The following is a 72089-nucleotide window of genomic DNA, read 5'->3' as shown; positions in this document are numbered from 1 at the left end:
ATAGCGAATGTGACATTAATTACATACAATCATTTACTATATTATGTCTTAAATACTCGAATTACAAAATATAGATGATCCATCATGGTTCATAAATATCTTCATTAACATCTTTGCAGACCCATTGAGCATAGGTACTGGAGATATTTTCATCCAAGTTTTGTTCAGCAAAAGGATAACATTCAGTTTCATGTTTAACATCATCTCTTGTATCTAACCCCATATCAAATAAATCTCTAGGTATGTTTCGAAAAATAACAAACCAACCCAATTCTTTGGGATTTTCAGAATAAAAAACTTGTTTGACTTGAGATGAAAAAACATAAAGTTCATCGATGAGTTGTTGTTCAGTGTGAATTAATCGAAAAAAATTTACAAGTGTAAATCCATATTGATCTTTCTTAATACCCCTTGCACTATTCACATAAGCTCAATCACATCGAAATAAGATAACTTTTCACTTGCCATAATAATCCAACTTAATTATGTTATTAATCATGCCATAATAGTTGACATTTCACTCTAAAGGGTTTGTGTCCCTAGCATTAGCATAGCTAGTAGTTGATGAAGTAAAAACAATGCTTGAATTTTATGTACTTCTAAATCTCTCATGGGATTTAGTGTGAAATCTAAATCCATTGATGATGAAACCTTTGTATCATTTCACAATTCTGTTCGGATCTTGTGAAAGAAACTTCATCTCTTCACTAACAAGCTTTCCGCTTCAAACCTATAAAAGTGGAATAAATATATATATGTTATTAATGATAGTTATACCGTAAGCATTCTATGTAGATTTCTCATAATGAAAAGTATGGCATTACTTATAGTTGCTCCTAACCATTCATGAAAGTTTTCGACGAATAACTTATCAAGCTCTCAAGGGTTTGATCGTCAATAATGTATAGGATAAAGTATTAACAATAAAAAAAATACAATAAATTATGATTAATGTAATGAACAATTTCCTTGCTAAAAAACTTAGGTGCGAAACGATTCAATAGAGTCATGATGAAAAAGAATATATCGATGTGCTTGTGCCCAAGATTTATCATTTAACTCCACCATTTCAGCTTTGCCTATTGGTTGTCTAAAATTTTGAAAAAGATAACTATAGGCATAGTTAGTATGCTGCATACCAACATTTTTCGATAGTTTATTAAATTTCATTTCAACATCTTCTAAATAACGAGAACAAAATATTATACACTCTTTTGCTAAATATCTTCAGCAATAAAACCTTTCCGATAATGTTTGTTGTGACAATAAGATTTTAACCTTCGTAAAAATCTATCGCATACAACATTAGTCATATATCTTTTTAACTAGAATGGCATGATCATCAATAAAAACCTAATCAATTTATTAAACAATAATACCTTTCGATAGGATACATCTATCGATAATAAACTGGCCCATCGACTTTTGCTCTATATGGAAGGTGGATAATCAAATGCATCATAATAGTGAAGAAGTTTGAAAGGAAAATCTTCTTTAAATGGCATAAAGTAATCGCGGCTCGATCTTGAAGTTTGTCAAGCTCTTCCACATTCATACATTTTTCACATAGAGATTCAAATGTGTTCTCAATTCAATTACCATAAAAGTGATTTGCTTTGACATTGGTGAACATAAAGCAATTGAAAGTAAGTCTTGCATCAAAATGTGATAATTATGTGACTTCAATAAAGAACATTTTTGCTCATTCAAATTCATAAATCTCGGTATATTTTACGTATAACCATATGAAACTTTGATATTTTTCAAAACCTTACAAAACACATCTTTTTTAGCTTTAGAAATCCAAAAACAAGCAGCAAATAATTGATATTTGCCATTATGAAGTAACTTCAGATGAAGGTCAAGCAAATCCTATATCAACTAGGTCAAGTTGACTATTTAAGTCATCATTTAATATTCTATTCACATTCATAATTGTCTTTATAAAATTTTTGCAAACATTCTTCTCTATGTGCATCAAATCAAGGTTATGGAGTAATAAATTATATTCCCAATAAGGCAACTAAAAAAAGATACTTTTTTTTCACAACTCAAACTCATAGGTGTTATCTTTTTCATTGTCCTCTTTATCACTTTGAACATTAAGATCACTAACTTCAGTATTAGTATCACCAACTTGGGTAATATGATACCAGATACCTTCAAAGGTGTCTTTCACTCTTTTTTGTTGATGGAGTCATTTTTTCATAAGTGAAATTGATATATTTTAATTTTGATAAGATATTAGACCCACTAATGGGTAAAGACGATCTCCTCAACTCTTCAGTCCATTAAATAAATGTTTTTAGAATCTAAATCGATGATTATCATCTAACCATCGATGATGTCCCATATAACAAAACTTTTTACCATTAGGTAACCACTTTAAACATGTCGTACAGTACAATATAGATAAGCATAATGACCTTTTATACTCTAACCAGATAAATTCGTATAAGTAAAAAAATCATTGATAATACATAATAAAATATCACGCATATTGAAGTTATCGTTTTTTGATGCATCATAGGTTTCAACTTCTCTCTAATTACTTTAACTTTTTAATAAGAGGTAGAAAGTATATGTTTATTTCATTACCTGAACCTTTATTTTCGAGAATTATCATAAACAATATAAATTACTATTACTTCATAGTAATCTATGGTGGTAAATTGTAAGGAATCAATACAATTGGCCAACTACTATAAGAAGTACTCATCATTTTGAAGGGGTTATATCCATCAGATGCTAGTCTAAGCATAACATTTCAAAGATCAGATACAAAGTCTGAAAACCTAAAATGAAATGATTTTCATGCTAAAAAATCTGCAGGATGCCTTAATGATCCATCATCTGTCCGTTTCTCATGATGTCACCTCATTGAATTTACAAATTTGGAAGACATGAAGAGTCGTTAAAGTCTTCGTATTAATGGAAAATAGTGTAAAATCTTAATAGGCTTCTTTTTGACACAGACCTCATCACCATCCTCATTCAACCTTTCATTAGAGTTTTTATCCACCCAACAAGAAATATCACATAAATGACAAGATTCTTGATTTTTTCTATCACCCCAATACAACATGCAATCGTTGGGACAACTATGAATTTTATCATAACGAGACCTAAATTCTTGATCATTTTTTTTATTTCTTACAAGATTTAAGAATTTTTGCAAAAGGAAACATTTTTTTTCATAAACTCTAATAATAAAGTCAAAGAGTTTCCCATATATCCATATAAGCATTTCAAGTGAAAAAGATGAACACAGAAAGATAATCTTGAATGCTTCGATCCCTTATAAAGTTCTTCATTCATATCATCAAGCAATCTAAAAAACTTTGATACTTCTCTTTTAGGTTGTTGGTCACATACACCTATCTTAGGTTCACCAAATTCATTCATTTTAACATTGGATCGATTAAATCCATCATTTTAGGGATAAGGATTATGAAAATATTGGTTATGAATGTTAAAAGCGTCTCGCAACATGCCTTCAATGTCATCTTCTATAAAAGGATCATGTTGGTGTTGGAGAGCCCTTAAAGTTGAAGAAACTCTAGTGGAAGACCTTGATTGTATAGACTTTTTATGAAAATACCAATTAACATATCATGAGAGAAATCAAATACAAATTAAATGTTCAAAAACAACTTGACGCATTTGCCAATCGATATTAGCACATTTCACACATGGGCATAATATCATATTATCTTTACTTGTATTCTCAAATGCAAAATTAAAAAAATTTTTCACTCTATCTCTGTACTCTTGACTTAATCTTGAATTTTGTATCTAACTCTTATCCATTTAGTACTTGCTATATTATCAGACCAAATGTATATAAATAATTTATATGAAAACGAATATGTAAAAAACTTAAGTTTACTATGTTTTAAACAAAAGATAATAGTAAGACCAATACTTACAGAAAATAATAACTCCTTATTATGAAGTATTTTATCAGCTACCTGATATTATGAATGTTAAAACTTTGCTGTTAACATAGACAATACCTAAGAGAATTTGTAGTTGAGGTTGAAATAAGGTAAAACAAGTATAGAGGAAACCTAGAAAAAAGAGAAAATGAAAGGGAAAGGGAAGTGGATGATGGGTTACAAATGGGTATTTGACGAAGGTGGGTTTTGGAGAAAATTGTTTAAACCAAAAAGAAAATCGCGAATTGCAAAAGCTGAAGGAATAGTCGAATGAAGTTAAAGCTAAAGTAAATAACTAATGAATAGTCAAAATAAGGTTCTAAAAGATAATGCTCGAATACTAAAAGCTGAAGGAAAGGAAAAGTAAATTGTAGTTAGTCTAGAAAGAGAAATAGTAAAATAATAAAGATGAAGCTTGAAATTGGTGATTGGATGCGCTAAGTTTGGGGACAATTTTATTGGACTGGATAATTGAAGGCGTTTACTAAGAAAAATGCCTTTAATAATTTTCTCCTAAATATTTTTTGAATATATTATAAGCGCTTTCAACAGAGTCGTAGTAGAATTATTTGGGATTATTAAAGGCGTTTATGCCCCAAAAATGCCTTCACTAATTTCATTTAATTTTTATGGGTATTTATTGAAGGTATTTTTTGCATAATACGCCTTTAATAATTCCCTTATTTTTATCTATGAATATCAGTGAAGGTGATTTTTTACTAAAAATATCTTCAATAATTTTTTTTAAAAAATTGTTTGAGATTATTAAAAGTGTCTTCTGTACAAAACGCTTTCAATATTACACTAATAAAATTTTAAGGGATTATTGAATGTATTTATTCTAGAAAAATACCTTGACTAATTTATTTATTTTTTAAAAAAATTTATTGAAAGTGTCTTCTAGTGTAAAACGCCTTCAATATTCTACTACTCAAATTTTAAGACGGTTAATGAAGGCATTTATTATAGAAAAACGCCTTTCCTAATTCTTTTTAAATTTTGTACATAATTATTGAATGTATTTTTTGAGAACAAACGCCTTTAATAATTTCTTTTTAAAAGTTTTTGGGATTATTAAAGGCATCTTCCAGTGAAAAATACCTTCAATATTCCACTACTCAAATTTTAAGAAGGTTAATGAAGGCATTTATTCTAGGAAAATGCCTTCACTGATTCCATTTATTTTATGTACATAATTATTGAAGGCATTCTTTTGAGAATAAACGCTTCAAATAATTTCATTTTAAAAGTTTTTGAGATTATTAAAGGCGTATTCTAGTGAAAAATGCCTTTAATATACCGGTACTTAAATTTTAAGATGGTTAGTGAAGGTATTTATTCTAGAAAAACACCTTCAATAATTTTTTTTAAATTTTGTACATAATTATTGAAGGTATTTTTTGATAACAAACATCTTTAATAATTTTCTTTTAAAATTTTTTAGGATTATTAAAGGCGTCTTCCAGTGAAAAATGCCTTTAATATTTTACTATTCAAATTTTAAGATGGTTAATGAAGGCGTTTATTCTAGAAAAATACCTTCACTGATTCAATTTAATTTATGTACATAAATATTGAAGGCATTTTTTTAGAACAAAGGTCTTTAATAATTTTATTTAAAATTTTTTTGAGATTATTAAAGGCATTTTCTAGTTAAATATGCCTTAAATATACCAGTACTTAAATTTTAAGATAGTTAGTGAATGCGTTTATTCCAAAAAAATGTCTTAAATAATTTTTTTAAAATTTTTTTACATAATTATTAAAGGCATTTTTTGAGAATAAATACATTCAATAATTTTTTTAAAAACTTTTTAGGATTATTAAAAGAATCTTCTAGTGAAAAATGCCTTCAATATTTCGCTAGTCAAATTTTAAGATGGTTAGTGAAAGCGTTTATTTTAGAAAAATACCTTCACTAATTCATTTTAATTTTTTTACATAATTATTGAAGGCAGTTTTTGAGAACAAACATTTTAAATAATTTTTTTTAAACATTTTTGAGATTATTATAGGCGTCTTTTAGTATAAAACGCCTTCAATAATGTTAAGGAGATTTTTAAAGGCATTTTTTTTCCAGAAAAACACATTCAATAATTTGTTATAATTTTTTCAAAGAATTTATCAAAGGCATTTTCTGCATAATACGCCTTCAATAATTCCCTCCATTCTTATCACGAGAATATCAATGAAGGCAGTTTTCTATTAAAAATGCCTTTAATAATTTTTATTCAGAATTATCAAAGGCATTTTTTGAGGAAAAAAGCCTTTAATAATTTTCTTTGAAAATTATTTTTCTGATTACTAAAGGCGTATTTTAGTAAAAAACGCTTTCAATAATCTTCAACTAAAATTTTAAAGGGATTATTGAAGGTATTTTTTTTCATAAAAATACCTTTAATAATAATTTTTATATTCGTTCCCCTATCTTGAATATCGGAATCACAAACTATTAGTATAGAAAATGATTAAAAGTTGGATTAATCAATCAAACCAAACCCATAAACACATTTCTATCAGATTTTTGATTTCTTTATCCCTATCATCTCCACCGACCTTCAATAAATCAATGGCGTACACCTCTTTGTTTATCGGTATGTCATTAATTTTTTTTTTGTTTACTGTATTATTTATATTATTCCATAGAGCTACTTTTTTTTTGGTTCCTTACTATTTACATATGCATATATATTTTTATTAATTTCACTGTAAGCATAATCATCTAACCACCTTTTATTGCATGTATGCTATTTGTGTGTAGTTTTCTTTAAATATTGTGGTTTGCTAAACCTTATTGTGTGATATTTTTTGCTGAATGATATTGTATGATATTGGTATGCTGAATTGTATGCTGAATGGTGTTTCTAAATGGTTTGCTGAAGGGTGTGTCTGAGCACATTGTTAATTGGTTTACTAAATGGTATTTCTATACATAGTATGGTATTGGTTGTATTTAATTATGTACAGTGTTAAATTTAGACGATCATTCTGTGTAATTTGTATAATTATGATCAAAATCATAGGTATTATGAGCTTCAAACAACATCACTCTCTTTCTATTGAACATACACAAAACACACCTGTAGGCCAAAAAAGAAAGGGAATGGCCCCAAATAAATAAATTAAAGTGAGTGACACAAAAATTTACGTTGACTTTAATCAAAGTGGGCAGCATGTGTCTGAAGGAGCTACCAAGTTGGCTACTTATATTAGAGCTGTCTCCCGTAGTGGGATTTCAATTATGTACACTAATTGGTGATGAGTTTATGATGATTTAAAAGATGATATATGGTAGTCGGTTGTGGTATGTTTATTCAACTATTTCATAAAATTTGCTAAATGATCATTTAATTGAAATTCAATGTGTTTATACTAATTGTGTTAAATTACTTAGGAATGGATCGACGTCCCAATTGACTATAAAAAGATTATGTTGCAAGCTACTAGAAAAGCATTCAGAGACTTTAAAAATATATTGACAACCTAATATATTTTATCACTGGCTGATCAAGGTGATGTATTGGCTGTTCCACCTGTGCCATATATAGATGTAATAAGTGTTGAAGATTGGACAAATTTTGTTTAATATCGACTTTCAGAATATTTCTCAATATGCAAACCATTACCAAAAAAATTGTTTATAAGTCTTTATACAATATATCATTTAATCTTCATATGTGATTGACGTAATTTCTTTCTTTTGTAGAAAATCAAAGAAAACTAATGAAACATTCAGGCCAAACAACAATATCGAATAATGAGAAAGGGATATACAAATGTGAAGTATGAGCTTGTATGTATTCGCACACTTATTTTATACTCATTAATGAATATTTATGAACATTTATTTCATACATTCTGATTCTTATATTACGATAATTTAAAAGGAATCAACGAGCTTTGGCACCAAGATTTTCATATAGGATGTCTGGAAATAAAGACATCTACGGAAGATGGATCCTTTACAGATGAAACAACAGAATAAATGGCAAAAAAGATTATATGTATAACTACTTTTTTAATATCATGTATGAGTGACATTGTGGTTATACGCATGACTGTATACTAGCTTGTATAGATTTGTTATTACAACCCATCTTATTATTGTCTTTCAGGATGATTATGTTGCCAAAGTCAAATTTGGTGAACTGGCAATCTAATATGGTGAAGATCCATTATCTTTAGCATTAGGCGCTAAAGAAAGGCCTAGTCGGGTTCATAGGGTTTGTAAATTTGTCTTGCCATTAATGTTTTTTAGTAATCAACCCAAAATCCCACGAATGAGAAATGCATAATATGAAGCAATCATTGAGCAACAACAACAATGAATTGATGGTCAAGAGCAATGCCTCAATGAGCAACAACAAAGACTTGCTGCTTTAGAGGCTATGTTGGTAACAATGCAGCATAGCATACCAGTAGGCCAGTCTAATAGCATCGTCCATGTAGGATAAGCTTTCGTTGCAAGTCAAGCAGCGAACCCATATTTTGCTACCACCCATAAAGTATGATTTTGTTTATAAGTTTAATATTAATTTGTTTATTATATTTATTGATATGGTTTTAATACTTATATTTTATTAAATATTGTAGCAAGATGTTGAGACTTAGAGTATGACCCTTGCTCAGGCTATCATGGATGAGTTATTTAATTATTCGATGGAGCATTTATCCAGAGAAAACTTCGTAACCATTAAGTTTGAGGAAGGGTTATTTGATAAACTATCATTTTCTTTCATTGGTGTAGAGGAGGTTAAAGAATTTTATGAACTGGATGAATTATCAGCTATTGATATTGTTACTTATATGAAGTTAGCTTATAAATACAAATATGCATATTCAATATGTATTAATCTATATTACGGTGTAATACTAACTAGCATTGTTAATTGTTATCGTGCAACTTCTTATATAAAGAGCTCAATGAGAGACAGTTGATCAACAGATTTAGATTCATTGACCTCAACTTCATTGGTGAGCAGAGTGGCACAGTCGCTTATCGTGTTAATCATGTGATTGAATGCATTAAAAGACCAATTGATTATTATTTGCTCTCGTATAATGTGCAGTAAGTTATATTCTAACCTTAATTATTTCAACCTTACTCAAACATGATCTGATGCGTAATTTGAGTATATCATTATTATTATTTTCCAATCGTCATTAGGTGTTTATTGTGATTGACACCAAATCCTTAACGTCATACTTATTTAATTCAGTTTATCCAACGACGATGCCTAATGCCGATATTCAAACTTTTATAAAGAGGTATTACACTATATTATATTATATATTTTTTGTTTCTTCATAAGTAATTTTATTTATGTATTAAGTAATTTTTTTCTTTTCAATTTAGGGTAATATCTACATTCGATAAGAAACAAAAAAATTGAAATGGGTGTCATTATTGGTAAATGTGAAATTTATTATTTTATGCTGAGTTTGTGTAGATAAATGTTTCCTAAACCCACTCAATTTAATTTTCAAGCATCTTGTCAACCCGGTAATACTGAATGTGGATATTATATCCTTTGTTTTATGCGGGAGATAGTTTTATATTATTTTATGACACACCATTTGAGGTTAGTATAAATTTCATAAACTCGTTATATCTTCAAAAAAATAAAAAGCTAAATTATGTTACCATTTATTAACATTTACTTCTAATATTTTTTTTAGTAGAAGAGCAAAGAAAGCTTCATGGTAGAGGAACTGGATGAAGTTCGTAAAGAATGGTGTGAGTATGTATTATCATTTATTAATGTTGATAAACCTTGATGTTAGACATTATTGGTTGAATGTAAATATATGAGGAACAAATTGTTATAATATTTTTAACATGCCATGTTGAATGAAAAATCTAAGTTTGTAGATTGTGGTATTGGTTTAATATTATTGGTATACTTAATATGAATACACTATGTGTACTTAATATATTATTGAGTACAATTATTTTAGAAAAGTATATTAATATAACAACGTTATTAATTTTAAATTTGGATGTGTAGACAATTTATTGAAATACAATAATGTTCATTATGTAAATTCCAAAATGTAATTCATAGTATCACATATATAAACCAAATATTTTCTGGGCATAAATAGAAAACTGACTTCAAATGTTTTTCGGACATAAACCTACAACTGATTTGACATATACAATATCAAAAATATTTTTTTGATTGGATTAATGAAGGCATTTTTAGTAAGAAAATAGCTTGAATCATTCATAACAAAATGTTATTGAAGGCGCTTTTTACCAAAACTGCCTTCAATAATCTCACCTAAAAATTTATTGTGTGTAATATTAAAGGCATTTTGAGCAAAAAATGCCTTCAAGAATTTGTTTCAATTTTTTTTTGTATCGATTATTGAAGGCATTTAAAAAAAAAACTGCTTTCAATAATACCAACTAAAAATTAATTAAATGGATTATTGAAGGTGCTTTCGGCCAAAAATACCTGTAATAATTCATTTTATATTTTTGTATGGATTATTAAGGGCATTTTTCTACTGAAAATGCCTTAATAACCCATAACAAAATGTTATTGAAGGCGTTTTTAAAAAAAAATACCTTTAATAATCTAACCATTCAAATTTATAGTGTGAAATATTAAAGGTATTTTAAGCCAAAAAGTGCCTTCAAGAATCCGTTCCAACTTTTGTGTATGAATTATTAAAGGTGTTTTTGACAAAAGCCGCATTTAATAATCCAAACTAAAAATTTATTAATTGGATTATTGAAGGCGAGTTTGACTGAAAACGCCTTTAAAAATTACTTCAATATTTTTCATATGGATTATTAAGGGCATTTCTCTACCAAAAATGCCTTCAATATTCTTTTCAAAATTTTTTAAAACAATTGGTGAAGGCATTTTTGCCCAAAAAATGCCTAGAATAATTACTTACAAATAATCTCTACAAAAATCCAAAAAAAGCTAAAAAGAGGGATTGAATCTACCACTTTATGATTAACATCTATACGATCCTAAAATTTTAATATGATATTTATTGAAGGCGTTTTTAATCAAAAACGCCTTCAATAAACCTATGAAATTTTTTGGTGGAATTATTAAAGGCATTTATTGTAGAAAATGCCTTAAATAATAGCATATATTTTTTTATGAGGGGATTATTGAAGGCGTTGTTTGCCAAAAACGCCTTCAGTAATTTCCTATCAATTTTTTTAATAGGATTATTCAAGCTATTTTTTGTTAAAAACGCCTTTAATATTCATTCAAATTTTTAAGACAAAATTATTCAAGGCATTTTAGTCGATAAACGCCGCTAATATCAAGTCTTGGGTGACGTTTATAAGTAACAATGCTACTATTTAAATATTTAGTGACGTTTTGATAATAAACGCCTTAAGTTTTATAAAAACACAAAAGCTAGTGACGTTTGTAAGTGAAACATAGCTACAAAACTACCACTAATCTTTTATTTTCTTGTAGTGCCCTAAACCTAACCTGACTTTATCCCTACAATACTCAAACTCAATCCGACCTGACTTTTTAAAATTATTTTATACCCAAATTTGACATGAAATAATATTGTATAAAATCGTACCCGATTTAATCTAATTTGAAATTAATAAAATATTATTTTTAATATAAATATAAATATAAATAAATATAAATATATAAATATAAAATTAAATAAATAATTAAAAATAATTTTTTATAAATATATATCGGGTCGGGTCGGGTGGGTTTGCTTAAAATCTGATCTCGATTGACTAAAAATTTTTTTTTATCATTACTTGACCCGACCTAACCCGAAACCTAATTAAAAAAAATCGACCTTAAGCAGTCAGGTCGGGTCAGAACCCGTCGGTTACGAGTGGGTTTGCCATCTCTAGTATTGTAGCAACAAAATTTGGGTTTTGAAATTATTTCTAGAACTTAGTTTATTACTTTTTTTTTAGTTATTTCTTTGTTTTTTTTTTCCTTTCTATTACAGATATTGTCAAAAGTATTACTGCAACAAAGCTTAAGGTTAGTTTTGTTTTAGATTGTTCATTGGTTTCTTGACAATAAAATATATTAAAAAATGGAAAGGGAAAAGGTTCGGGTTGCAATATGACGAAAGCGTAAAAGTTTGGGGAGGTAAAATTTTCAACAGAGGAAACAATCAAGGGGAAAGAGAAATAGGGGAAAAGAAAGAGCAAGGGAGGGAAGAGACATGATTTGGTCTTTACTTTGTGTTTTTAATATGGACTTAAATGGTATGTCTTGTTATTTTTTTTATCTTTATTTACAAAGTCATGGGGAAAGAGAAATAGGGGAAAAGAAAGAGCAAGGGAGGGAAGAGACATGATTTGGTCTTTACTTTGTGTTTTTAATATGGACTTAAATGGTATGTCTTGTTATTTTTTTTATCTTTATTTACAAAGTCATTTTTTCTATCAGATTTTAATTTTCTTTTTACTAACAAATCAATGATAGATAAGAAATTATATATAAACAATTCCATCTTGACATTTTATTTATCTTTAACTTTTTTGGCTTCATAAGTTCAATTATTCATTCATTCTTTCTAACATGTTCTATTTACGTTTCCAAATACTAATAGTGATATTAATTTTGATTTTACTGAAATAATCATATTTTTTTAAAAAAATTAATGAATTTTGATGCATCACTATAATTATTGGCACTGCATACTTCACTAAATGCTTATAAAGATAACTTGTCTACAAGTAGATTTTGGATATACATGTTTCCAACCAAATTTGACAACCCAAACTCAATACCAACCGCTATAACTTTTAAGCAGTTATGTCAAAAAAAGAATATTGATTTCTCGATTTGTGTTGTTAAAAAAGATGTTGAAGTTGGTAAGTTTTTGTCATCTTTTGGGAAATTTTATTTGTGCAGGTGTTGTTTTTCTTTAACTTCAGTGGTTGTCTAATATACTTTGGTTAATTATCTTGAGTTCAATTATAGATATAAAACTGTAGGATAGGTTGCCTGTGTAATTTGAGTTGTGTGCATGTTAAATCATGTGGTCTCTTGACTCTATTATTTTTCTTTTTTTTTTTGCTATGTGATTTTACGTGCTCACATCCTATATGAGAATTTTTTGAATCTTGGGCAATGAATAAACCTTTTTCACATTGGAAACATGAAGATGTGCCTTTTCTTTTAATGTATTCTTTTTAGATTATGATGCTTTTTTTTTTATCATATATTAAAGATTAGTATACTACAATCCAACAAAACCTTATAGTTGGGATTTGATTTGTGATAGTCCTTGGTAGCTTATGACAAAAGCTTATGGGTTATTAAAATTGAAATCTAATGGTGATATTTAGTATGTAGTAGAATGAGATATGTTATGATTTTCTTTGATAGCTTTATACTATCATATGTGCAGACACTTAATTTTGTTCGAAAAAGTTTTTTGGATCAAAATGGGCTTCGATTACAAATTGGGCTTTAATACAAAAATTTTAGATCCAAGAGTTAAAAGCAAAAAAATTTTAATTTTGATTTTGGTTTTAATTTTAATTTTATTTTTTGGTCCAAAAAAGTCAAAGTAAAAAAAAGTTAGAAAAATTGAAAAGAAAAAAAATGTGTGAATTGTTTTCCTTAGAAATCTCATATTAGATGGAAAGTCTTGGATTTAGTTTGAATCTTTGGAAATTAATGATCAAGATATTTTTAGAAAGCTAGGGGTACAATTCAATAAAAGAAGGAAAGATCATAAAAATAAAATCTTAGGAAACTTTTCGTAAACTTGGTGGATTTTAGAAATTGCTAAAGTTAAAGTGATCCAATCCCTATATAAAAAGCTAATATGCATACATAGGACAGACACATAACAAACAATCTGACACAGAAGTAGTAAACAAGTCAACAATCAATTTAAGCATTAAAAAAATTTGGGTTTTTTATTTTGGGTTCTAGATCAATTTTCTGGTGGTTTTGGGAATCATCCTAAATTTAGGTGTTCTGTGATTGGCCTGGAATTTAGTTTTTGTTTTTGGGTTTTAATTGTTTTTAGGGTTTAATTAATTCTGGGATTATTAGAATTTTTTTTTGGAATTTGTGTATTGATTTCTGGCTTTTTGGTTTGGATTTTGGATTTTTAGGAATTTTTGGAGTTTTGGAAAATTTTTTTTGAAATTTTTTATTGAATTATGGGAATTTCTGGGTTTGGGTTGAATTTTTCGTTAAAAGTGTAAGTCTCTGGTGGTTTTCATTGTGGTTAAAAGGATCGACGGTAGCTAGAATATGGAAATTTTGGTTGTTTTTGGGTTTGCTTAAATTCTTTAACACTGTTTGAATTTTTCAACCCCAGTATATGGGTTTTTAGCCCATTTTTGGGGATGTTTAAATTTCATGGTTGAATATTTAGAGAGAAGTTAGAAAAAATTTATCCTAAAGAAAGAAATAGTAGGAAAGGTTCGAGGAAAAGGCTTGAAAAGTGCCTTTTATACAAATGCAAGACAATAATGTTTTGGGGCTTAGGATTAATGTCCCAACTCGCACGTGGCCTACATGCCAACTTGCCTTTGACCTTACCTGCAGCGTAGGTTTCTTCTTTTCTTTTTCTTTTTTTTTTTTAATTTTGATTTGATTTGATTTTTATTTTAGTTTCTCTTTGTTTTAGGTTTTTTATTTTATTTTATTTTATCATCTTTTTTATATTTATTCTATTTATTATTTTAATTAAGTGATTAAATTAAAGAATAAAAAAAAGAAACATGATGTTTTTATTTAGTGTTTTTTGCTTGGTTTTTTTTTTTGCATGAATTTAATTAATTGCATGTTTTAATATATCTTTTGCATGAGTTTGATTATTTGCATGAATTTGCATGAATAATATTATATTTACATGATTAATAATTTATTTGCATGATCGATATTTTTTTTTGCATGATTTAATTGAATAATTATTTATTATTAAATGATTATTAATTTAATTACATGATTATTTATTATTTGCATTTTTATTTATACTTACATGATTATATATTTGTATGATAATTTTTGCATAATATTTTATATTGCATGATAATTTTTGTTTGATTTATTATATATTTTCCATGATTATTTGATATCTTTTTGCATATTGCATGATTGTTTAATAAATTCTTATAGAATTTTTTTATGACAATGTTGTGTAAATAAATAAAAGGCTTGGAGTTGATTTATTTGCATGATAAAAAACAATATTTGATTATGGCCTAGGTAAGATAATATATGATTAATTTGATATCAATTTTGGGTGTAATAGGGTGCTAAAACCTTCATTGCACGTAATTGACTCTCACATTTAGTTCTGTTGACGTATACCAGAATCCTAATCTTTTTAGGGATCTTTAGTTTAGGTTTAGGATAATCTTAAAAGATATAGATTTACATATGTAGCCAATTACACCTAGTTAAAAAAAATTGATGACAACTTCATAATTTTTATGCCTAATTGATAGATTCTTGGACCTAAACGTTATGACAATATGTATTTCATTATATCTTTTTTTTTCTTAGTCAAAAATGATATTTAATAGATTGGGATCCAAAAGGGAGCATCAACATCTTTCATAAACACTAGAAGAATACAAAAGAATACTCAAGCATAACAAAAAATCCATATCTCTACATTAGCACAAAAAATAAATAACTTGTCATCTAAGCACAACACCATATCTAGCCTTTCCAAGTTTGTCTTTTAAGTAATCTATAAACTTTAAAAATCAATGCATTCCCTGCTTCATTATATCACATTTTTTTTTAACTTGATGTTAAAAAAATATTTTTTTACGATTTCCCATAATGTAGCATGAATTTATATTCTAATAAGGATAAAATTGATCCAATTAAAAAATTGATGATAAATTTGAATTATTGATATAAATCCTTACCATAAATTTACTCATTGGGTGCAACATGGCACCAAAAGAATTTCTCTTTTTATTTTTTTCATTTTTTATTTCTTTTTCATTTTTCATTTTCCTTTATTTTTTCTTCTTTTCATATATTTAATAAATGATTTGATTTTTTATTTTTTAAAAATATTTTTAGTGGAATCCATTTAATAATTTTATTTTGAAAACTTTCTCAATCTTTTTATTATTTATTATTTTTTAAATTAGATAATTTTGTTAAAAAATGATACCAATGAATTTATTGACATGGCACGTTGATTTATTTATTTTTTCTTTTTTTTGGCCTTCTAATTTTTTTGTTTTATGTTTTTAAATTCATATATTAAATTTTGTAAGAAAATGAGGCCTATGAAAATGACCACGTAACATCCATTTTTCTTTTTTTTTTTTACCATTTCCTTTGTTTTTTTTCTCTCTGTTTTTCAAGTTTTAATTAGATAATTTTTTAATTAAAAAAATAGAAGTAGGAATAATAAAAAAATTTGTATATGATGGATTTAAGTTCATCTTGATCAAGTGCATTTTTTTTTTTTTTAATTTTGAGATCAAGTTGAGTTTTATCTTTTTAAAAATATGGGTCGTGTTGGAGGTGGGTTTTAGGTGTTCCATCCCCTTAGGGTCTATAAAAATATATATTTTATTATTTATTTTAATTTTATATTTATATATGCATTTTATTAATAAATTATTATTTAATATCTTAATTTAATAAAAACACTACATTTATACATATCTAAGATGTAGTTTACATTAAATTTTTTATGAATATTATACTAAATTTAAATAATTTAATTAATTTTGAATTAATGTGGGTTAGATGCGGGTTATAAATTTATGTGTTGGGTTGAGATTAAAAACTTGATTTATTAAAAAAAGTGGATAGAGTTGAGATGAGTATAAACTTGTTAGAGCAATATCTATTGCCATTCTCAAATGGATTTATCCATGTGCACTTCCATTTAGCTCTTTTTTTTTTTTTTTTTTTTTTTTCATTTTTGATGAGGCATTTTCTTTTTTTTAAAGGTTTTAATTTTTTTTTCTAATTGTCTATTTTAATTTTTTTTTTTATCTATGTTCGAAAAGATAAGTAGGCACTTTAAGTGTCAATATGGTACCTCTATTTAGTTTTTTTTTTTTTTTTAAGAAATATGATTAGTTGAAATAATGATGATAAAATAACCTGTATTTAACGATTTATGATCTACCGATCCAATATGAATAATTCTTTTAAAATCAAAATCTGATCGATGTGAGGCATTTTTCACTTTTTGAAAATTAAGATCAAATTAAAGATAGATTTAAGGTATATATAAGAATATATATTTTATTATTTATTTAATTATATATATTAATAAAGTTATTATTTAATATATTAATTTAATACAAACATTATATTTATATAATTATGATGTAATTTAATATTAAAAAATAATATTTTCATAAATATTATGCTATTGATTTTTTTTTTTGTCAAGTTGAATCAAATACAAGTTATACATCTATATAAGTTGAGGTCAAGTGTAAAAAATAATAATTTGATGTCGAGTTGGAGTTGAGATGTATATAAATGTATCTCAACCGAATTTGTTTCCACTCTTATGTGAAAGTGTTCATGTATTATCTCTATTTGACTTTTTTTTTCTTGGACTTTATTTTTTAATTTTAGTTTTAAATTTTTTTAATTATTTACTTTAATATGTTTTTAATTATGCTTGTAAAGATAAATTTGAAAGAGTGAATTTGAATTTAATTTGTTATATAAGTTATAAAAATGAAATGCATACATTATGATATATGAATTATGAATCGAGAAGTGTATATATTATTCATAAATTAATTAATAAATTTTTATTAATTTATTAAAAAATATAAACAAAATTATATTTACCGAATTATTAAGTTTATTATGAATATTATTAGTTATAAATAAAAAAAATTTAGATCCGCATCAATGTGAGGACATGAACATAGTATATTCATAAATTTACCAAAAAAAAAAAAAAAAACACGTGGAGAAACTTGCTTGAAAGTTTGATCCCGTCCCGCTCAATATCAACTATATTTGTCAGCATTTGCAGCAGCTCATCAGTTACAGCCATAGCCGTCATAGAATGAAAACAGCTGAGAAAATAATCTGCCGGAAAAGCCAAAACTTGCTGCTAATCTTTAGTCTTATTATTATTCCACATTTCAAACCGCAACTAATAAAACAGCTCGTTAGAAAAAGAAAAATCAAACCAAGATTTGGCTGCTAAATTTAATACAAACAAGAAAAAGTCAGTAAATGAGGGAAGCGTCAACTCCTCCTTATTTAAAGCTGTCAACTACAACTTCCTATTTCGCCCGTCCTTTTAATCGCCATCGCTTTCTTAGCAATTAATATTATTATCTTTGTCCTTTCCTCAGACCTCCTTTCACCGACGCTTCCTTCTCTCCCTTCCCCTCCTCTCACTCCTGCAAGTTCTCTGACTCTCTTTGTTTGGTTGCTGGGAAAATTTAATAGGAAGTGTGGGAGATTGTCGGGATTTTTGTGTTGAGCGTCTGTCTGGTGTTCGAGGAAATGGGTGACTAAGCTCTTTTGATCTTTGTTATTCAATGGAATTTACGCGTTTTTCAAAGCTATTTGCCTCTTCCAGATATGTTACTAAATTCCCTTTAACTTGTTTTCTTTCGATTTATCTTTTGGCGGCGGAATTTGAATCAGGTACATTCATGGAGGTGATTAAAGCAGCTTGGAGGCGTTCTGCTGCAGAGAGTATAGCAGTTCGAGCTGATCAAAAGAGTTATACTTACAGGCAACTACTCTTCTCTGCAGTCAACATATCTAGGCTGTTATCCAGCACCAACTTCAAAATTGTATGCTTTGGGTGTTTTTCATTTAAGCAAACCTGGCTATTGTAGTTTAAGTAATTTATTCATACTTATTCTTTTGATAATTTCAGAATGATGGAAGGCATGGAAATCTTGGCGGAGCTCGAATTGGTATTGTTACTAAACCTTCTGTTGAGTTTCTAGCTGGAATGCTGGGCACTTGGTTTAATGGAGTTGTTGCTGTTCCACTAGCACTCAGTTATCCAGAGGCTGAGCTCTTGCATGTTATGAATGATTCAGTACGCCCTGGAATTACCTCCATTTCCCCTTTCTTTCTGTTGCTTATTGATTTTTCTTTGTTAATTGTTAATGTACTTTCTCGTTATTAGATGTGTCACTCTATGGTTAAATTAATTTGACAATAAACTAGTCCCATAGAGTAAGGACTTATGTTACTGTTCAAAAGAAATAAGTCCAGATCAGGTATATTTTGTTCGTTCAAATTTGTGTTTAATCTTTAATCATAATGGGGTTTTGTAGACTTTTCAATGAGTATTCTGCAACTTGATGTCATAATAATGTGTATTAAGTTAAATTGTACAACTAGATAATATTTGGTGTTAGCTGGTAGACAACCTTATTGTGCTCATAATAGATATGCATTCAATGGCATATGAGTAGTTCTAAAAAGCACCCTATGAATGCCGGGAGTTGTTTCCTTCATGCCACCCTGTATTGTTTCATTTGGAATTGATTCTTTTTATTTTTTTTTGTTACTGTACTAGGATATATCTGTTGTATTGAGTACTGAAGACTATGGTGAAACTATGCAAAGTGTTGCTGCTAGAAGTGCTGCACAGTTTTCGCTTATTCCTCCTGTTTCCAGCGATTTCTCATCCCCAAGTTTGACTGATAAATCACAAATTGGAGAGATAGAAGGAGATGAAAGTTTGATAGGTAATGTTTAGAACTCTGGTGAGATTGATGATTAACCTTTCTGAGAATTTATAAACTAATATCTTTTCTTTTCTTGGACAAACCTTTCATCTCCTACTCCTTGTTTTACATTTTCAATGCGCAGGTGAAATCCAGCATTGATTGTCTACACTAGTGGTACAACAGGTAAACCCAAAGGGGTAGTTCATACCAACAAGAGCATCACCACACAGGTAATTTTCTAGATTTTGTATATTTAATTATTTTTGAACTTACCTTAACAAGAAGGTTTTTTTATATTATTACTGCTCTAATTTGAACTAAAATCCAGACAGTTGTTCTGCATTTAGGTCCCCAATTATAATATGCCATACAATATACAAGCTTTTTTAACGGGATCTATATGTTCATGATGACAATATTTATCCACAGGATGTAATTAAAACAAATTAGAAACATTGTTCTCCAGATCAATTCTTAGAACATAGAGTCCTTACTATCTTGAATGAAAGTTGGTATCATGATATATGCCTGGAAATATTAAAGCATTTTTGAAAGTAATACCATAATGCAATGAGCAGAGTAGCCGATAATGCAACATTGAACTTCTTGACTTTCTGGATTTCCTTCATTGTTCTTTTCTTTTTAACTTGAATTGGATTTAACATTTAGACAAGTTTTTCTTTATTTCAGGTGAAATGCTGGCAGAAGCTTGGGATTATACATCTACTGATCAGTTTCTGCATTGTCTACCACTACATCATATCCATGAACAAATGTTTATATAATTGAATTAGCATGAATTCTTCACATATTATTGGTCAAGCGTGCTTTCTTGCTCATGCTGTTATTATCTTCTACAATGCCTACGCTAAATACCTGATTTGAGAATATTGCCTCACATTGATCCTTAACTCATACCATACATGCTCATGCGCTTTTCAATGCTTTACTTGCCCCTCTATATGGAGGCTCAACAGTAAGCAGTACTAATTTAAGTCCCAGTTTTCTGATTTGTGGATTTAAGTTATAAGTATCTCATCCAACCACTTATTTATGTAACAAAAGTGCTGTCTGACAGTTGTTATTCGGTTGGGTCGTAGTAGTTATTATTGTATTGTTTCTGGACAGATTATTGAACAAGCATTATTGTTGTAATATATCTGATCTCGATGTTTAAGGTTGAATTTATGCCAAAGTCTAGTGTGAGGGGTATCTGGCAAAAATGGCGTGAATCTTACCTGATAAATGGGACTAAGGCTGATGACGCTATTACTGTTTTTTCTGGAGTAAGTGTAGTTTGCACCTTAATCATTTCAGTATTTTAACATAGTGGACTGTTCTAGTACAGTTTAATTTTGTCGGAGTAGAACATAGAACTCCTGATTTTATTTTGGAGTACCTCCATGGGAAAAATATTAAACACCTCAAAAATTGGTATTTGGTTATGTGGGAAAACATTTATCTACAACTGGTTGTAATATTGTAATATTGTATATTTATATTTGTATCTCTAAAATTAAGTATTTGTATCCCTAGAATTAATGACAAAAAATTAGGATAGACAATCCCTCAATTATAAGATTAGTTTTAAAAAGATTTAGTTTCCTAGTTTACCAACTAGTTAGTTGTATATAAATCTAAAGTGCTTGTATAATTCTTTATGAGCAATTTTTCAATGCACATTTAGTTTTACTCTTAGTTTTTCACACAATTTTATTTTTTACTTTTTCCACAGGTTATATTCCTTTGAATAGGAGGAAAAACTTTTGAAAATTTGAATAAATCTGCATTGGTAGAGTTGCCTAATGAAAAAAATCTAGTTGGGTGTAAATGAGTTTTAACTGTAAAATACAATGTGGATGGTACTATTGAAAGGTATAAAGCTAGGTTGGTGGCTAAAGACTATACTAAAACTTATGGAGTGGATTATCAAGAAATTTTTGCTCAAGTTGTCAAGATAAATACGGTTAGGGTTTTGTTATCATTGGCTGCAAATTACAATTGGCAGCTTTAACAATTTGATGTAAAGAATGCCTTTTTACATGGTGATTTGGAAGAAGAAATATATATGAAGGTTTCACCGGAATTTGGAGGTTATCTAAAAGCAAACAAAGTATGCAAGCTGAAAAAGGCTTTATATGGCCTTAAATAGTCTTTTAGGGCTTTGTTCGGAAGATTTGTCGAAGTGATGCTAACAAATGGATATAAGTAGAATCAAAGAGATCACATATTGTTTATCAAACACTCTGATTCAGGTAAAGTCTCAGTTCTATTAGTGTATATTGATGATATAATTATAATCGAAGATGATGAAAAAGAGAGAGAATCTCTAAAACAATGTTTAGCTAGAGAATTTGAGATAAAAGAGTTAGGGAGATTGAAATACTTTCTAGGAATTGAAGTAGCTCACTCACGATATGGTACTTTCATCTTACAACAAAAATGTGATAGATTTTTTGAAGGAAACTAGGAAGCTCGTATGTAAACCTGCAAATATCATTATAAATTTTAATCATAAACTCAGAGAAACTAATGAAGATGTTGCTGTAGATAAAGAGATATACTAGAGCTTAGTTGGAAGACTCATTTATCTTTCACATATTAGACTTAATATAACATATGCTGTGAATGTAATAAGTCAATTTATGCATAGTCCTAAAGAATTACACTTACAAGCTGTCTACCGTGTAGACACCATAATCTATCTGGGGGTCTACTCAGGTAAATTCTAAAAAATAAAAAATAATAAAAATAAAAGAATGAAAATATGAAAAAATATGTGTTGAGTTGGTGTGAAATTGTGTAAAGAGTTTAGATTGAATTAAAATTGGGAGATTAAAACTCAGAAGGAATTGAAATCCTTTTTTATTTAGGTTTTCGGATTCGAAACCCTATAAATACACACACACATACAAATCACACAAACACACAGAGCAAAAATCATAAACATAGAAAAAAAAAAGTAAGAAGCAGTTAAAAAAATTTTTTTTAAAGATTTTTTAGGTTTAAAAAAAAAGATTTTTTCTGAAAATTTTTTTGGAAAATTTTAGATTTCGACGAAATTTTTTGACATTGGTTAAATTTTTTGGTGACTTTTGCGGCGCCAGTTAAATTTTTCAGCAAGGTTTTCTAGAATTTGGTGAAGATTTTGACGAAGGTTGAATTTTTCGGTGAACCAACTTAGATTCGGCCACATTCCTTAGAATTTGGTTGATATTCAATCGGAGTTTAACTGGGTTAGAGAGAAGGGGAGAGAAAGAAAAAGAGGAGAGAGAAAAGGGAAGGAAAATATGAGAAAGAATAATTGATTCGGTCTTTTATACCAACTTCAAAATGACATCGTTTTGAAGCGTAATAAGCCCCTAAGATCTGCGCGTTTTGCAAGTGGGTGATTCGACCCGAGCGTTGACCCGTTTTTTGATTCGCATCCCAACCCTAAGTTTCAACCTAACCGAGCCATTTCGCAAGCAACTTCAGCCATTGTTCCTTTCTGAAACCGAGCCTCACCGTAGCGTTTGGAGTTGAGTCGCTTCCTATTTTTTGTATTTTTTATTTCTATTTTATTCTATTTATTTATTTTAAGTATTTTTGCATGATTAAATTTTAGAAAAAATAAAAATAAAAAGTATAAAATAATAAAATAATTTTTTTGAGAATAAATATTAATTATCCAATGATGAAATTTTTAAGAATTTTAAATAGCAAATTTTTATAAAATTTTTAGGTGAGAAATTTTGTCTAAATTTATCCTAAATGGTAGAATAATTTAGATAAAATTTTAATAACAATAATTAATATTTATTTTAATCAAAAAATTAAAAAAATAAAATTTAATAAAATTTTGAAAAAATACAAATTACCCAAGGATGAAATTCTCAGAAATTTCAAATGATAAATTTTTTAAGAAATCTCTAAGTGAGAAGTTTTTCTAAATTTGTCTCAAATAATGAAATAATTTAGATGAAATTTTAATAAAAGTAATTGTATTCTTTTTCAAATTTGGTTGAAAATATTTGATAATTATCTAAGGATGAGATTCTTAGAAATTTTAAATGATAAATTCTTAAGAAATCTCTAGGTAAAAATTTTCTTTAAAATTGTCCCAAATGGAGAAAGAATTTAAATGAAATTTCAAGAAAAATAATTATCATATTATTTTCCTTCCAAAAAAAATAATAAAAGAAATTTCTAAATAGGCTCAAATGATGAAAAATTTAGAAATTCAAAAAAAAAATATTTCTAATTTGACCCAAATGATGAAATAACTAGATATAAAACTAAAAAATCTTTTCGATGATAGAGCCTCTTCAAGAAATTATATGAGATTTTTGAATACTCTTTAAGTGATAAAATATTTTTAAGAATTCTACTAGATTAATGGAAGAATCTTAAGAATTATTTTCAATATTTCAATATAAAAATTTGAAACCATTAGAATTAGGACCTTAGGATAAATTTAAAATAAAATGGTACAATTTTTTGGATGGGCATATGAGAGGCGCTATAACTTTTTTCACATGTAATCAAACTTTTAAACCTTGTTTTAGTTAGTAAACTCGAATCTATTCTTTTAAGAATTCTTAGTCAAGCTTAGGAGCTCCTTAAGAGCATAAATTCCTTAGGTGGTCAATCACACATAGTAAAAAATATTGGTGGCGACTCTATTTGTTAAGTTTAGCTATAAATTTTTGGATTTATATGTTATGATAGTTTGGTGACTCTACTAAAGACAACTATAAAGAGTCAAGCCATAAACTTTTAAATTTATCTTATTCTTTGGTCTAATGGTTTTAAATTGTAATGATTGTGTTATCTGTTTACCAACATTTTTGTCTTTTATTTTTAGGGCATGAAACCTATATGTTCCTTCACACACTATTGTGTTATCACATGCATTTGCATTACATGAGCTTTATACTTGGACTCCGTCTCTTTTAGGAGGAAGTAAAGTATCTACGCTCTGGTAAGATGATAATCTCTGTAATGGCTAGTGAAATACTTTCACTCAAATTGAATCTTTTCTGTTGGTAGCTTGTGATAGGTGAGGATTGGACTGCCTTACTAGTTTGTGATGGACAATGCTGTAAGAAACAATTTGAGAACCTTTAGTAGTCAAAACACCTAACCCTACATATAGTTCACTCTTAAGAGGCCAACCTTAGGATAGAGCCTTTTCTACCTAATTGATAGATGTATCCCAAAGTTAAGACATAAGAAGGAACAGTTTGTCATCTAACCATTTTGTTCGTTTGACTTTGTGCATTTGTATTATCATGTCATGTGTCATTTTCATTGTTATATGTAACATTGTGCATCTGTATCATTTTTATTTCATCCATCAAAAGGTACATTTTATGCATCAACATATCATGCATAAAGCATAACATTTCTAATAACATAATTGTGGTGCTCAAGGATCAAGAATAGTTCTACCAAGCAAGAACTTCACTCATTAATACAATACAAGGGCTTGAGCTAAATAGATAGAACAAAAAAATTTCAACTGTCTCGAGAGGATAGAGAAAGCTCAAGAAAAGTCGAAATGAGAGTTGAGTAAGATTTTAGAGGCCTTGAATAAGTTAAACAAGGGCAAAGGAATAGAAGGACATATTAGCTAGCAAGACCATCCATCATAAGAGGTGGATGACCCTTTGTACCCACCTGGTTGTGAGTTGCAGCAAGTCCAGTCCACACAAGATCCACCACCATAGCAATTCATATATCCAATAGGGTATACATATCCTGAAATGCCATTTGCTTCAAATCTACCACAATATCAGAGTTATGTAAATCTTGTCTTTATCGAGAAGGCAGTAGAACTAATATCAGTCTCTAATTTGGATGATCCAGAAGAAAAAAAAAAGCTAAAACCAAAAGAGAAAGAGACTTTAGAAGCTTCAAAAGTTGAACAGAAGATGAATTTGTTAGAGGAAAGGTTGCGAGCCATAGAGAGCATTGGTTTTTATAGTTCAGTGGATGCTGCTGGGTTTTGTTTAGTCCCAGATGTGATTATTCCTTCAAAATTCAAGGTGCCAGAGTTTGAAAAGTATGATGGTACGAAGTGCTCAAAGATCCATATTACTATGCACTGTTAAAAAATGACTACCTATGTTAATAATAAAAAACTGTTAATGCATGTTTTTTAAGATAACTTTATGGGCTTTACTGTTAGATGGTATGTCTAGCTGGATAAAATTCATATTCATTTTTAGAGTGATATGAGCCATGACTTCATCAGTTAATACCGGTATATCATAAACTTAGCCCTTGATTGTCTATCTTTGCAGAATATTAAAAAAAGGTAAATAAGTCATTCAAGGAGTATGCGTAGAGGTGGAGGGATGTATTTTCTTAAGTGTAACCCCTTTTAACTGAAAACAAAACTATAGTATTATTTGTCAGCACTTTGAAATCTTCCTATTATGAAAAGTTGATAAGAAATACCATAAAAAATTTCACTGACATGGTGATCTTAGGTGAAATCATTGAAAATGTCATTAAAAATGACAAATTGAAAAGAGGGGAACCTAAAAAGGTGCCAAAGAAAGAAGAGACTGAAGCTCAAGTCGTGAGTTTTGATAGATAATTCATGAGATATCAACCTTATCCACCATAAGGTTATTCCCCATATTATCCTGCTGTGAACAATATCTCACCCTACCCATATAAACCATATCTATAACCAACTTACCTATAAACCTACTAATCAGCCTTTCAAGTACCTGCATCAACTTCAAAGCCTAACAACCAAGCAAGTGGTTTAAGAAGATCTCCGGATAACCAAGAAAGAGCGCACATCAACCTTATCCCCATGACTTATACTCAGTTATTACCAGAATCGATCAAGAATAACTCAAAATCTCCAGTTATTTTAGAACCATTGAAGCCATCTTATCCAAAGTGGTATGATGCTAATGCGATGTGCGATTATCATAATAAGAATGTGGGTCATTCTATTGAAACCTGTCCTGCTTTCAAACATAAAGTGCAAAGTTTGATCCAGAAAGGTTTAGTGAGCTTCGACGAATCAATGAGGCAAGTTAATAAAAATCTTTCATCTGATTGCACAAAGGCATAATTTTGAGAAGGATATTAAGGCTGGTTGGAAGCTGCTTGTCATTTTAAGATTTCTTTCATATTAATGTTAGGAATTCTTTCATGTAATAAGATTTCATTTGTTATCATTTTAATAAAAGACAAGTTGATGCATTTCATTATATTTTCTCTTTTATCCAAGCTATTATTCCATGCTTTGCTATTTGCCACTTCCTTTTATTCCCATTCTCAAATTTTTCATGATGAATGTTTAGACAATGATAACAATAATCTTGAGATTTAATTTTAAGAACTCATTATATTGATCTGAGGAGACCATTTGAGCAAAAGAAGCTAGCTACTAGCAGATATAAAATAGATATGTCTTGAAGATGTACAGTCTTTATAAAGATCCATGAGCTTGTTTTTGTTCAATAGATAATGTTTAAGGAAAGCATTCACATTTGAGATGAAAAATGATCATATTTCTTTTACCATTTGAAAAACTATTCATTGCTACACTTTTAAGCTTATTATGATTTTTTTTTCTAAAGAACCTTGACCAATGATCATCCTCTATGCTAGAGGGTAATTTTTGAAAAAAAAAAGAGGTAAAAGATCGTAAAAGGTCTCAAAGATAGAAAGCAAAAAAGGAGAAGCAAAAAAAAAAGTATGAGAAAAGAAAAATGAATGTCACAAATGATTTGAGGTAATGTAATAAGAGTTCTTTTGTGAGGAATAAGGTGAATGAAAAAGGGAAAAATAGTGAAATGATGTGGACTGGGATAAAATGTCAAGTTGTATCAAGTGATGAGAAATAATCCTTTGATTTTAAACCCTTTAAACACATGTTTTAAGCCTATTTTATCTATTTTTTCATGACCCTTCACCATGGCCTACATTACAACCTTTAAAAGTCCATTTGGATCAAATATGAGTGCTCGAATTGAATGATCATATGTTAGGCTAAGGCATACTCGTAATGGAACAACTGAATTATACTACATTACTCTAAAGATTTATGTATGAAAGATATCACTAATAGATGAAAAAGAAAAAACGAAAAAATGAAAAAAAAGAAAAAAAAGAAAAAAAAAAAGAGAAAGGAAAAAAGAAAAAAAATGAAAGAATGGAAAAAATGTAAAATAAGAGAAAAGGAATACTCAAATTGAAAACCCAAAAGGGTAATTTGGGTAGAAAAATTTTTAAGTTGAGAGTTGGATAAATAGTTCACATGAAGAAATGTCAAAAACATCTAAAGATCCTTCAAAGCTGGGGCAAAGTTCAATGAGCTCAAAAATGATCTCAAAAGTCAATTGAATGAGTTTTTGAAAAAGAATTTTGGATTAATGTTAAGAATTGTCTGGATATTGTCACTTCATTTGTTTAATACCATTCCCAAGGACATTGTTTTGAATCTAACTCACTCCTCATTGATTACCTTTCCCTCAATTCATCTTGAACTCTTTTATTGTTGGATCACCAAAATAAATTGAGAAAATGTTTAATTGTATTATAGTTGTCAAAAATTCAAATGATGATGAATGAATGATAATGTGCATAAAAGATTCTCGCATTCCTTTGAAAAGAAATCCAAGATGACAAGAGGGAAAATGAAGAGATGGTAGAAACCTAAAAAAGATGATTTGAGAGGACACATGGTGTGACTAAATGATGAATATAGTGATGGATTGGTCGACATAACTTGTGAGTTGTGATCAAATGATGAAAAAAATGGATTGGAGGATAAAATTTATTCTGAAATGGTTAGTGCTGAGAAGCTTGTGAATTGTGATGAAAATAATATGGATCAATGGACGAAATTTGTTCTAAATTTGCTAGTGCTAAAAAGCCTGTGAATTGTGATCAAGTATCAATTGACAAAACTTGTTCTAAATGGTTAATGCTGAGAAGTTGAAAAATAAAGATGAGGGATGGTGGAGTCTTGAGAACCATATTATCATAATTAATTAAAATTTCATGACATTGACATCCACATTACATGCATTACGTTTGCATTGTTGTTTGAAAAAAAGATTTGAAACTTTGGTTTGGCTATACATTTACATTATACAGTAAACATTTGAATCATGGTTGAGAATATAGTATTGTGAGGGTCTAGATTGTTGCATTAACATTATTAAGAAAACATTTGCATTATTGATCATGATATTCATTACATACAAAATTTTAACTTTGGTAAAAGTTTGAAAGTCATTTGAAAAAAATTTTGAATCTTTAGATGAAATTTTTTAAAATAAAATTGTGAATCCTCAAATCAGAATCTTTGAGTCTTAAATGAGAGTCTTTAAGAAATCCTTAAATGAGAATCTTTGAGTTTTAAATGAAAATCTTTAAGAAATTTTCAAATGAGAATCTTTGAGTTCTTAAATGAGAATCCTTAAGCAATCCTCAAATGAGAATCTTTGAGTCTTAAATGAGAGTCTTTAAGAAATCCTTAAATGAGAATCTTTGAGTTTTAAATGAAAATCTTTAAGAAATTTTCAAATGAGAATCTTTGAGTTCTTAAATGAGAATCCTTAAGAAATCCTCAAATGACAATCTTTGAGTCTTAAATGAGAATCTTTAAAAAATTTTCAAATGAGAATCTTTGAGTTCTTAAATAAAAATCTTTAAGAAATCCTTAAATGAGAATATTTGAGTTTGAAAACGAGAATCTTTGAATTTTCAAATGAGAACCTTTGCATTTTCAAATGAGAATCTTTGAGATAGGAAACCTTAAAATTTATCGGATGTGAATTTTTGAACTAGAATAGGAAGCTTTGAACTTTTGATACGAATCTCTAAATTTATGAATGAGAACCTTTGAATGAGAAACTTAAAAATAATTCAAATGTGAATTTTCAAAAAGCTTTAAACTCTTTAGTTGTGAACCCCAAATTTGTTGGATGTGAATCTTCAAATTTGAATAAGAATCTTTGAGAATAACTCAAATAGAAACTTTAAGATTTTAGATGTGAAACTCTAAGATTTATTGAAAGTAAACCTTTAAATTCAAATTAGAAGCTTTGAACTTCTGGATGTAAATCTCCAAAATTCGAATGAAAATCTTTAAATGTTGGATGTGAGCCTTACATTTTGCATGCGAATCCCTAAATTAAAAATTTAGACAAGAATTTCACAAATGTGGATATTGAAATCTTACAAATATGAATTCTTGCATAAATGAAATTTTGCCAGTCAAATTCTTGTGAAAATGAAATTTTGAGAATCAAATTTCAATGAATTTTGTGAAGCTAAAAGGTTCTTGAGAATCTAAACCTTTGAAATTTGAACTTAAATTGTGAATATTTGAGTTTCCATCAAACCTGATTTATGACTTTTCTAGACGTGATTGTCGATGAGCTTTATTTTTCAAAAGTCGTTAAGCCTTTGATTAAAAGAGCCTTATTTATTTTTCAAAGTCGTTGAGCCTCTCATTAGAGGAGCCTTATTTATTTTTCAAAGTCGTTGAGCCTCTCATTAGAGGAGCATTATTTATTTTTCAAAGCCGTTAAGCCTCTGTTTAAAAAAGTTTTGTTTACTTTTTCAAAGTCATGGAGCCTCTATTTAAAGGAGCTTTTACGTTATTCAAGGAGTGTAAGTAAAAAAAAATAAAAAAAATAAAAAAATATGTCGAGTTGATTAGGTTGTCTACGTCTTTGTATAATTCTTGTTCACAGAAAATGTGCAAAGAGGAACAGCTACAAACACCTCAATCTGTCTGGGGGTCTACTCAGGTAAATTCTAAAAAATAAAAAATAATAAAAATAAAAGAATGAAAAAACAAAAAAAAGGTGTTGAGTTGGTGTGAAATTATGTGAAGAGTTTAGATTAAACTAAAGTTGGGAGATTGAAACTCTGAAGGAATTGAAATCCTTTATGGTTTAGAGTTCTTGGATTCAAAACCTTATAAACACACACACATACAAATCACACAAACACATAGAGCAAAAATTAGAAACATAGAAAAAAAGATAGAAAGCAATCCAAAAAAATTTTTTTTAAAGATTTTTGGGTTTAGAAAAAAAAAAAGGATTTTTTTTGAAAATTTTTTGAAAAATTTCAAATTTTGACGAAATTTTTTAATGTCAGTTGAATTTTTTGGTGACTTTTTCAATGCCTATTGAATTTTCCAGCAAGGTTTTCTAGAATCTGGTGAATATTTCGACGAATGTTAAATTTTTTGATGAACCAATCTAGATTTTAATGGCATTTCCCAGAATCCGGTTGATATTCAACCGAAGTTCAATCGAGTTAAAGAGAAGGGAAAGAGAAAAAAAAAAGAGAGAGAGAGAGGGAAGGAAAATCTAAAGAAGAAAGACTGAGTTCGGTCTTTATATCGATCCTAAAATGACATAATTTTGGAACGTAGTAAACCTCCAGGATTGGCGCGTTTTGTAAGTGGGTGATCCGACCCGAACATTGACCCGCTTTTCAACCCACATCCCAGCCCTGATTTTCAGTTGAGTCGAGCCACTTTGAAAGCTATTTCAGCCACTGTTCCTTCTTGAAGTTGAGCTACGCCGTAGCCTTTGTAGTTGAGCCGCTTTCTGTTTTGGCTATTTTTTATTTCTATTTTATTCTATTTATTTATTTATTTTTTTAAGTATTTTTACATGATTAATTTTTTTAAAAAAATAAAAATAAAAAATAAAAACGTATAAAAAATAAAATAATTTTTTTGAGAATAAATATTAATTATCCAATGATTGAATTTTTAGGAATTTCAAATGGTAAATTTCTATAAAATTCTTATGTGAGAAATTTTTGTCTAAATTTATCCCAAATGATGAAATAATTTAGATAAAATTTCAATAACAATAATTAATATTTATTTTCAATCAAAAAAATAAAAAAATAAAATTTTAATAAAATTTTTAAAAAATACAAATTACCAAAGGATGAGATTCTTAAAAATTTCAAATGATAAAATTTTTAAGAAATCTCTAAGTGAAATTTATCTGAATTTGTCCCAAATGATAGAATAATTTAGAAGAAATTTCAATAAAAGTAATTGTATTCTTTTTCGAATTTGATTGAAAATATTTGATAATTATCCAAGGATAAGATTCTTAAAAATTTCAAATAGTAAATTCTTAAGAAATCTCTAGGTGAGAAATTTCTTTAAATTTATCCCAAATGGTGAAAAAATTTAAATGAAAGTTCAAGAAAAATAATTGCAATATTATTTTCCTTCAAAAAAAATAATAAAAGAAATTTTTAAATAGGCTCAAATGGTGAAGAATTTAGAAATTCAAAAGAAAAAAGAAAATATTTTTAATTTGGCTCAAATGGTGGAATAATTAGATATAAAACTAAAAAATTTTTTCGACGAAAGAGCTTCTTTAAGAAATCAAATGGAATCAAATGAGATTTTTAAATACTCTCGAGGTAATGAAATATTTTTTAGAATTCTACCAGATTGATGAAAGAATCTTAAGAATTATTTTCAATATTTCAACATAAAAATTTGAAACCATTAGAATCAAGATCTTAGGATAAATTTAAAATAAAATTGTATCATCTTTTGGATGGGCATGTGGAGGTGCTATAACCTTCCCAATATGTAATCGAACTCCCGAACTTTATTTTGGTTAGTAGACTTGAACCATTCTTTTAAGGACTCTTAGTCAAGCTAAGGAGCTCTTTAAGAGGGTAGATTCCTTAGGTAGCCAATCACACATAGTAAAAAAGATTGGTGGTGACTCCATTTGTTAAGTTTAGCTATAGATTTTTGGATCTATATGTTATGACATACCTTGTATTGTACTATTTGAAGGCCAATCTTGGGAGAGGTATCTTATTCAAAAGAAATTTGAGACTGGTTTTAGAAGCATATACAGATGTAGGTTATGCAAGTTCAATAATTGATAGAAGATCCATCTCAGGCTATTGTACTTTCCTTGGTGGTAATCTTGTGACTTGGAAGAGTAAAAAACAGATTGTGGTGGCAAGATCAAGTGCTAAAGCAGAGTTCAGATCAATGGCTCAAGGAATTTATGAACTACTATGGTTAAAGATTATCTTAGAAGACTTAAAGATCAAGTGGGATGGACCAATGAGACTTTACTATAATAACAAGTCTGCAATAAGCATTGCACACAATTCTGTGTAACATGACAGAACAAAACACATTGAAATAGACCGGCATTTCATAAAGGAAAAACTAAATAGTGGGTTGATTTGTACATTATATGTATTAACCAAGGGTCAACTTGTAGATATTTTTACTAAAAGCAACATTTGAAGAAATTATTTTTAAGCTGGGAATGGAAAATACCTATTCACCAGCTTGAAGAGGAGTGTGGGACAACACTTATTGATAGCTGGTCATAATATTGTAATCTAAATATTTATATTTGTATCTTTAGAATTAAGTATTTGTATCCCTAAAATTAAGGACAGAAAATTATGATAGACAATACCTCAAATTATAGGATCAGTTTTAGAAAAATTTAGTTTCCTAATTTACTCACTAGTTAGTTGTATATATAAATCTAAGGTGCTTGTATAATCCTTTATGAACAAATTTTCAATATACATTCAGTTTTACTTTTTGTTTTCCACATAATTTTATATTTTAGTTTTTTCACAGGTTATATTCCTCCAAATATGAGGAAAAACTTTAGAAAATTTGAACAAATCTGTGCTGGATGGGGCCATGTGCTCAACACCCATGCCCATGTCCGAGCATGATGTTGCTCCTTTTTAAAGTTCTATAGTTTGTTAATTCATAAACTTTCTTTTGATAATTGTATTTTTAGCATGCAAATTTTAGGGACAAAGGCAGTTTCTTTTCCTTGCATGATCAATGTGTTAGTGATCCAGCATTCTACAATATCATGCTTATTCAGGAAAAATAGTCTGTAGAATTTCAATAATATATGTTGTCTTTGTAATGCATAGGTTCCAACCACGTACACTAGATTGATACAAGGTTTTCACTAGCAACGGATCCAGAGCAACAACCTGTATCTGCCTTTGCTGCAAGACAGTTGTGTATTATGGTAAGTTTCTTGGAAAACTCCTATAACATGTTCATTAAAAATTTGGGTAGAAGTACAAGATTTTCTTTCTCCCCATTTACCGTCTAATTAATCCTTTATAATCTATTTATGGCCACAGAATATGTCTAAACCTTGTGATATATTGACTTGAATTCTAGAAAAGGTAAAATATTATATATATATATATATATATATATTTTCAGATGTGTGGCTCTTCTGCACTTCCTCAACCTGTCATGCAAAAATAGGGAACCATCACGGGTCACTACCTTTTAGAACAGTGTGGGATGACAGAAGTAAGTGAACTCAAATTCAGGACCAATTTTCATGTTATTTGTTTGCTTCATGCAACAATCCGTTGATGTTGTTTGTCATAAATATTCTCATGGTTATGCTGTTTGACTGGACTGGATGTATACAGTTCGTCACGGCAATAGCAAATCCCTTAAGGGTTGCACGGAAGGCAGGCACAGTTGGCAAACCATTTCCTGGTGTGCAGGTTAGCTGGGATTCGTTTTTTTATGGTTTCTGATTGTTTTGAAAAGAGATATGTAGTGTCTTTAAACATGTGATTTGATAACAATTCTTCTTATTGTAAACTATTGGATGTAGTTAAAGAAAAAAAGAAAAAAAAAAAGGAACTTCATAATATATAAGCAGCGGCCAAATTGAAGGATTCATAATAAACTTTTGATCAATGGGGAAAATTTGGACAGTGTCATTTTGCTTGTTTCATGGAGAATGAATATACCAGGGTGTCTTTGACTGTTGAAAATTGGTTTTCTCCAAAGATGTATCTGCAATAGTGGTGCTGGAGTTGGAAACAAAAATGAAACGAGAAGACTCAAACTCTGCTTTGAGTTTGGAAGAACTTTGCAAATGGGCTGAAGACAAACTTGCTCCATACAAGGTACTGCAGCGTTACTAACTTTCGCTAATTTCCTTTTGTCATGCTTAATACTGAATCATGATCTCTGGACCTTTTGAGTTCAATGTCAGCTTGATTTCTGCAGATGTCATTATTAACTGGAATCCTGTTTAATACTGTATACTAAACAATGAGACAGTATTACGCGCATAGTTGGTCCTTTAGAAATGGCTTAGTGATATTTTGAACTAATAATCAGCTATTTCAAGTCTCAATCAAAAAGGCTATAAATTCCGAAAGCATTAGCTGAAGCGAAAGCTTTTATCTTCCACCAGACACCAAGATTTTATGATGTTAAGAGGATAGAGTTCCTCCCATTTTACACTCTCTCATGAACCTTCCATCCATCTGAATTTTCAAACACCCCTTTTAATTATTCAATATTAATGTGTCTTAGGGACCAATCAAATTCCTGGAACTTTATTCCTGGAGCTTTCATTGCCTCAGCAAGCCAAGTATGCCAGAATCTCTCTCCCTTTCACTCCCCATGACATAAACTAAAACGTAAAAATCAAGTCTCCTGTCCTCAATGTGTAATTCTCAGTGTAAAATCAAAAGAAAAAAAGAAGCCATTTTCTTTTTAAGTGTGATTATCGTGAGAAATCCATCCATTTAATGTTTTTGATTAACTCGTGCATTTCCTGAATTATGTTTGAGCATTGACTACAATAACTACCATGTGTCTGCTCCAACAAGATTAATGTTGTGGGATTCTCTTCCTCGTAATGCCATTGGAAAGGTGAATTTCTTCTTGACATTTTGTTTCAAGCTAGTACTGTTTAATGTTATTCTGCCAGTTAACTTGCTGGGCAAATATTTCCAAGGTTTTTTCGTTGACATGCTCTTTAGTTAAATTTCCAGGTGAACAAGATAGAGCTGAAGAGACAGTTGGGTAATGAAAAGTAGGCTACCTTTATTCTGAACTAGATGTTTGAATACAATAAAGGTCAGAAGCTGATGATGCTTCCCTTGTGCCATCCTCTGAAATGACAAAAAGAGAGAAAATTTTACAATTTTACTCAATACCAACTATTTTTGCACGTGGACAGTTGGAGCTTGGCAGAATGTTGTTGGATGCTTAATTCTTGTGATTAAGATTTAAATCGCGAAAATTTCAAGTACAAAATATATATATATATATATATATTAGCTTTTTTAATTTGTACAATGTACGAGATTTTTTATTAAAATTTTTATAATTTTAAATTTATTTTTTAATTATTTATCTAATATATAATCATATATTTATAAATGTCAAGTTACAATTAACTGATAATTTATAGATAATAAATTATAAATGATATTATTCATCTAAAAGAAGTCTAAACTTTTGTAAATTTTTAATAATTATAAAAATCTTTTTTTTCATTAAAAAATATTTTTTTCAATTTATTAGCTAAATACTAAAAATTTTGCTATTGCTTTTTTCTTGTTTGATAAAAATCAAGAATCAATATTTAAATAGTTAAAATTAATAATTGTGTTATCATAATGTTGATTAGGTGATGTATATATATATATATATATATATTTGATTGAACAACAAATCACAATTATTAATTTTGCTATAATCATTTATTTTTTTTAGTTCTTATTTTTGACATACTTCAAGTAATTATTACACAAATATATTGGGTTAGCAATTATTTCTATATATGTAAACAAAATAAAGTTATTTTTTAGATAAAAGGAAAATAATAATTCTTTATGTTATGCTTAAAAACTTTTTTTTGAAATATTTTTTCTTTTTAATCATTTTTAACATAATTGATAGTATTTTTTATGAGTTAGACATGGTAGTGATCATTATTTTTCTCCTATCATCCATTATAGACAATAAAATTCAATAATAAAAAGTATAGTAAAAGGAAATAGAGAATATAAATTTACATATTAATTTATCAAAATTAAATATATACAATAATAAAATCAAATATGTTAATAAATTAACATAGAATAAAAGCATTGAAGAAATGAATAAAAAATATATATATAATACAAAAAGTTAATTATAATCAATCTAAGCAAAATTAAAAAAAGTTATGGACTAAAGAAAAACAAATAAATTAACCAAATATATAATATAAAAATATTTGAATTAGAGCATAAATAAAACATTATATTTGTTTTCAAAGCAAAAACATATTTTTATCTAATTTTTTTATCAACATTCAAATATCTCATATTTTCATAAAAAGATGTAAGCTTTTATTACTTTAAAAATATATGCTTTCTAGTCAATAATTCATTAACTTATCTAAAAATATTAAATTTAAATAATCTATTAAATAATTTTTAATTTTTGATAGTTTTTGATTTGAAGTTAAATAATTATCTAAAAATATTAATTTAAATAATTTATTAAATAGAATTATTTGACAAAAAATAAAATTTTATTAAGCATATATATATATTTGGAATTGTCATTAAATTTAAAAAAATATATAAATTATGATTTAATATATTTAAATTCAAATCTTATACAAAATTTTTAATCTTAGATAGATATTGATTTCAATTTAAATAATTATCCCAAATATTCAATTTTAATAATTTATTAGAAAAATTTTATTTGATAAATAAAATAATATAAATATTATCATATGTGTCATTAAAAGAGATTATCTACTTAAGCATCCACATTAGTAACTTAGATAATGTAACTTTGTATATTGTAATATAATATATATATATATATATATATTATATTTTGAGGGAAATCAAGTATTATCTTTTGATCGGACTCCAATTAGTAATTGATTGTACAGAACTACATATATTTCTGAAGGAAGAAACTATATTTCTTTTATTCTTTTGGCATTTTTTAAGGTTAAAATTTGATTTTATAAAGCTTGGATTGGCATCAAATTGATTAACTAAGATTTGGAAATTGACGAGGCATATTGGATACTGCGGCAATTTTACTGTTTTCATCTTTGGTTTATTTTTGCCTAACTTTTTGCCATGTATATACACATCACAAGATTTTTTTTTTTTTTTGCCACAATATCACAAGATATCTTAGGACAAGAAGAAATAATAAAATACAATATAAAACTTTACCAGCAATCTTAAATGTAAATCTTTATATTGCATTTATATTCTATTAATTATTTTTAATAGCTTATATCTCTCTTAATTAGTTTTACTATTTACTAGGAAAAAATTGACAAATTTGATAATTATTAGGAAAGCCTACAAAAAAGCTTGATTATAAATAATGATTTGGCTCGTGGTGCTTACCTGTGTAGCATATGATTTGTTGAATTTTTAGAAGTGATTGATTAAATAGATGAATTTAATATATATTTTTTAAATTTTGAATAAATTAAAAGTCATTAATAAAAATAAAATATTAAATAAAAATTATGAATGATTGATGCATTAGCTCCAATTATTTTTTAGATTTCATATCTTTCCATTTTTCCATTTTAAAGTTTGGATCGAAAAAAAAAAGTGTATATAAAAATAAAACAATGAAGACTATTACAATTGACTTGTTTTTTTTTTTTTATCCTAAGACTATATTTGATGTATAAAATGATAAATATGATAGAATAATAATTATTTTATATCATATTTAGTTTGTATTTAAAGAAAATAATAAGATTGTAAAAATGATTAATTATCCTTTTGTTATAAAACGATTTAATCTTTCAAAGTGGATAGAATTATTTTTAATATATGAGATTAAATTTATATGTTTTATTATACTCTTAAAAATTAAATCAATAATTTAAATTGTATAAATTTTAAAAAAAATAATTTTGATCAATAAATAAAATTATCTTATCTTAATTTTTGCACACATCAAATATAAGATAATATGACATTATTTAATTTAATTTTATTTATAATATCATCTTATCTTATCTTATCATAATATTATATACTAAACATACCTAAAAAAAAAAAGAAAATAAAGTTAATGACAACAAGAAACTTCCATGAAAATGATCGTAACAAATTTGGATCCCAGCTCCCACCTCCATAGTAAATATCTATACGTTCTATACCGTTTGAAATGGTCCATTTCCAATACGGCAAAGATTTAAAAAAGGAAAAAGGAAATCACTCCTTGGCAAAAGGGTCAAAGAGAAATTACAAGAACCGATAGAAGTTCGAAGATATGGAAGACAAGGCCATGCAGAGATCCCTGAAATGGCTACAAGATCTTATAAAAGGGGCCATAAGCTACGGGTTGGAGATCCGAGCCCTTGAAGGATTGTGCATCACCCAAGCTCGAAACGGATTTATACGATCTAACTTGATCGTACCAATTCATGCCTCAGTACAAAATCTGAATCAACTAGTATTTCGTTTTTCTTTGTTTCTTAAATTACGACAATTGATTTGACTATGAAATATTTTTCTTTTTCTTTTTTTTTTAATAAATAGGATGCTGATGGGAATTGGCATGTTGGAGCTATAGCAACCTTGATCGATGTTATCGGAGCTGTTGCTGTTTACTCTTTCGCCAATCGTGTCATAACCTCTGTTGATTTCAGCAATTCATATTATTCAACAGCTAAGATTCAAGTGAGTGTTTCCAGTTTAAATCTTGTTACTATATCTAGTTTTTCGTTCCTGTTTTTATAAATTCTAGCTGTTGATTGGAATTCGTAAAATATTTCACGCTATATGTAGGAACATGTAGAGATAGATGCAAAGGTTGTGGCAAACCGGGGAAAGCTTATACAAGTGATGGTGGAGGTTAGAAGGAAAGGAAATGGAGAGCTAATTGCTTTGGGAAAATTGTGGATGGCTTCAAATAGCCTCACGGTATCTCAAGTGAGTAGGCTTTGAGAACAATATAAATGTATGTTTCTGTTCATGAACAAACGCATGCATATGGCCACTTGAAATTCCATATCTTATTAAGCAAAATTTTGTGTTTTGAATTTCTGAGTAAGTCTGAATTCAATTCACTGATTCAACTTGTAATTTTTTCCAATACAAAAATTAGGCATTCTGGGGAAAAAAAAAGAATGAAATCTAAGATCAATGAAGGCGAATTCATGCAAGAAAATAAATGTTATGTAGGTAGAAAATTCAACCTGACAATCAGGCTCATTAAGATTGATAAGATTCAAGACTGAGAAGTGTTCTACTTGATCCTCCGAGCTTTTTAATTCCTTCATCTCCAAATCTGAGTATTCTCAGGTTTATTACGCCTCTGATATATATCCTTCATCAATAAACATCTACAAATGATGTAATTAAGCACATTGTGAAGATTCAACCCTGTTACAAGCCAAAAATAATTTTCGCAGCGAGCCTCATTAAGATTGTCTGCAACCCAAATTGGTTTTCCATCTCCTGAAGTAATCTCGTTGACAATGTTAAAGAGAGCACTACTCAATAAATGTGCCAATGCCAGTGAGAGAAAGAGCAGGGAATCACCAGTACTTAACATGGTCTTAGGGAACTCGTGATGATGAAACTCGAATTGCCCCAGTGAATTCGAAGACTCAGCTAGCCCATCACGATTTACAGTGGGTGAAGCCACATTACTGGCATGTTTACCATTGCACTGGGATTTTTCACATGCCCCTCCTGGATTTCTTTGCTTCGTCTCGCATTCTCAACCATTGCTGTGAGTCCCAAGGCTAAGACAGGGAGGAATAACCCAATTTCCATCGTCAATTGGACACTGATACGTAATTGCTTACCCCTGATCCTTGATGCCAATGGAATTATCGAACGCTTATAGAGAACAACCAAACCGCTGCTGTTCCATAATCGAACACGGTTAGCTAAAGAGGCACCTGGTGTTTGGAGACCTCAAAAAATGTGTCTATTCATAGTACTATCCTGAAGTACCAGAAACCATTGTTAACTTCCAGTGTTAGCTTCCAGCTATTGGTATCAAGATCCCTGTAGATTTACCTAACAATATGGAACATCACATGCACTAAAAGAAAATATCGTATTACGGTGGTTTTATAGTAGCCATTTACTTACAAACACCGCTAGCTTTTGTGTTTCTATAAAACTTAAGACATTTATTATCAAAACGCCACTAAATATTCAAATAGCGGCGTTGTTAGTTATAAACGTCACCCAAAATTTGATATTAGCGGCGTTTCTCGATTAAAATGCCTTAAATAATCCTGCTTTAAAATTTTCAGTGAATACTAAAGGTGTTTGACAAAAAACGCTTGAATAATCCAGTTAAAAAAATTGATAGGGAATTACTGAAGGCATGTTTTGGCAAACAACGTCTTCAATAATCCTCTTAGAAAAAATTGTATCGATTATTGAAGGCGTTTTCTACAAGAAATGCCTTTAATAATTGGACCAAAAAATTTTATAGGCTTATTGAACAAAAACGCCTTCAATAAATATTATATCAAAATTTTTGGATCATACAGATGTTAACCATAAGGTGGTAGGTTCGATCTCTCCATTTAGCCATTTTTGAGTTTTTGCAGAGATTATTTGTAATTAATTATTCTAGGCATTTTTTTTTTGGCAAAAACGCCTTCACCAATTGCTTTAAAAAATTTTGTAGAGAATATTGAAGGCGTTTTTTTGTAAAAACGCCTTTAATAATCCATAGGAAAAATATTGAATCGATTCTTGAAGGCGTTTTTGGCCAAACTCGCCTTCTATAATCCAATCAATAAATTTTTATTTGTGATTATTAAAGGCAATTTTTGTCAAAAACGCCTTCAATAATCCATAGACAAAAGTTGGAATGGATGCTTGAAGGTGTTTTTGGCTCAAAACGCCTTTAATATTCCAGATAATAAATTTAAATGGTTGGATTATTGAATGCGATTATTTACAAAAACGCATTCAATAACATTTTGTTAGGGATTATTCAAGGTGTTACCTATAAGAAAATGCTTTTAATAATCCATTCGATTAATTTTTAATTAGTATTATTGAAGGCAATTTTTTTTAAACGCCTTCAATAATCCATACAAAAAAGTCAAAACGGATTCTTGAAGGTGTTTTTTGCCCAAAACGCCTTTAATATTCCACACAATAAAATTTTTGGTGAGATTATTGAAGGTGGTTTTGGTAAAAAACACCTTTCAAACTTTCTGTTAGGGATGATTCAAGGCATTTTCTTACTAAAAATGCCTTCATTAATCCCATCAAACAAACATATTTGATATTGTATATGTCAGGTCAGTTGTAGCTTTATGCCTAAAAAATGTTTGATGTCAGTTGTATATTTATGCCTAGAAAACATTTGGTTTATATATGTGATACTACGAATTACATTTTGAAATTTATATAATGAATAATGTTATATTTCAATAAATTATCCACACATCCAAAATTAAAACTGATAACGTTATTGTATTAATATACTTTTCTGAAATAATCGTACTTAATAATATATTAAGTACACATAATGTATTCATATTAAGTATACCAATAATATTAAACCAATACCCCAATGTACAAATTTAAAGTTTCCATTCAACATGGCATGTTAAAAACATTATAACAATTTATTCCTAATATATTTACATTCAACCAACAATGTCTAACCTTAAGGTTTATCAACATTGATAAATGATAATACATACTCACACTATTTTTTATGGACTTCATCCAGTTCCTTTTCTGTGAAGTTTTCTTTACTCTCCTACTAAAAAAAAACTCAGAAGTAAATGTTAATAAATGAGAACATAATGCACATATATTTTTTTTGAAGATATAATGAGTTTATGAAATTTATACTTACCTTGAATGATGTGGTCATAAAATCATTTAACACAATCTCCTGCATAAAATGAAGGATATAATATCTATATTCAGTATTACTAGGTTAACGAGATATCTAAAAATTAAATACATGATATTATGAAATATTTATCTACACAAACTTAGCATAAAAGAATAAATTTCACATTTACTGGTAATGACACCCATTTCAGTTTCTTTATATTTTTATCGAATGCAGTTATTACCCTAAATTGAAAAGAAAAACATTATTTAATACTTAAATAAAATTACTTATGAAGAAATATAATATATATAATATAAGAAAGTGTAATACCTCTTTATAAAAGTTTGAATATCGAAGTTAGGCATCGTCGTTGGATTAACTGAATTAAGTAAGTATGACGTTAAAGATTTGGTGTCAATCACAATAAGTACCCAATGACGACTGCAAAAAAATAACAATGATATATTTAGATTATGCATCGGATCAAATTTGAGTAAGGTTGAAATATAACTTACTGTGTATTATACGGGAGCAAATAATAACCAGCTGGTCTTTTCATGCATTGGATCACATGATTAGCATGATAAGCAATTGTGCCACTCTGCTCACCAATGAAGTTGGGGTCAATGAATCTAAATTTATTAGTCAACTATTTTCCCTTGAGCTCTCTATATAGAAAGCTGCACGATAACAATCAACACTGATAGTTAGTATTACACCGTAATATAGATTACTACATATTGAATATGCATATTTATATTTATAAGCTAACCTCATATAAGCAATGATATCAACAGCTAATAATTCATCTAATTCACAAAATTTTTTAACCTTCTCCACACCAATGAAAGAAATGATGGTTTATCAAGTAACCCTTCCTCAAACTCAATGGTTATGAAGTTTTCTTCGGATAAATGCTCCAATGAATATTTGGATAACTCATCCATCGTAGCTTGAATAAAGGTCATATTGTAGTTCGAACATCCTACTACAATATTTAATGAATAAGTATTAAAACCAAATCAATAAATATAATAAACAAATTAATATTAAAATTATAAACAAAATCATACTTCTTAGGTGGTAGTGGAGGATGGGTTTGCTTCCTTACTTGCAACGAAAGTTTCTCCTATGTGAACGATGTTATCAGATCGGCCTACTAGCATGTTATGCCGTATTGCTGCCAACACGGACTCCAAAGCAGTGAGTCTTTGCTATTACTCATTAAGGCGCTGCTCTTGGTCATCAATTTATTGCTGTTATTGCTCAATGATTGCTTCATATTGTACATTTCTCATTCGTGAGGTTTTATGTTGATTACCAAAAAACTTTGATGGCAAGACAAATTTACCAATCCCACAAACCTGACCAGGCCTTTCTTTAACGCATAATGCTAAAGACAAATAATCTTCACCATACTGGGTTACCAGTTCACCAAATTTGACTTTAACAGTATAATCATCCTGAAAGACAATAATAATATAGGCTGTAACAACAAATCTATACAAGCTAGTATACATTTATGCATACAACCACAATGCCAATCATACATTATATTAAAAAAGTAGTTATACATACAATTTTTTTTGCCATTTCTTCAGTTGCTTGATCTGCAAAGGATCCATCCTTCCGTAGATGTCTTTGTTTTCAGACATCCCATCTAGAAACTTCGGTGTCAAAGCTCGCTAATTTTTATTAAATTATCACAATAAAAAAATCAGAATATATGAAATGAATGTTCATAAATATTCATTAATGAGTATAAAACAAGTGTGCGAATACATATAAGCTCATACTTCATATTTGCATATCCCTTTCTCGCTATCTAATGGTGATATTATTGTTTGGCCCGAATGTTCTATTGGTTTTCTTTGATTTTCTACAAAAGAAAGAAATTACGTTAATCACATATGAAGATTAAAGGATATATTGCATAAAGACTTATAAACAACTTTTTTGGTAATGAGTTTACGTACTAAGAAATCTTCTGAAAGCCGATATTGAATAAAATTTGTCCAATCTTCAACATTTATCACATCTACATATGCCATAGGTGGAATAACCAATACATCACCTTCACCAACCAGTGATAAAATATATTAGGTTATCAATATGCTTTTAAAGTCTTTGAATGCTTTCCCAGTAAATTACAGCACAATCTTTTTACAGTCAATTGAGATGTCGAATCGTTCCTAAATAAGTTAACACAATTAGTATGAACACATTGAATTTCAATGAAATTATCATTTAACAAATTTTAAAACAAATAGTTGAATAAACATACCACAACCGACTATCATATATCATTATTTAGATTATTAGGAACTCATCGTCAATCGGTATATGTAATTGAAATCCTACGACGAATGACAGCTCCGATATGAATAGCCATATTTGCAGTTCTTTTAGACACAGGCTGTCCACTTTGATTGAAGTCAACATGAATTTTTATGTCACTCACTTTAATTTGTTTATTTGTGCCCCTTCCCTTTCTTTTTTGGCCTACAGGTGTGTCTTGTGTATATTCATTAAAAGGAGAATGATGTTGTTTGGAGTCTATAATACCTACAATCTTGATCATAATTATATGAATTACACAAAATGACTATCTAAATTTAATATCGTATGTAATTAAATATAATCAATATCATACTATGTACAAAAACACTATTTAGCACATCAATCAGCAATATGCTCAGACAACCTTTAGCAAACCACTTAGAAACACCATTCAACATACAATTCAACCCCTCAATATCATATAATACCATTTAGCAAAATAATATCAGACAATAAGGTTCATCAAACCATTCAGCAAACCATTCAACATATAATTCAACCCCCCAATATCATACAATACCATTTAACAAAACAATATTAGACAACAAGGTTTAACAAACCATTCAGCATATGATTCAGCCTCCTAATATCATACAATACCATTCAGCAAAACAATATCAGACAACAAGGTTCAGCAAACCATTTAGCATATGATTCAGCCCCCCAAGTTTCAACAAAACAATATCAAACAACAAGTTTCAGTAAACCATAATATTTAAGGCATACTACATAGAAATAGTATACATGCATAGGTCGTTATGGTTGGATGACTATGGTTATGGTGAAGTTAATGAAAATATATAAACGCATATGTAAATATTAAGGAACCCAAAAAAAATCTCTATCGAATATTATAAATAATACAGTAAACTGAAAAAAAAAAAAACTTACCAGTAAAAAGAGAGGTGTGCACCATTGATTTGTTGAAGGTCGGTGGCGACGATAGGGATAAAGGAACCAACGGTTTGATAGAAATGTGTTTATCGATTTGGTTTGGTTGATTAACATAGCTTTTAATCATTTTGTGTACTAGCAGTTTGTGATTTCGATGTTCAAGGTAGGGAAATGAATATAAAAATTATTATTAAAGGCATTTTTTTAGAAAAAAATACCTTCAATAATCCCTTTAAAATTTTATTAGAGATTATTGAAGGTATTTTTTACAAAAAGCCGTCTTTAGTAATCAAAAAAATAATTTTCAAATGAAATTATTAAAGGCGTTTTTCCTCAAAAAATGCCTTTGATCATTCTAAAAAATTATTGAGGGCATTTTGAATAGAAAATTGCCTCTACTGATATCCTTATGATAAGGATAGAGGGAATTATTAATAGCGTATTATGTACAAAATGCCTTCAATAATTATGTACTTCAAAAGTTTATAACAAATTATTGAAGGTGTTTTATAATAAAAGACGCTTTTAATAATCCCAAAATTTTTTTAAAGAAAATTATTGAAGGCGGTTGTTATCTGCAAATGCCTTCACTAATTATCTACAAAATTTAAAAGGAATTATTAAAGGTATTTTCTTGAATATACACCTTCAATAATCGTGTTAAAATTTGTGTAACGGTATATTAAAAGCGTTTTACATTAGAAGACACATTTAATAATCTCAACAAATTTTAGATGGAAATTATTGAAGGCATTTATTATCAAGAAACACATTCAATATTTATGTAGAAAATTTAAAAGGAATTTGAAGGTGTTTGTCAGTAGAAGACACTTTTAATAATCCTAAAATTTTTTAAAGAGAAATTATTGAAGGCATTTGTTAATAATTATGCACTAAGCTTAAAAGGAATTATTAAAGGCATTTTTCTGAAAAGGTGTTTTTCAGTAGAAGATGCCTTTAATAATCCCAAAATTTTTAGAAGAAAATTATTGAAGATGGTTGTTATAAAAAAACACCTTTAATAATTATGTACCTAATGAAATGTAATCGGTGAAGGTATTTTTGTAGAATAAATGCCTTCATTAACCATAAAAAATTTTAAGTTCTCGATTATGAAAGGCATTTTTCACCGGAAGATGCCATTAATAATAACTATAATTTTAATTGGAAATTATTCAATGCATTTGTACATAAAATAAAATAAAAGCATTTAGTAAAGGTATTTTTCTAAAATAAACGCCTTCACTATCTGTCTTAAAATTTGAGTAGTGAAATATTGAAGGTATTTTGCACTAGAAGATACCTTCAATAAATTGCTTCTAAAAATAAAACGAATTAGTCAAGGCATTTTTCTGGAATAAAAGCCTTCAATAACCCCTTAAAATTTAAGTTGTGTAATATTAAAGACGTTTTCAATAGAAGACGCCTTCAATAATCTCAAACAATTTTTATCTAAAAATTATTGAAGGTATTTTTTGTAAAAAATCATCTTCACTGATATTCAAAGATAAAAATGAGGGAATTATTAAAGGCGTATTATGTAAAAAATGCCTTCAATAAATACACAAAAAATTTAGATGAAATTAGTGAATGTGTTTTTGTGGCATAAACGCCTTTAATAATCTTTAACAATTATACTATGACTTTGTTGAAGGCACCTATAATATATTCAAAAAATATTTAGTAGGGAATTATTGTAGACATTTTTCTTAGTAAATGCCTTCTATAATCCGGTCCAATAAAAATCTTCCCAAAGTTAGCACATCTAATCACCAACTTCAAGCTTCATTTTCATTATTATACTATTTCTCTTTTCAGACCAAGTACAATTTACGTTCTCTTTCCTTCAGCTTTTAGTATTCGAACATTGTCTTTTAGAATCCTATTTTGACTATTGATTACTTATTTACTTTAGCTTTTACTTCATTCAACTATTCTTGTAGCTTTTAGAATTCGTGATTTTTTTTTATGTAAACAATTTTCTCTAAAACCCACCTTATTTCATCTTATTTCAAACCCAACTACAAATACTCTTGGGTACTGTCTATGTTAGCAGTAGAGTGTTAACATTCTTAATATCTAGTAGCTGATAAATTACTTTACAACAAGGAGTTTTCATTTTTTGTAAGTACTAGTATTGTTATTATTTTTTGTTTAAAACATAGTAAACTTAAGTATTGTACATATTCATTTTCATATAAATTATTTATATACATTTGGTCTGATAATGTAGCAAGTATTAAATGGATAAGAGTTGGATGCAAAAGTCAAGATTAAATCAAAAGTACAGAGATGGAGTGGAAAATTTTCTTAATTTTACATTTGAGAATACAAATAAAGATAATATGATATTATGCCCATGTGTGAAGTGTGCTCATATCGACTGACAAATGTGTCAAGTTATTTTTGAACATTTAATTTATACTGAATTTATTTTGGGATATGTTAATTGATATTTTCATGGAGAGTTTGTACCGTCAAGGTCTTCCACTAGAGTTTCAATACCAACATGATCCTTTTATAGCAAATGACATTGAATGCATGTTGTGAGATGCTTTTAACATTCATAACTAATATTTTTGTAATCTTTCTCCCTAAAATGAAAGATTTAATCAGTTTAATATTGAAATGAATGAATTTGATGAACTTGATATAGGTGTACGTGACCAACAACCTAGAGAAGAAGCATTAAAGTTTTATAGGTTGCTTGAGGATATGAATGAATAACTTTATAAGAGATCGAAGCATTCAAGGTTATCTTTCTGTGTTCGTCTTTTTCACTTGAAATGCTTATATGAATGGATGAGAAATTCTCTGACTTTATTATTAGAGTTTATGAAAGAAATGTTTCCTTTTGTAAAAACTCCTGAATCTTATAAGGAATCAAAGAAGATGATCAATGATTTAGGTCTTGGATATGAAAAAATTCATAGTTGTCCCAATGATTGCATGTTGTATTGAGGGGATAGAAAAAATCAAGAATCTTGTCATTTGTGTGGTATTTCTTATTGGGTGAATAAAAATCCCAATGAAAGGTTGAATGAGGATAGTGATAAGGTATATGTTAAAAAAAAACTTGTTAAGGTTTTATGCTATTTTTCATTAATACCAAGACTTCAACGACTCTTTATGTTTTTCAAAACTACAAATTCAATAAGGTGACATCATGAGAAGCAGATGGATGATAGATCATTGAGGCATCCTGCAGATTTTTTAGCATAAAAATTATTTCATTCTAGGTTTTCAAACTTTGCATCTGATCTTCAAAATGTTATGCTTAGACTAGTATCTGATAGATTCAACCCATTCAAAATGATGAGTACTTTTTATAGTACTTGATCAGTTATATTGATTCTTTACAATTTACCACCATAGATTGCTTTGAAGCAACAGTCATTTATATTGTCTATGATAATTTCAGGAAAAAAAAGGTCTGAGTAATGATATAGACATCTACTTATAACCTCTTATTAAAGAGTTAAAGCAATTATGGGAATGTGTTGAGACCTATGATCTATCAAAAAAAGAGAACTTCAATATACGTGTTACTTTATTCTGGACTATTAACGATTTTTTTGCTTATGCGAATTTATCTGGTTGTAGTACAAAAGATCGTTATGCTTGTCCATGTTGTGCTGTACAAACATGTTCGAAGTGCTTATCCAATGATAGGAAGTTATGTTATATGAGACATTATCGATGTTTAGATGCTAATCATCGATGGTTAGATGCTAATCATCGATTTAGATTCTAAAAATATCTTTTTGATGGAACTGAAGAGTTGAAGAGATCGCCTTTACCCATTAATGGGTCTAATATTTTTTCAAACTTAAAAGATATCAATTTCACTTGTAAAAAAATGACTCTATTAAAGAAAAGAGTGAGGGACATCTTTAAAGGTGTCTAGCCTTGTATTATGCAAGTTAGTGATACTGATACTGAAGTTGGTGATCTTGATGTTCAAAGTGATAAAGAAGATGATAAAGTAGATAACCCCTATGAGTCTGAGTAGTGAAAAAAAAGAAGTATCTTTTTTGAGTTACCTTATTAGGAATATAATTTATTACGCCATAACTTGGATTTGATGCACATAGAGAAGAATGTTTGTGAAAATTTTATTAGGATAGTTCTCAATGTGAATAGAAGATCCAAGGATGACTTAAAAAGTCGACTTGACCTAGCTGATATAGAGATTCGTCTTGACCTTTATCTGAAGTTGCTTCCTAATGGAAAATATTGATTGCCTGCTGCTTGTTTTGGGATTTCTAAAGCTGAAAAAGATGTGTTTTGTAAGATTTTGAAAAATGTCAAAGTTTCGGATGGCTAAGCGTCAAATATATCGAGATGTGTGAATCTGAATGAGTAAAAATTTTCTTTATTGAAGTCACATGATTATCATATTTTGATGTAAGACTGACGTTCAATTACTTTACGTTCATCAATGTCAAAGCAAGTCACATCTGTGGTAATTGAATTGAGTAACGTATTTAAATCTTTATGTTAAAAATATATGAATGTGAAAGAGCTTGACAAACTTCAAGATCGAGCCAAAATTACTTTATGGCATTTATAGAAGATTTTCTCTCCAAACTTCTTCACTATTATGATGCATTTGGTTATCCACCTTTCATATGAAGCAAAAGTCGATGGGTTGGTTTATTATCGATAGATGTATCCTATCAAAAGGTATTATTTGTTAATAGATTTATTACATTTTTATTAATGATCAAGCCACTCTACTTAAAATAAGAATGACTAATATTTTATGCTATAGATTTTTGGAGAGGTTAAAGTCTTATTGTCGCAATAAATGTTATCCAAAAGATTCTATTGCTGAAGGATATTTAGTAGAAGAGTGTATAACATTTTATTCTCGTTATTTAGAAGATGTTGAAACAAGATTTAATAGACCATCGAAAAATGTTAGTCTGCAACATATAGACTCTGTCTACAATTATCTTTTTCATAGTTTTGGACAACCAATAGGCAAAGCTGAATTGGTGGAGTTGGATGATAAATCTTGGGCATAAGCACATCTATATGTTCTTTTTCATCATAACTCAATTGAATCGTTTCACATGTAAGTTTTTTAGCAAGGAAATTATTCATTATATTAAGCATAATTTATTATCTTTTTTTATTGTTAATACTTTATCATTATGCTTTATAGAGAGTATATAAATAATTTGAGAGATCATGCATATTATTGATGATCAAACCCTCGAGAGGTTGATAAATTGTTCGCTAAAAACTTTCATGAATGGTTAGGTGCAACTGTAAGTAATGCCATACTTCCCATTATGAGAAATCTACATAGAATGCTTACGGTATAACAACATTAATAACATATATATTTATTCCACTTTTATAGGTTTAGAGTGGAAGGCTTATTAGCGAAAAAGTGAAGTGTCTTTCACACGATCTGAACTGGATTGTGAAATGATACAAAAGTTTCATCATCAATGGATTTAGATTTCACACTAAATCCCATGAGAGATTTAGAAGTACACAAAATTCAGGAGTTATTATGACTTCATCAATTACTAGCTATGCTAGTGCTAGGGACACAAACTCTTTAGAAGAAAATGTTGACTATTATGGCATGATTAATGACATCATTGAGTTGAATTATTATGGTAAGTGAAAAGTTGTCTTATTTTGGTGTGATTGGGCTGATGTGAATAGTGCAAGAGATATTAAAAAAGATTAGTATGGATTTACACTTATGAATTTTTCTCGATTGATTCACACTGGATAACAACTCATCGATGAACCTTATATTTTTTTATCTCAAGTCAAACAAGTATTTTACTCTGAAGATCCCAAAAAATTAGGTTCATTTGTTATTCTTCGAAACACACCTAGAGACTTATTTGATATGGGGTTAGATACCAGAGATGATGTTGAACATGGAATTGAATTTTATCCTTTTGTTGAATAAAGTTTGGATGAAAATATCTCCAGTACCTACGCTCAGTGGGTCTGCGAAGATGTTACTGAAGATATTTATGAACCATGAAATGGTGCATCTATAATTTGTAATTCAAGTGCTTAAGATATAATGTAGTAAATGATTGTATGCAATTAATGTCACATTTGCTATTGTATAATTATTGTATTCTAAATCATACATTATCTTTTGGTTTAATTAAATCTATATGTTCTTTATATATTGTAGGTTTTGATTTCTTAACTTCTCATTGTCTTTATATATGTTCTAAACTAATATTTTTTCTATATTCGCTTTTATAATATAGGTAAGTTACAATGTGAAGGAGTATGTTGAAAGGAATATATATCAGAGATATTAGTTCAGAATCATCTACGACACCTGTTGATATTAGCTATGGACTAAATCTTTTGGAGGGAAATGAACATACTGTCGGATCTAACTCTGTCACTTTTAACCCTTCAACTGATATTGGATCTGGCAATACGGGATGTCTAAATTTAAATAGTACCCCATCAATTGATTGTGCTTTAAATTTGAATGCAGGTATGATATACCCCAATTTTAGAATTCGACTACAATGATAAAAGTATTACAATTTTACAATTTTATTTTTTATTTGTTACAGTTGATAACAATGGTCAATGGGGGACTAGAAGTCAGACAATTTTGAAGGAATTGTTTGCACTACCTCCTAACGAGCATATTGTAGTATCTGCAAACTCTTATAGGCAACCAATTGGTAAAGAGGCTTAACTGTTGGCTGGATTTCTAGGCATGCTAGCCCATAATGGAATGAAATTGCCCATTCATTATGAAACATGGCATAAAGTTCCAGAAGAAGTTAAGGCCGATGTTTTAAACTTTATTGAGGTATTAGTATAATTAATTACATATAAAAAAATTTTTTATTTTACATTTTGTTTACTTATTCAAACTTTTTTTATTGTATTATTACAGTCAAGATTTGTACTTGAAATACCAACTTTATTTGTGCTTAAGTGATTGGGAAAGAAATGGAAAGATTATAAGCATAGTTTGAAGAATAAGTATTTCTATAAAAAAAATTACTGTAGAAGTGATGATGGAAAATCTACCCCATAATGTGATTAGGTGGTAATATGAACAATTAGTTAGATTTTGGTTCTCAAGAAAAAAAGAGGTACTAGTTTATAACTTTGTATAGTAGAATAAAATGATGAAAATGCTTTATGGTTTAAGTTGGTGATATTTGTATTTCTATCATATACGCAATTAATTTTTATGACAGGAAAGAGAACAGATTGGGATTGGTAGCAAAAAGTAATAGAAATATAGCCACACAAGTGGATTAAAAAGTTTTGCAAGAAAGCAAAAAGAAATAGTAAGTATATGATTTTAAACTTATTCCAATGAATGAACTTTTTGTGCCATTAAAAGGTAAATATGCAAATTAACAGTTATTGTTCTATTTTAATAATTTTGATAGTTTCAATAGATGATATTAAACTTATTAAAAGTTTTGAACTTAGTTGACACGGATGATATGTATGAATAAGTTATTGTTTACGTATATTTAGGTAAAAATACAAATTTGTTGTTATTGTTGTATTTTAACAGTTTGGATAGTTTCAATACTTGATATTAAACTTGTCTGATTGATTGAACTTGGTTTCTACGGTTGATATAGGAGAAAAAGTTATCGTTTATATCTGTTTTGGACTATTTTTGCATATAAAAGGCAAATATACAAATTAAAACTTTTGGATGGCTTTCAATATATTGAATGGCTTCAATCCATGATATTAAACTTGTCCAAATAATTGAATTTAGTTTCCATGATCGATATGTGTGAAAGCGCAAAATGTTTTTATTGTTTGCTTATGTTTAAGACTATTATGTTATTACAGGGCTAAAATATAAATACATGAAATTTAAATTATTCAAAATTTTAATACTTGATTGACAGGCTTGATATGCATGAATAAGTTGTGGTTGATATGGATCCTATCAAATAACATATGTTTTTGTATAGGAGAATGAGATGGGCGATAAAATTAGACTTGTGAATTTTTTCGCATAACACTCACAAAAAAAGATGAATATTATATGAATGTCGAAACATAAGAAATTATGGTAATTTGTAATATGTATTTTAACAGAAAGTAAATATTTACTCTTTGTAACATATTATCAATTAATCATTAAACTTGATAGTTGTATATGACAAATTCACAAAACAAAGTGAAAGAGAAAATAATTGCCGAGATTGAAGTAGCATCTTATGGTTCTCTCAACATGTAAGAAATGAAAAATTGGATATTCATAGAAGTTGCTAGAAAAGAAAGGCATGAACGGGTCCGAGGCCTTGATTGGGTCCAACACCATCTGCCTACTATGGATATAGCTTTCAGAAATTTACATTCTCAACAAGTCAATTTTCGCGAGACATTTCAATATTGAGAGAGGAGTTGTAAACTATGCAATAACATTTTTAGCAAATTGAAGTAGAAAGAGAATAAGAATGTGCCAAAATTGAGAAAGAACGTGCTAGAATGGAGCAAGAGCATGCAAAATTTCAGTAGTTGTATGATCAATTTGATCATCTTATGAATTTTATGCAATAATAATTTACAAGAAATGATCTTGGTGTTCTACCAACTTAGGTATTATATTTAGTAAATATTTAAATTTTTACATATAAAAAAAGCTTACAATGAAGTGTTAAAAATTGTATGGTATTATTCAGTAGGTTCTTAAGTATGCTAGTGACCAAGGTGAAAAATTTTCTTCATCAATTGGCAGCCAGTAAAATGTATGCAGTCATCAATTTCATATATTTTAATTTTTATTTTGTTAATGTATTAAAAATATTTGAATGTTATTATACTAATTATTAAACTTTGTATTAATTAGATGCATATTTAAACGTGAATTAAGTTTATATTAATTTCAGTTTTTGAATTTAAGCTCTTTTATGAAAATAAAAATTATTAACATAAATTAAAAAAAATACATTTTTACATAATGACGGGGTTTGCGTTCAAGAATGTTGCTAAATGAATAATTTAGTGGCGTTTGAATCATAAAATGCCACTAAAAGTAGTGGCGCTCTTACCAGCAAACACCGCTAGTTAAGTGACGTTTTTTTTATACAAACGCCACCAAAGCAACAATGTTTTTCTCATAAAAATGTTACTAAATTAACAACGTCTCAAAGATATAAACGCCGCTGATATAGAGGTATTTTCATATACAAATGCCTCTAAAGTAGCGGTATTTGCAGTTATAAAAGCCACCAAAACAACGATATTTTTCTCATAAAAATGTCACTAATTTAGCAGCGTCTCAAATATAGAAATGTCACTAAAATTGTGGCTTTTTAGATATAAACGCCGTTAATATTAAGGTATTTTTTGGAAAACGCCGCTATTTTTTGCAACATGTGTATAGCCGACACTCTAATTGACGTTTTTTGCAAACGTTGCAAATCTTTTAATGGCATTTATAAACGTCGCTAAATGTTAAAAAAAATGCCACTAAAAATCAAAACCCTTAGTGACAATGACATAATTTAAAATTTTAACAAAATTTAATAAAAACATAAAAAATATATTTTATGCTTTTCATATCTAAACGAACTGTGTCATATAATTTTTGTATAAAATATGATACGCATATATAAATTATCAATATTTTATATGATATGAATATACTATATCTTTATTTTTTTTTACTTTGTACTATGCAGATTCTCTAACATCCAAGGCCAATCCATCCAGCATTACCAAAAAAATGAAGTACTACTAACAAAAATTTTTGTTGATAATACTTAATTTTTCGTTGGTAATATTATTGACGGATTTATCGATGGAAAATTTTCATTGGTGTTAGCTAAATAAAAAATTCTATTCCGTCAGTATTACAAAATTTTATCGATAAATTACCGATGGAAAATTCCATCGATAAAAGTCCATTTTTTGTCGATATATTATTCTAATAATTTTTTTCAAAAAAATCTATTAGTAATAATTAAAAATCAATCAGTAGTATTTACTATTTTCGTCTATAATATTTATTTTTCAATCATATTTAACTATTATTTTATAATTTTGTATTATTTTATTATATTTTTAAAATTGTTTTTAAAGTAATCATATGAATACTAAAATATACATGAATAAAAAATAAAATATTTTATTTCCTTTATAAAAAATATAATAATATTTTACAAAATTATTTATAAATTCTAATTACATGAAAATACAAATCCTTAACAAACATTTGGTAACACACAAATTAATATACAGTAGTATTAGTTTTAAGTTTACATGCCTAAGGCACATAGGAAGTAGTTATTTCTACCCCTATAACATCGGCATAATGTCATGCAATTTTCACCACTAAAGTCTCGTTACATGCAAGTTCATTCCTCCTAAAAAGAAAAAAAAATCCCAAAAAGAACGAAATTGAAAAAAGAATCCAGCAACAGCATCATAAAATGACACCAAATCCATCAATAATACCATGCTACAAAATGCAGGGCAAAGGGGGTACCATTCCTCATCTTTGTAAGCATAAAAAAACGCTCGTTTTTCGGTAGATATATATTCTGGCTTTTACAAAGTAAAAAACGACGGCTACTTAACATCCGATTTTTTTCAAGTCACAAGTCTCAAAACAAGATAAAACCAAATTGATAACATTATTCTTCATTAGCACCTACGCTCAGCTTCAGCTAGTAGTATATCATCCTTATGCTTTTGAATGAATTGCCTGTATGATATCAATCCTTTTCTGAAAAATTTACTTACCATATCATATTATGGAATGAGATAAAAAAAAAGATCCAATAATCAAATTATAAGAAGAAAAATTATGAAATTCACCTTAATTAAAAGAGAACTTGAATGATGCCAACGATGTGATGAAATGAAAAGTAATTCAAACCTCATTTAATACAAGAATCCCTAAACGAGATGGAAACTGAGCCTTTGAGTACTCCCTGAATTGGAAGCATCACCATAACCAACATGGCCAGAATCCCAATCTGCGGAAGCACTATTGTTTGGCAAAATAAAAAGGAAGGAGAATAAATAGATAAGATGAATCAAAAGTTGTTGCTTCTGTATTATATAATAATGCATTATCACCTAATGGAATTTTAGAAGGAAAATAATTACTCATCATAGTGTCGTCATTAACTAAAATTATGCATCATTTCATAGACTCCCAATTTGATCATATGCGTATCAATATTTTCCAAAATGATGCTGCTATCTAACGGAGACAAAAAAGTAAACCTAAGAGCAAAAGACCAGTTTTGAGTTTTGACCCATTGTTAATCTCCAATTATCATAATTCATCATATGAAGATGAGTTATTCCTAACCAGAAGGAATTTGTTAGCTTCAAAAGTGTATTACATATTGAGAGTTCTACAAAAAAATAAAAAATAAACCCAATAACTATTATACAACTATTATAAATTTTATCAACCTTTCATCAATATAATAATTTTTTTATTTCAATAATTATTATTAACTTTTTAAAAATATCAAATATAAAATTTTTTTAAAACAAATATAAATCTTAATACATATTAAACTCAAATTTAACATAAAGTCAACATAAATCTTACATATTTAAAAGTTAATAAATCTATAACAAAAAATCTAACAAAAATTAAGAAAAAAATCGAATAAAAATTAAAAAATACTCAACAAAAAATCTAACAAAAATTAACAAAAAGTTAAACCCAACAAAAACTCAACATATCTATAACAAAAAAAAATTTAACAAATCTCAACGAATCTATAATAAATCTCAATAAATCTAATAAAAAAATCTATATTAGTGACGGTGGAGAGGAAAATGACTAGCCAGTGATGGGACAAAAGTGGTCAAGAGACAGAAAGGTGGAATTTGGAGGAATTTGAGGTTTGAAGAAAACTGGGGTTTGCCGAATGTGGGAACGGGGGGTTTAAAATTTTGACATTTTTCGACGACTTACAAATATAAAATTTCGTCGGTAATCGGCAACCCACAAATATTTTTAAAATTTTTTTTATTGATGGAATTTTTTCATCAATAATATATAATTCGTCGACAAAAATATTATTGATGGATTATTGATTAAAAATTTTTATTCATAATTTTCATGATAATTCCTGTCATATTCTTATCTATTGATTATCGAAATATTTAATTTTGTTGATAAATTTTATCAATATTTCATTAATGATATCTGAATTTTTTAATAATTATATTCCGTCAATATGTAGACAATAATTTGTTAGTAATTAGTAACGAAAAATTTTAGAAGGTGAAATTCAATTGATACCAAAGATAATTCTGATAGTGTGGGCCTAGCTCCTGTTCAGCATTTTAATGATGCACGGTTTGTTTACAAAACCAAATTTTCACTTGGGATAGTAATCTCTGAACCCTTTCCCTGATGGCAACTTGATTTTTGAGATGGAAATGGGAAGTTTCTATTCTTATAAGAGACCGCAAGAACTTGTTCAAAGCCATTGAAAAGGCTTGTGCTTGCTTTCCGGTTGACATTGAGGGAAGAAGCAATGTAAAACGCCATAGCAGCCAGAAACGTTAGATATGCGCAAACCCCATATCCCACCTTCCACCCACATATCTGTAGAATGTAAATGACAACCGTCAAACTAGGCAAACCACCAAGGGATGCTGCAGCATAAGTAGCAGCCGAAGTAGCTCTCCAGTTTCTTTTCGTTTTTGTTGCTCAACTTATCCGCACCAAATGGCATGGAAACTGGCCTAATATCGCCAGCTCCCATGGCCTTGAAAAAAGGCACAGACTAGGAAACCCAGCTGGCCTGTTGTTGCGGATTTTCAGCTTTGAGTTAAGGGATCAGAAAGAGGAGGCCTTGCCTGTGGTATAAATACCGTGAAACATAGAATTGACACACCCTGACAATATAAAGTCAGGAGTAAGAATACAAATTAGAGATTCTATTAACAAGACAAGTAAAACAGAACATCATAACAACTATCCTTAAAAACATTGAGAATCAAAACTGCAACTGACGTTATAGAATAAGAAGAGCTAATTACCAGTAAACTGGAAATTGAACCCAAGCCAATGGTAATGACACGGCCCGTAGGTGCAAAATTCAGATTTCTAGTTTTCAGGAAAGAACTCACAGTCATCATCGCAAATCTCCATTTGATCATGCTGATCAGAAGCATCAATCAAAAGCCCCCATCAGACAATGAGTCGGTACAAGCCACATTCCTTTCAGACATGTCCAACTTGGCACTACCCATATCTTGGATTGCTGTTGTTTATCCATCTTAAATTACAAAATAACTGCATTTGGTTTGCGAGGGCATCCACGTTTTCATCTCAACCTCAATAAGTTTTTGTTAAGGTTCCATTCTCGGAACCTGCAGACAAATTTTGTTCCAACTAAAATACTTTATGTATGTAAGGACTAAATTTATGACCAAATTATTCTTGTACTCAATTAAGAACTAGTTACGCCAAAAAAAAAAAAAAAAAGAACTTGTTACAGAAAGACCAAGTCATAATTTAATAGCATATGGGTTTGGCCGTCAAATTAGTTCTGATTGTCTATATTCATTGAGGAGAAGTGTCAGAACCATGCCGATTGCCGAAAAATATGCTCGGAAAACTACAATAACTTTGGTGCCATATGTGTTCCTAAGAACACCAGATCGATGCACTGTTGCTGTATCATTGAGGCTTGACTTAGCATTGTTCTGATCAGAACAAAAAAAAAAAAAAAAAACTTAATCTAATTAGCTTAGTATTATTTGCAAGTATAGTTATTTTTTCTTGAATTCTACTACTTGAAATTAAAGAGTGGATAATCATCCAAAGTCTATAGTTTTAATTTTGTTCCTTTTTTTTTTGTCAATTTTGTTCAGTAGAATTAGAATAATGAAACTATTGTCTCCTTCACTATAGTTGGATTATTACTTCAAAAGGTGTGTTTAAATATTTACTTGGCTTCAATAACAAATTCGTACTTGAAAACAATAGAAACTATGGCCAAGTTTTAAATTTAATCTAGCTGGCAATTTCATCCTAGCTCCAAGCTCTTCCCTTTATCTAAATTCTAAAGCCAATCGCCTCGGGGTATAGATTGGTGAGGCTGTTGGAGTGTTTGTTTTTCAAAACGCTTGTACTCATCTAACTTGTTTCATTATAATGAAAAATTTTTGTAATCGAAGTTAGTATAATGCCGTGCCACTTAAATGTTGATATTTCTTATTGATTATTTTATGGTAAAATTTACTGGCTGCCATGTCGATATCATCAAAGAGTTGTTAAATCACAACAGTGATATCATCTTTGAAGCCAAATTACCTAACAGGATGTACCCAAAACGAAAGGCATGGTAATGAAGCCACCCTATATATAGTCTTCTCGAAGTATGTTGGTGTGGGCTGATTCCCCTGCATCCAAAGGGCGACTTAGTTTCATGTCTCCTTTAGAAGGAGACAGGGAGCTACAAAATCTTTTGTCAGTAATTGTGGTTTCACAGCTTCAATTTTTAAATCAAACTGGACAGGACAAGTGATCTATCTGTCTACATTTATATAAAAGCCAAAACCAGAATTTTTGGAACTCTTACTTCTCCCAAATATAGGAAATCTTTAGCCGCTTCTTTTGGAAAAGCAAAAAGTTAGTATGCTTTAAATTTTTAAAAAAAATTAAAAATTCTTGTATTCACTAGTAGTATTTAATATTTACCTCGGATAAAATGCATTTGTAGTCCTAAATTGGTTTTATTTTGATCTCTAATCCTTAAATTATTTTATGATAGTCGTAAACTTTTTTTAAAGGTATTAATATGGTTTCTCTGCATAAAATTAAAAAAGAGTTACAAATCAAGGTAATAAATTTAGAATTATTACTCTTTATGATCATATCAAAATATATTTATTACAAAAGAAATAAAATTTAGAAAATTTTATAAAAGGAAACAAAAGTATAATTTTTTCCTTGATTTTAAAAATTCTACTTAAAATTAGAGGTAAAATGGTACTTTAGTTTCTTTCAGAATAATTATAAAAATTTTACTTTTTTCTAATAAATATATTTTAGTATGATAGGAAAAAAATAATTTTGGGTCTATTATCTTATTTATTTTTTTCTTTACTTAATTTTATTTCTCAAATATTTATAAATTTTAATAAAAATATAAAATTCAGTCTTATTAAAAATAAAGCTATAAATTATTTTTAACGAGAAAGAAAGAAATAAAATGTACCAAAATAATGTAAATATATTTATTAGTAAAAAATAAAATTTTTAAAAAATGTTAAAAAGAAAACCAAAGTATCATTTTTTCTCTCTTGATTTTAAAAGTTCAACTTAAAATCAGATGCAAAAATGGTACATTATTTTCCTTTGTAATAATTATAAAAATTTTATTTTTTAATAAATACATTTTGTTATAATAGCAAAGACTAATGATTCTAGATTCATTACCCTAATTTTATTTATTTATTTTTATTTTATTAAATTTGATTTCTTTAATATTTACAAATTTTGATAAAAAATTGTAAAATTAAATTCAATTAAAAATAAAGTTAGAAATTCTTTTTAATAAAAAAATGAAACATACCCAAATAATTTGACTCTCAAGTGATTGATATTTATTTCTAAAATAAAATATAAAAAAACTTGTATAAACTAAAGGACTTAATTAATAAAGTTTACATTTTAACAGTTTAATAAACTTAAACAATAAGGGAAGCATTCTCATTTATTAAGTGATTTTGAATGAATTACTTATAATAAACTATTTCCTCAAGAGATTATAGTAGTAAATAAGTTTGTTGTCTTAGGTTGGTATAATTTTTTAGAGTTTCAAATTATACTAGTAATAATTTACATAAATACTTTCTAAAATTATTAATTATCATTTACTTCTATTTAATTAAGTGTTAAAATATTATTTGGGTATGTTTCTTTTTTTTTTCTTTTAAAAAAATTCTAGCTTTATTAATAATAGGATTTAATTTTATATTCTTTGATCAAAATTTATAAATATAGGGGAAACAAAATTTTGACAAAATAAGAATAAAGAAATGAAATAAAATCATGGTGGACCCAAAATATTACTTTTTGTTATCATACTAAAAATTATTTATTAGAAAAAAAAATAAAATTTTAAAAATTATTAAGAAGGAAACTAAAGTGTAATATTTTCCCTAATTTTTATTTAAAATTTGAAAATCGGGGGGCAAAATTCATTTTTAAAAATTTTAAAAGTTTTATTTATTTTTAATAAATATATTTTAATATGGTAGCAAAAAGAAATAATTATAGATTTATTATCTTAAGTTGTAATTTTTTTTTTATTTTTATGCAAAATTTGATTAAAGGATTATATTGAAACCATTTCAAGGTTTGAGACTAACGGACTTTGCCCTGCTTACCTCTCGTAAAGAACAGTAATTATCTTGAAAACACATGTAAATCTTTAATTCACAAATTAGAAACCATTTTGCAAGTATAAAGATTTTCTTGTTGTTGGATTTGTTAGGATATTTCACTCATAATAATTGGTAAGCCTTTTATCAAAGACAAAGATTGAGTTTTTATCTTGATAATTAATTATGATTTAGTTATGAGATGAAAAGCTGGATGCCTTTTACTGACGACGGATCCATCCTTTTAAATTAAGATATTCATAGACAGTCAAAATGTGGAAAATAACATGAAACTTTGAACTGGCCACCAAATTCCACTTTACCAACTTCTACTTTTAGATCATCAATCAGGAGAGTCAGCCAACCTTTGTCAAAAAATCCCAAAACCACTGTCGGAGACGTCGAGCTCAAGACCAAGAGTTTTGATGTAAGCTACTGCAGAAAACTTGACATGATTGTTTTCAGGATTATGACTTTCTTTGTCCATGCCTTCATCACATATGTGTCATTAACTACAAAACACCCAAAAGTAAAAAATTTACTGTGATTTTCGTAATAACTAAAACATAATTTGGTCATGCAAACTTATCCCGGGCTGGAAGGAGAAAAAATTGTTAAAAACTTCAGCTTCAACTTCCAAAAATCTGTTGCTCTAACAGAGCTAGAAGTGGAATTTTGAAAGTTTATTAATACCACTGATTTAAGAAAATCTCACTAATGCCTTTTTTACTTCAGCTCCTCTGCTTTTTCAATGAATCCTGGAACTTGCATCGAGCTGCCAATCATGTTGGAAAAAGAATAAAAAAGTTTTACCTGCATGCGGGAGTAAAAAGCACTACAACTCCAAAGAGAATGACCAGTGGCATAGCCACATATAAGGTAAATTTATGTGTAATCTACTAATATTAACCCCACTAAAATTAATAATTTTCTTTTAAGAAAAGGTAAAAATCCTTAAAAAGTCATATATCATATTATATTAAGTTTGCTTTTATATAATTTGATTACTAATAAAAATATTTGATTAAATTTATTATCACTTAAATTAATTTATCATTATTGTAGACACCCAATTTGGTCCAGGTCCGGATCAATTGGGCCTGGTCCAAATGAGTAAGCCTAATTTTGTTTTATATTTTTATTATTTTATTTTATTTTTATTTTATATTTTATGTATATATTTTTCTTTATATCCTATGTATTTATTATTTATTTATTAATACTATTTATTAATATTTTTTTTCTTTCTTTCTTTTTTTCATTTTATTTTATATGTATTTGTATTTATCTCATATTTATCTGTTATTTTTATTTTTTTGTTTATCTTATAATATTATTGTTGATTTATCTTATTATTATTTTTCTAATTATCTATTAAAATTTTTTATCTGATTTTTATTTTGGAAAGCTGGGATTGAATTCTGTTGAAGAATCCTACTGAGAATAGGGATTCAATCAGAGTCCAGATTGGATTCAAAGATTGAATCCCCGTCTAAAAAGGAATAGGGATTGATCAGAAACTCTTCTGATCAATCCCTATAAATAGATACAGAATACAGAAGCAAAACACACAGAAAAATAGTGAGCAAAAGCTACTAATTTGAAAGAAAATAGGCGTACAGAAGAGTTTTTTGAAGGCCAAAAGAAGGTTGAGAAGTGTTAGAATAGCTGTGGGAATCGGGAATAATTTTTTAGAGATTTTTGGTGAAATTTTTCTGGAAATTTCTGAAAATTTTCCAGATTTCGGTGATTTTTTCGGCGACGATTCCGGCCAACTTTGAAGTTTCCGATGAGTTGCCCAGTTTCCGACGAAAGATCTCAGAAATCGACCAACTTTTCGGTGAACTTCCGACGAAAAACTCAGATTTCGGTGAAAAATCCAGAATTTGGTGAACATTCAACCGGAGTTCTTAAATCTTTTAGAGAGAAGCGAGAGGAAAAAAGAAAAAGAGAGAGAGAGAGGGGAGAAGGTTTCTGTCGAAAAACAAAGGGAAGAGCCTTATATACCCTCCCAAAATGACGTCGTTTTTGCCTTAAGTGACCTAGAGAATCCGCTTGTTTTACCGAGATCCGACCCGACCCGAGCATCGACCCGCTTCCTGACCCGCGCGTGTTTCCCCCCTCCGAGCCGAGCCATACTCCGAGCCGTTCCAAGTTTTTTTTTTATTTTTTATTTTTTTTATTTATTAGATTAGGTTTATTTAGTATTCTTTTTACCTTTATTTTATTTTTTTATTTTTGTTTTACTTTTCTTTATTTTATTTTTTTATTTTCACTTTTATTTTGTTTCATTATTTTATTTTCTTTAAATAAAAATAAAAAAATTATTTTTGGGAAAAGTTGAAAATATCAATTTTCCTTGAAAATCAAAGTTTCCAAAAATATTTTTAAGGAAAAGTTAAAAATATCAATTTTTCTTGAAAATCAAAGTTTCCAAAAAAATATTTTTGGGAAAAAGTTGAAAGTATCAATTTTTCTTAAAAATAAAATTTCAAAAAAGGTTTTTTAGGAAAAGTTGAAAGTATCAATTTTCCTTGAAAATCAAAGTTTCCAAAAAATATTTTTGGGGAAAAGTTGGAAGTATCAATTTTCCTTAAAAATAAATTTCCAAAAAAATATTTTTGGGGAAAAGTTGAAAGTATCAATTTTTCTTAAAAATAAAATTTAAAAAAAAAAAGATTTTTAAGGAAAAGTTGAAAGTATCAATTTTCTTTGAAAATCAAAGTTTCAAAAAAATATTTTTGGAGAAAAGTTGAAAGTATCAATTTTCCTTGAAAATAAAAGTTTCCAAAAAATATTTTTGGGGAAAAGTTGAAAGTATCAATTTTTCCTGCACAAGAACAATCATCCTTTCCTTCCCTTTTATTTTGATTTTGATTTTGATTTTTTCTTTAAATAATCCGACGACGGAGCCTCTGTAAGTGAAACAGTAGTTTTTCTTGCATACTCTTGAGGTGAGGGAATTTTCTCAGTTTTCTGCTAAAAGCATTAGAGTTAATTGAGAATAATTTTCAACAATTAATTATTTGATAAAATTTTAAGGCTCATTGGATAACACAAATTTAAGCTGGTACCATCTTTTGATGGGCATTGTGAGGGTGCTATAACCTTCCTCACACGTAACCGAACTCCCGAACCCTGTTCTAGTTAGTAGACCTGAACCTATTCTTTTAGGGACCCTTAAACTTAGGTGCTCCTTGAAAGGATAGATTTCTTAGGTGACCAATCGCACATAGACAAAAAAGATTAGTGGCGACTCCTAAAAGTCAATGTCTAACGATAGATCCCTGGATCTAGACGTTATGACAGCTTGGTGACTCCACTGGAGACTTTGAGAGTCAGGTCAGCAAATAATTTGTGTTATCCAAAAGCCTAATAAAATTGAACCTGTTTGTATATATGTGTTATCATTCATTCATGTTTATTTACCTTGTTAATTATGTCATTCATATGCATGTGCATAACATGAGCTCTACACCTGAGCTCCGTCCCTCTAGGAGGGAGTAAAGTACCTATTGCTTTCGTGAGGTCTAATGCCTCCACAGTGGCTAGCAAAATACTCTCACTCAAATTGAACGTTTTCCACTTGTAGCCTATAATGGGTGAGGATTAGGGTGCCTTACTAGTCTGTGATGGACAAAGATGTAAGGAACAATTTGAGGACCTTTAGACTTTGACCCTAAAACTGCATATAGTGAACTTTAAGAGTGCCTAACCTATGGATAGAGCCATCATTCTTCCCTTTTAGAATTGACCAAAAGCATAGGATTCATCCCTTTTACTTTGTGTGATGTTTAAATTTACTTAGTTATTTATTCTTTTTCTGGGTATACTAACCATTTTTTTATTCTTTTGCATTGGTTCAACACATATCATAAAGTTGCATAAAGAACATTTGCTTGAAAAACGATCTTCAACAAATTTTTTTCATGGACGCCAATGAACGCTTAGTTTGTTCTTCATCAGTATTAGCACCCTGTGGGACATCCAATGAAGTAAAGGCCCAATCAGAAAAGACTCAACTGAAGATGAGAGATTGCTTGCCAATTGGGTATGATTCTACTCTGTCTCAAGAAACATCTATCCTCTTCAAATAGAATAATTTAGAGGGTTTGGTTGATATCTGGAAGAAAATAAGTCCGTCAAGATAAGAGCAATTTTTTTAGAAACATGGGCATATAGCACACCTTCTAGCAGTGGTTGTTGATGATAAACTAATTAGAGCTGCAACACAATTCTAGGATCCTGCATACAAGTGTTTCATTTTTAACGAAGCTGATATGACTCCCACCATAGAAGAATATTCAGTCTTATTGGGTTTGCATCTCAAGACTCTTGACAAGATATATGTCAAAAAATATAAGTCAAGATTTCGTAAAAGTCTGGCTCAACTCATGGGGATAGACAAAAAAATTATAGATTCTCATACAAAGAAGAAACAAGAACAAGTTTGCCTACCTTGGAAATTCTTTCATGAGTTTCTGATGCAACATGCCAATGAAGAACGGGGGTTAGACATATTTGCCTTAGCTATATACGGACTGGTAATCTTTCCAAAGGTTTTGGGACATATTGAGATAGCGGTGGTTGATTTCTTCGAAAGTGTGATCAATAACTGTAATCTTTCAATGGTAATATTAGCAGAGACTATCAGATCTTTGAGTTATTATCATCGAAATGGAGGACGCTTCATAGAATGCATACAGTTATTGTACTTATGGATGAAAAGCCATTTTGAATAAGAAAATGGTGCTTTCTCGAAGCTTTATATCCGTAATCATTTTTTGATCAAAGAATTCTGTGAAAGTGGGTGGTCAAAGCAAAAGTCTAAACAAGAATGGATAACTTTCTTACAAAAGTTGAAAAGTGCCAGGGTGAGATGGTTGGCCCCATGGATGAATTGTGAGCCTATGTTGTATCAATATAGGGATAGTACAGTGGTTCCACTTCTGAGTTTATGGGGAGTGACAAATTATGCACCACTCTTAGTGAGAAGGCAATTTGGGAGAGAACAATTTATTCCTATGACCTATGGGCTTCATCAGTTAAATTTCTCTTACAATGAGCCTAAAGCATTTCAAAGAATGAATGAGATGATTAAAGTATGAAAAAATCCCTAAAGAGTGAGTCCTGGACCGTTTACTAAAAAAGTCACCTAAGGGTACTTGGTTTGGAGAACAAAGAGAAGATAAGAAATGGTATTCACTTATGAAATCTCTCAACCACCAACAGAAGAAAAATTTAAAGAGACACCATCAGAGTTAGAGTTGGCAACAAAAGAATTTGAGTATGAAAAGAGTAAGTTAAAGCAAGAGATTCATAAGCTTCAAGAAAAAAAAGCCCAGTGGAAAGGTAGAGCCGAAAGTTATGAAGTTAAAGTTCACAAGATTGCTAGAGAACGAGATACAGCTACTGAAGATCTAGCAAAGTTACACCAGGAGCATAAGAGGCTATATGTGAGAGAAATAGCCAAAGAGATAACCATTGTCGAGCTTACTGAGGAAAATACAAGATTGAAACAAGAATATGCCGAATTAGAGGAAGAAAGCACCGAAGCACAGGCAAAAATTAACATGCTAAACAGTTATTTGAATAGGCTAAGTCAAAAGTTGGATGAACAAGGAGACCACATCGCTGCATTGGTTAGAGAACATAGAGAATTATCATACCAAGTCTGGTGTGGTAAAAAAGAAAATTTAAGAAGGTAGAAATACATTGAGCATTTAACAACCCAAATCCATAAAGGGGTATGTAAGGCAAGAGAAATGGTGGAAGAGGTAGAGGCATTAAGACAAATGGTGGCCCCAGTAGGAGAACATGGACAGCGTCTCTTGAACTTCATAGAAAAAGCCAAGGCCCAGTATGAACAGATCAAACAATTTTATGGCTATAATTCTAGGATGATAAACTCAATGTAGATTAAAGTTTTTTTAGAATAAATAAAATTTTTTAGTTGAATACCGTTTCTAAGGTAAATGTTCTTTGCATACATGCATTTTTCATTCATTGCATTTTCATCATTACACTTAACAAAATAACCATGTGATGATCATGCAAATTTACTAATTCTAAGATATAGTACTCAAGGTTCTAGGATAGCTCCATCTAGCGAAAATCCTACCCATCGATACAACACAAGATCCAGAGCAAAGTAAATAAAGCAAGAAAATTCTCATAGATTTAAAAAGATAGAAAAAGTACAAGAGAAGATTGAAAGTGAGCTAAGCAAAATTCTGAAGGCTCTTAATAACATGAATAAAGGAAAAGAAATTGAAAAAAATATAAGCCAGCAAGTACCCCCATTACAAGAAGTGGCTGACCCTTTATATCCTCTAGGTTTTGGCCCACCTCAAGCCTAGTTTGCTCAAAAGGTCCCATCACAACACTTCGTATATCCAACATATCCTGGAATGCCATCAGCTTCCAACCCAGGACAGTATAATAGTTATGTAAATTCTATCTTCACTGAAAAGGCAGCAGAACCAATTCCTGATCTAGATGATTTAAAAGAGAAGGAAAAGAAAAGATAAGAGTGAAAGTTTAGAAAAGCTCCAAGATCAGTATGTTAGAGAAAAAACTACGAACTGTGGAAAGATTTAGCTTTTATGGGTCAGTTGATGCTGCTGGGCTCTGCCTAGTCCCTGATGTGGTTATTCCTCATAAGTTCAAAGTATCAAAATTTAAAAAATATGATGGTACAAAGTGCCCCAAAACCCACATTACCATGTATTGCAGGAAGATGGCAGCTCATGCTCATGATGAAAAACTCTTGATGTATGTTTTTCAGGATAGTTTTACTAGTTCTACGGCCAGATGGTATGTTCAGTTGGATAGAACTCGTATTCGCTCTTGGAGCGATATGGCACATGACTTTCGGTCAATATCGACATATAATCGATTTAGCCCCTGATCGTTTGTCTTTACAAAATCTAAAGAAAAAGGCAAACGAGTCTTTTAAAGAGTATGCCCAGAGGTGGAAGGATGTTGCTTCTCAGGTACAACCTCTTCTGACCGAGAAGGAAACTACAGTGCTGTTTGTTAGCACTTTAAAACCTCCTTATTATGAAAAAATGATAGGGAATACAATGAAAAATTTTGTTGATATGGTAATCTTGAAAAAAATCATTGAGAGTGCCATCAAGAATGGTAAGCTAGAAGGAAATGAAGCATCTAGCAAAAAAGTCCAAAAGAAAAAAAAAACTGAAGCTCAGGCTGTGAGCTTTGATAGACAGCAACTTAAAGGTTATTCACCCTACCCACCACTAGAATATCTGCCATATCACCCCGTTGTAAATAACACTTCCTTTCACCCATACCAACCATTTACACAACCACCATACCCCCAAACATATCAAACCCTTCATAGACCCCAAAATATCATGTACAGTTCTAACATTCAACCTACCCCAAGACCCTAAAATCGTCCAACTAACCCCATTGGTGGCTCGCGGGAGCAACGAATCACTCGTGAAAAACCTGTTTTTGACCCAATTCCAATGACTTATACGAAATTATATAAAGAGCTCTACAACAGTCATTTGATTGCTTCAAGTAAATTGGAACCCCTCAAGCCACCTTACCCCAAGTGGTATGATCCCACCGCCTACTGTGACTACCATTATGGGATTACTGGTCACTCTACCGAAAATCGCACTACCCTAAAATACAAAGTGCAATGATTGATCAAGGATGGGATGATTTACTTTGATACTGGAGGGATGACTGTACCGAATGTTAGTGGCAATCTTTTGTCGAATCATAATGTGAATGCTATAGGTGAAGAACATGAGCGCCATGTAAAGAAGAAAGTAGCAGATATTAAGACACCTCTCAGCCAACTATTCGATGTTTTATGAAAAGTAGACATGATATAACTGGTAAGTCCATACAGCTATCATGGAGCATATATAGCTAGTACTAGTTGTAAGTATCATAATGGGGCAATGGGCCATTCCATTGAGACCTGTGAGCAGTTTCACCAGGAGGTATAAAAACTCTTGAATTCACATCAGATGAAGGTCTATGAAGAAAAAGAAGACTTGAAGAATGTTGAGGTGCACATGACTGATAGGCCTGTAAAGCTGTTTCCAAAACTAGCGACAATTCAATGTGGGAACAAACCAAAGACAGTCATAGACAAACTCTTTCCCAGATCGGTAACTTTTAAAGTCCCAACTCTTTTTTCATACAAAGATGATAAAGCTGTACCTTGGAGATATGGCTATGACACTGTAGTTCAGAGACAGAAAGAAGAGGTCTCCAAAGTCGATGCTTCTAATATTACTGGTATAGGAGGTATTACTCGAAGTGGAAGATGTTACACTCCAAAAATGCTAGAGAAAGCTAAAAGAGAAAAGGCTAAAGAAAGAGAGAGATGAAATAATCTTGAAATAGAACTTGAAGAAGATCAACCGAAGCTAGTATCAGAGAGAGAGGTTTGTGAATTCCTGAAGCTGTAAAATATAGTGAGTATTCAGTTATGGAACAGTTGAATAAAATGCCAGCTCGAATCTCATTATTATCACTGTTGCTGAACTCAAAGCCACACCAAAATGCCCTGCTGAAAGTGTTGAATCAGGCATACGTGGCACATAATGTATCTGTTGAATATGTGAACCACCTGGCTGAAAATCTAGTCATGCCAAATCATATTTCATTCAGCGATGATGAGATTCTTTTGGAGGGAAAAGGAAATGCCAAGGCTCTGCATATCACAGTCAAGTGCAAGAGCCATATTATAGCTAAGGTCCTTATCGATAATGGCTCTGCTATCAATGTCATGCCTATGTCAACTTTGGCAAGGCTACCCATTGATTACTCTCACATGAAGGACAGTCAGATGATTGTGAGAGCCTTTGATGGGACCAGAAGAGAAGTCCTGGGGGATATTGAGATGCCTTTACAAATTGAGCCATGCACTTTTAATGTAAAATTTTAAGTGACGGATATTTCTTCATCCTACAGTTGTTTGTTAGAAAGGCCATGGATTCACATGGCAGGAGCTGTACCCTCTACTTTGTATCAGAAGATCAAGTTCAATGTAGAAGGTCAATTAGTAGTGGTAGTTGGGGAAGAAGATATGCTAGTAACCCAACCATTGAACACTCTATATGTAGAGGCTGTCGAAGAAGCATTGGAATGCTCCTATCGATCTTTTGAATTAGTCAATTCTATAGGAGAAGGATTTCAAAATCAACTTTTTTCAAAGATAGTGGTTAGCCAAGTCATCAAAAAGAGCTGGTATCCAGGACTTGGGCTAGGAAAAAATTTACAGGGAATTAAAGAACCTTTGACAATAACAGACAATAGTGACAGGGTAAGCTTAAGCTATGAGATGACAAAATGAGAAGTCAAAAAAAGGCCATCAAGAAAGACAGCAAGACTGATGTTTATCCCACACTTGTATGAAACCTTCAGACCTAGAGGATTCATGTACCCAGATACAAAAAAAGTGTGAAAGATGATTTTGCCTAGTTAACCATTAATGTTGTTGAAGATGAAGTGGGGATTAATTAAGAGGAGTGGGTTCGCCTTTGTCCACCAGATTTTGAGCTTAATAATTGGAGTGCCATCGAGATGCCTTCGACTTTTGATTTTGATGCAATGTAATTGTAACATCTCAATAGCTATTGCCTAAGGCATTGGGATGATCTTTTGGTTTGGGTCATTCATCATTTATTATTTTTAATAAAAATTAGGAAGGATGTATTTTCATTCACTTCTTCCAACATATCTCATTTCATTCAATTGCAGGTCTTTAAATGAACATGAAGATAATCATGATAACAATTAAGATGTTAGCTTTGAGAATTCAATTAACACTAATGAACTTGACAATGAAGAAAATTTTGAAGAATATGTTATGCCTGCGGACCTAATGAGGATAATTGAATAAGAAAATAAGCCAATTAAGCCTCATCAAAAGGTAGTAGACTTAGTGAATCTGAGAGATGAAGAGAATAAAAAAGAGGTCAAAATGGGCACTTCACTTTCATTAAGAGATAGGCAACGATTGGCAGACCTTCTTCAAGAATTTATAGATATATTTACTTGGTCTTACCAGGATATGCCAGGGTTAAGCACAGAGATAGTGGAGGACAAATTACCCCTAAAGCCAGAATGTAAGCCAGTTCAACAGAAACTAAGACGGATGAAGCCCAAAATGCTACTAAAGATTAAAGAAGAGGTGAAGAAACAATTTGATGCAGGTTTTCTGTAAGTGGCTAAGTATCCAAAA

At 29.3% G+C, this 72089-nt stretch overlaps 2 protein-coding genes and 1 pseudogene across 3 annotated transcripts; 2 read left to right on the top strand and 1 right to left on the bottom strand.

Moving 5' to 3' along the window:
• The first annotated feature begins 17701 nt into the window (after positions 1 to 17701).
• LOC111280993 (putative CoA ligase CCL8) lies at positions 17702 to 34410 on the top strand (annotated as a pseudogene). Its single transcript, XR_016335072.1, has 10 exons — positions 17702 to 18690; positions 18777 to 18944; positions 19431 to 19602; positions 19729 to 19818; positions 20278 to 20343; positions 20508 to 20560; positions 20763 to 20870; positions 33529 to 33629; positions 33833 to 33925; positions 34051 to 34410. The product of XR_016335072.1 is annotated as a putative CoA ligase CCL8 (transcript).
• Positions 34411 to 38612: 4202 nt separating this feature from the next.
• On the top strand, positions 38613 to 39497 carry LOC111280596 (uncharacterized). The gene is made up of 3 exons (XM_022868035.2): positions 38613 to 38848; positions 38956 to 39096; positions 39205 to 39497. Exons 1-3 carry the CDS (start codon positions 38687 to 38689, stop codon positions 39361 to 39363), a joined length of 462 nt encoding a protein of 153 aa, XP_022723770.2. The 5' UTR covers positions 38613 to 38686; the 3' UTR covers positions 39364 to 39497.
• Positions 39498 to 40047: 550 nt separating this feature from the next.
• On the bottom strand, positions 40048 to 58594 carry LOC149510692 (protein NRT1/ PTR FAMILY 1.2-like). The gene is made up of 6 exons (XM_089757063.1): positions 58499 to 58594; positions 58331 to 58354; positions 57921 to 58061; positions 43569 to 43710; positions 43359 to 43427; positions 40048 to 40325 (listed from the first exon to the last, which is right to left on the bottom strand). Exons 1-6 carry the CDS (start codon positions 58592 to 58594, stop codon positions 40048 to 40050), a joined length of 750 nt encoding a protein of 249 aa, XP_089613189.1.
• Between the last annotated feature and the right edge of the window lie 13495 nt (positions 58595 to 72089).

Source organism: Durio zibethinus, chromosome 28, assembly GCF_047325235.1.
Source record: "Durio zibethinus cultivar Kanyao isolate XHJ-2024 chromosome 28, ASM4732523v1, whole genome shotgun sequence".
Lineage (NCBI taxonomy): Eukaryota > Viridiplantae > Streptophyta > Magnoliopsida > Malvales > Malvaceae > Durio > Durio zibethinus.
This window is presented reverse-complemented; position numbering and strand designations above follow the sequence as displayed.

Bases quoted from the DNA above. Each gene is read 5' to 3' on its own strand.
- LOC111280596 (XM_022868035.2), top strand. From the start codon at position 38,687: ATGGAAGACAAGGCCATGCAGAGATCCCTGAAATGGCTACAAGATCTT. The intron at 38,849-38,955 runs GTACAAAATCTG...TTTAATAAATAG, and splicing joins TCGTACCAATTCATGCCTCA to GATGCTGATGGGAATTGGCA. The intron at 39,097-39,204 runs GTGAGTGTTTCC...CGCTATATGTAG, and splicing joins ATTCAACAGCTAAGATTCAA to GAACATGTAGAGATAGATGC.
- LOC149510692 (XM_089757063.1), bottom strand. From the start codon at position 58,594: ATGACTGTGAGTTCTTTCCTGAAAACTAGAAATCTGAATTTTGCACCT. The intron at 58,062-58,330 runs GTATTTATACCA...TACATTCTACAG, and splicing joins TGTCAATTCTATGTTTCACG to ATATGTGGGTGGAAGGTGGG. The intron at 40,326-43,358 runs GTAAGGAAGCAA...TCCAAACACCAG, and splicing joins AGGAGAAACTTTCGTTGCAA to GTGCCTCTTTAGCTAACCGT.